At 33.5% G+C, this 72,089-nt stretch overlaps 1 pseudogene across 1 annotated transcript; it reads left to right on the top strand.

The window, feature by feature from the left end:
* The first annotated feature begins 16,217 nt into the window (after positions 1-16,217).
* Positions 16,218-58,404, top strand: LOC306661024 (activated RNA polymerase II transcriptional coactivator p15-like; annotated as a pseudogene). The gene is made up of 2 exons: positions 16,218-16,632; positions 58,286-58,404. The product of its transcript is annotated as an activated RNA polymerase II transcriptional coactivator p15-like (transcript).
* The last annotated feature ends 13,685 nt before the right edge of the window (positions 58,405-72,089 follow it).

Below are 72,089 nucleotides of genomic sequence, written 5' to 3'. Positions count from 1 at the left end.
ATGAAGTCTTAGAGATTTCCCATAAAAACATTTAGGATATTTTATCCAAAACTATAAAAAAAAGTTAAAAAATTTTGAGCTCTGTTATAGCTATCCCAATATACTATGAATGCCTATAAAATTTTCAAAAGCAAGTTTGAAATTTTTAAATGAAGGAAATGAAGGAATTTTAAGTCTAGGCTTAAAACAGAGATGTTTAATTGCCCTCTGAGACAATGAAGAGCCAAATGGCTTTCCATAATGACATCCACAGTGGCCTTTATGATAGCAGAAATTGTATCTCTGCTGAGTGCTCTTTTGCAAAGTACATTCTTTCTTTTCAGAGCATAAGGAGTGAGGCTAATTTAATGTTTGACGGAAATTCTTCTGGGGTAGAAACTTGGGAGTGAAAGATAGATCACTGGGACTCTTGTAAAAAACTTTGTTCTTTGGAGCATGATGGCAGCCGCCTTTGGTAGGGAGTTTTCCGCGTTTGCAATTTCCTTTAGTTGTCTCCAAATTAAGTTTACTTAATTGCTGTAACTTGTCTTTTCCATCTCTGAAATAATTTAAGGAAAAGTTTGCATCTAAGCTTGGGTCACAGCAACAGAATTAGATAGAAAGCCCTCTGAAAGTATTCTGATGTAGCAGTAAAAAGAAAAACTCCAGAAGACTAGAGTAGCAGTCTGGAGTCAGGAGGCTAAATGTGGTGGGAAGTGACAACCAAGCAATCTTTTTAGGACACCTAAGCATTCCATGCTAAGGCACAGTTACGTGGTGCCTGGAACTTAGTGAAATCAATCAACATGGATATAAAACTATTTTTGCCTTATCTATACTCAGAGGAAGATGAACTTTTGTGTACTAAATTACTATCTACACATATGATCAAGCAAAAGGGATAACTGTAAAAATAGCTGGTTTTTAAAAACCTAGCATTTCTTATATTCATTAAAATAAACTACTTACTATTTAAGTATGAAGAACTTGCTCGTTAAATGTAGATCATGGTCACTTTGGTTTCAGTGTGCCTATCTCTTTGCCTAGACTCTGGATATCTATTCAGAATTTTTTTTTTTAATTTTATAAGATAATAGGAGAAAGTTGTAATGGTGTTCTTCCTCCTAAGAAAAGAAGAGCTGTGTAAAAATGAGAAGTATGGTAATGAAAGTGACCAAACGAATATTGTTAATTCAGAAATTGATGGGCAGCAGCAAACAAGCCCAGGATTAAAATGGACTCTTGTCCCTTTAAAAAGGGATGGATAACAAAAGGATATTAAAATAAATAGAGGAGGAAAGTTTAACTCAGCAGTCCTGAGTTGCTCAGCCCCTTCACATGCTCAAGAAGGGCTTATCTTCCACATTAGCCTTAGACTGGTTCTTGGGTTGTAACTTTTGAGACTTTGGAATGTTCTGCCTAATGAGGGTGGTTTTATATGCCTGCGAGCTTGAGCCATGAAGTAGCAGATTAACCAGGTAAACTTTATCTATCCCAACAATGTAATGTACATAAAACATCTGTTTTGATAGGGGAAGGAAGGGAATGGAGATAGAATCACATAGGTCTGTCATGTGGGCTCTCCAGACCAAGTGACTGACCCTCAGTAAAAACCCTGGAAACCAAGGCTTATGTGAGCATCTTTGGCTGCAACATTTCAAGTGTTTTTCTACACACTGTTGCTGGGAAAATTCAATGTGACTGATAGGACACCATTAGGAAGGGCCACCTGAAAGTTTGTGCCTGGCCTTTCTTAGATTTCACTGATTTTGATTACTTTGTTTTTGCTTTAATAAATCATAACTACTAAGAATAACAACTCTTCTGAATCCCGCGAGTCCTTCTAGCAAATTATGAAGACTGAGTGTGAGGATCCCAGCACAGTAAGATGCCTTTACCTGTTTTGATTGTTTCTGTCCTTAGTGAGTAACTTCAATTCATTGCCCAAATCACACTTCATGCTGGTTTCAACTAAATGGTCAATATGTATGAATTACTTCAGAGGATAAAAGAGGTATATTAGAGTTTTTGTACTATGTCTATGGGAATATATATTCAACAAAATAGAACTGATAGTAGAGAGTGCGTGTTGGCAAGGAAAACCCTTATCTTTATAAGCAGTGGCCTTTGAAGGCACCTGCAAAGAATTTTCTGAGCCTTATTTGGAAAGGTCAGAAAATGATTTAAACATATTAAACCAACATATTTAAGTTTTTGAGAATTATTAGTATATAATACCTATAAAACTAAGTAGTATGCCAATTCAGCATTCATTAGATAGAATTTTAACCACGTACTACATACAGATGATATAGAAATCCAAAGAATTGTAGAGATTGAAGAATTCCCTAAATATAAAAGTATTTGTTTTCCATTAAATATCTTTCTTTACCAATAACTTCTAAATTTGAATAAAAAAGATCATAGAATACCTTGGTCATAATACGTAAACCACTAAAGTATTTTGAATTCATAAAAAATTCAGATATCCATCAACAAAACTTCTTAACCTTGTGTTAAGCAATGTTGATTTGCCCCCATGAAAGTGATAACATTTTAAAGGCACTGGAGAGGGAAGAGTCCCCTTTCAATTTAAATGTTGAGACTCAAAAGCTCCATGTACCATAAAAATAACAATACAACTCTGACAACAACCCCCTTGGCCAAAATGTGATCATATTTTCTAGAATATAAAACTGAAAACCAACAACATGTCATAATAGATTCAATTTGTTATGTGTGCCTTAGGAAAGAAGTCTACTGGAGTGTGTTCATTCATTACTAAAACATTTTTGAGAAAAAAAATCTTCTGATTTTTCCTTCCATAACTAGTATTGAAATAAGTTTATTATTACATCATTATGTTAAGTTGGACTGGAAACAAATTTATATCCTGTGATACAGGTTAACTATAGTAAGCAAATTAGGTTAAATAATGATTACCTGGTTACCAATAGTGTAAACTGCTAGTCAGATTTGGAAAAAATATTAATAGATTAAAGCCTAGCATCCACACCTTTTTCTATAGTCCTCAGTTTTCAGATAAAAAAAAAAAAGAGAGAGTAATTCGTTGATAGAATGTTAACCTTTAAAAGTTCCCAGGGTTATTAAAGTGTTTACAATTTTTAAAGAACTCTTAAATTTCATAATACTAAAGCAAGGAAAAGGAAATATTACACTTAGAAGTTCATAGAATATTTTATCCTATGATTTGGGTTTACTTTTGTTAAGAAATCTTGCATCTGTAAGTTTTGGAGATAAAGCAACTGTTACCTTCATGGAATTGATATCCATCTAATTACATTTTAGCACAGTTAATAATTTTAGAAGCATATATAAATTGTATTGATCTTTAGATCACTTGGATTATAGAAAAAATGTTATTATCATTGGAAATAAAGAGGAAGAATTTGTCTAAACATAAAATTATTGAATTAGAAATCATTCCTGTACAATTCAACAAATAAAACTTGCTGAATGCCTAAAGTCACCATACATTGGAGAGCTCCTTAATAGTTATGCATATTTTCAAAAATGTTTCCCACTCAGTTTTGCAAATGCTCTGCTGTACATGACACTACTATGTCTCTTAAAAAATAAGATTATGTGGGACAAGGAAAGTGATAACAATTGGAGCTGAGGGCTCCTGAAGTTAGAGGAGGGAGAGCAATATGTGTGGGTATGACACTCAGGAGTTTTAGTAACCAATTCTTTGGTCTGTTCTTCAAAACCTCCTCACACTAACTTTCTATTGTGCCCTAGGGCTACAAAACACTGTCTTTAAATATTAAAGTTCTATATAAAGTTAATAAGATATTTAAACATTCTTGCTAAGAAGAAGAAAGCCTTAGGGAAACTAAAATATAAATAGATAATCCTTTGAAATAAAAAAAAAAAGCATTCTGATTCTTAATGTAATTCTCTGTGCAAGTTTTGCACTGGAAAATGATATTTCCTAATTTTTGCATCATAAAATTCAAGAAAAGAGTAAAAATAATTTGTAAATATTTCAAATTAAGTCTTTCTTTCAAGGGGAAATATTTTCTCAGTTTTCTTTAAGATGTTAAGTAATTGTAAACATTAGAGTTAATGTTTCCATTAGTCAAATGATACATGAAAATCAGGAGATTCTAAATACACATGGAAGTTTAAACATGATCTTATTGCTCAAAGTACATGTTTTGGTTGAAGTCCTCCTTCACACAAAACTCCTCCTGTGATATGATATCAAAGAATCACAAATGTAACACAAATGTAATCACAAATGTAATTTGGCCAGGCAAATTAATTTCTTGTTTCTTCTTTCCAAAGAAACAAGAAAAATAAGTAACATTAACACATACTCTATGTACAAATTGTGTCTATGTAACAATAAGTAACATTAACACATACTCTATGTACAAATTGTGTACAAATCTATGACTCTACCTCCTCAACCAATTATTCAATAATTGTTCTTTAAAATGTTCATATTTCTTTGGAAGTTAAATTATATTAAATATTTGTTACAGATGAGCCTAGGGCAAAGGGAAGGAAGCTGTGACGTCAGGATACAATGAACAATTTCAAGAATGAAAGGAAAGCAAAAAGGAAACTTGAAGTTATCAGCAACCCAATTATGGGAATTTCTTATTAGGACTAGCTATAGTTTGAATGTGGTTTGAGCCAAAGCTTTGTGCACTGGAAGATGTGAAAATATTGAGGTAATTTGGTTTGTAAAAGATGATTAGATTGTGGGGCACCACCTTTGCAAGGGAGTAATGTAGTTCTTGGAGGACCAGTTTGTTAAGAGTAGATTACTATAGAAGAGCAAGCCCAACTCCTTCTGGTCTTTCTTTCATACAGTACTTCCCATGTAATGTTTTCCATGTTGGGTCTTGCCATAAGTCAACACCAGTGCCATGCTCTTGGCCCTTCAGAACTGTAAGCTTAATAGACTTCTTTTTCTGTAAAGCACTAAACCTCAAGTATTCTGTTATGGCAACATAAAACAAACTAAGGCAGCACTAATCCCCCCAAAAGCAGAAAAGAACCAATCATGAGAGACTCAGGTCTATAATAAAAAAGGAGATGGATGCCAATTTTCAAAGGTAATATCTTGAGGATGATTAATTAGAAGTACTTTTTTAACATCAACAAGTATTTTTATCTATAAATAACATTAATATTATAATATATTAGAGGACCAAGTACATAATACATTTTCCAGTGCTGAACTTTTTTAATCTCTATGTCACTACATGTGGTCATGCAGTATTTAATAACACACTGAGTATAATATATCTACTTTGGAATTGTTAGGACTTTACTCTTGGTGAAAATAATATGATAGTTATAATGAGAAGAATATAATCATAAAATAATTATAATATAAATTAATATGAATAATATTAATTCATATAATAATACATTGGATCTAGATTATAATTTGAATCTATCTTTGTGCAGGTATGTCAATTTCATTGAAATATACACCCAATTGAAAATTTGAGACTTAATGGATTAAAGTGTTCAGATATTATTTGTTCCCTTCTACTCTTAAAAATCATCTCACTGAATTAATTACACATTGTGGTAAATTACCTTAGAAAAGAAATGGTACATCGCATTATCAGGCTTATTATCATTCTAGACATGCCAAGAGATTAATATGTTTCTTTTTAGCATTAGATATAAATTTCCATTCAGGTCCTTACTGTATTCACTAACTGAATTTATATCATTTAAAAAATCTTAGGTTTAAAATAAGTAGTGCATAAAGTTTATAAATACTCAAATCTTGAAAAACAACATTAGTTTTTACCATTTTTATGAAGCTAGTACAGACATTGAGTTAAGAAGGTACTATGATTTGGATGGTTAGCCCCTCCAAAACTCACGCTGAATTTCATTGCCATTGTAAGAGTATTCAGAGGTGGGATGTTTAGGATTGAACAGACCAGAAGGACTGTGTCCTCATGGATGAGATTAATGGCATCATAAAAGGTAGAGTTCATCTCACTTTTGTGCACAAACCCTCTTGCCTTCCACCATTCAGTGATGCATCAAGAAACCCCTCCCACCAGATGCTAGCCCCTCAGTCTTAGACTTCCCAGGGTCTACAACTGAGCTCCAATAAGTTTCTACTTGTTAGAGATTAGTCTGTGGTATTCTGTCTTGGCAGCACAAAATGAACCAATACAGAAGGGAACCCACAAGGACTAAACGTATAGGTTAACCCTTTCTCCTTCCTAAATTTCACACTGAAATGATTACATCAATACAAAAAAGACTTTTGTCCCACACCTGGAATATGTAGAGCCATTTCATACATGCCTCAAAACCTTCAAGCTACCATTGTAATCATTTAAGTACAACTTGGATAAAAAATTTCACCTTCTCAACAATATACTAGTTATCACCACTCTTGTTAAGAAGATGACCTATTAACTTCTGATCCAGGGTAAAATGCAGTGACTACCAGCTTCAGGAGTATAACAGTATAAAGACCTGCACAAGAGTTCTTCCACCTATTGCACTGAAGGAGGAACCAATCCATAAAGTCATAAACTGACAGTTGCACTTACCATTCAGGTAGGAGGTTGTTACCAATCCATAAACTCATAAACTGAATGTTGCAATTAACATTCAGGTAGGAGGTTGTTCCACTTAGGTTGTTCTAAGTCCAGTGCCTGAACTATGAGATGGGACTGTGTACTCACCAAAAGCATGCTCACACATGAGAATCCCTGGACATAAGAATTCTCTATGAAACACATGTAGGAGAAAACTTCTTGTTCATGCTTGCAGCCTCCTGCCATGTTTGATGGAGGGTAATACCTGCTAATCTATTCAGAGCAATTGCTATGGAGCTGAACTAACCCCTATCACTTATTCCACAACTGAGGGCCTCAACTAAAAAATTTTAAAATGTGAATTATATAATTGATAGCTTCCCACTCTCACACAAATTCTTATCAATTTGTATGTTCATTTATAAAGTTTATTAGAGAATACTCAACAGCAAAAGAGGCAAAAAATGAATACACATCTCAAAAGAAAGGAAGTCAACCTGAGCAACAATAATGATAATTAACAGCAATTGAGGGCTTATCATATGCCAGGAACTCTACTAAGTGCATTTAAATGTGTTATTTATTTTTTGCAAGAATCCAATTTACAAATGGATTTAAATAACTTGTCCAATGTCACCATGTTATTAAGGAATTTAATTGAGATTTGAATTCATGCAATCCAACTCAGGAGCCTAAACTCTGAACCACAAAGCTGATTGATCTCATTTTTACTGCATATTGTAATTAACAGAGATAACAGCTTAAAAAAAAGTTATCATTAAAAAAACCCTCATCCTTAATCTCAGACCACTCTGAATCAGAACTTTTTTATACTTCCAAGGAGATTCTACTGGGAAGCCAATGTTGAAAACCACAGCATTCATGGCTATATTCTGAAGATCAAATGGATTTCATTGAAAAGAAATGGTCATGAGAAACAAAAGGGAATTAAAATTTTATTATATTCATATTTCCTTTGAGAGTTGAAAGAATATTGAAGCAATAAATGTTTGTTGCTTTTGTCTGCCTGAAGGTATTCTTCCTTTTTATAACAGCATTAGGATTGTGCTTTGGAGAAATACTTCTGATCTAATCAGGCTGTGACGGTGCAGCTATAAAGGATGGTTTTCCCTCCCCTGGCCCACAGGCAGACACCCATTCAAAAGAGCCCAATTAGGCATTCTCTCCCTTTCTGAACTTCTAATCTTGACTGAATAATACAAGAAGAGAAATAGGTTGGAGCTAATTTGTCTTAACATCAGGACCCTGAAGTCTATCCATGAGCATAAATCTGCAGGGATCATTTGTTTTCATGTCTGATTCAAGGAATGTTAATTACCTTTTCTTACGTACACATTCATAAATATATACATATGTATATATGTTTACATGCACACATACACATATGGATATATATTTTTCTCTTGTATGTTTTTCTCAGTCCATTTATTTTGCTTGGAAAAATAGGAACTAGAGTTGCAACATATTGATGTCAAGAGGAAGATTTCTGGTATTAAATTCTTAGATATATTAATAATTTAATTAACTATCTCACAATAAAATACCACAGTAAAATATGATGTTGATTTATAAACACAATATGAACAGAGGCTCACTAGGATCTGCCTCATGTCAGCCATGTCCACACTTAAACATTGTTATTTGTAGATATTTAAATATGACTAGAAATCCCGAAACATGTCTTATGTTAGGTCCATTTATAACATCATAAAAATTAAAGCAAAAAAGAAAAAAGAAACCTGAAATCTCTACAGACTTTTCTAAAAGCAAGTAATGGAACTTTGGTGGCCATGTTATATATTAATCACTTACTACTTTTCCCTTAGGGATGAGATCACTCAAATATAAATGTTACAGTGCTAAAGTTTGCTAAATTACACAGTCCATGAATTTATAGCCTTACTAAACCTGTTATGTAAAATCTTCACTTTTAATTTTATGTAACAATGTAGGATTCTAAAAATTGGAAAATGTATATCTGGGATGATTTGCTATAAAGTAGTTGAAATTATTAATAAACATGCAATTTATTTTCTCCAAAATTTATTGAAGGAATTTCAATGAAAAGCTGAACCTTAGAAATAGAACAACAGTCAAAAGAGATAGTGAAAGAACAGAGGTTATGATAAGACAAAAGACAACAGTAGGAAATTAAATACATGATATGTTCTCAAACAAAAGATAATATAGGAAAAATTAAATGGAAGAATAGAATATTGGTGGAAATTATTAGAAGAGATATGTAAAGAGTAAAAATATTAAAATAGCTATAAAAAAGTTCAAATGAGTTAAGAGAAAATAATAATACTGAAATTAGAACAGTTTCAACATATACCTAATTGATTTTCCAGTACAAGATAAGCAGAATAATGAAGTAGAACATTTATTTAAAGATATAGTTCAAGAAAAATTCATGTGTACCTCACACTAAAACAAAGGGGAAAGCCCTAAGAAAAAGTGACAGAACATTCAAAACCAGGATATATTCTCATAGATGAATAGTCCCCAAATTTATCAGACAACAAAATTGATCAAACCATTATTAGAAGAAAAAAACAAATTGACTTCAGTTTTCTCAAAGTCACATTTATTGCCATAAGTTGAGCACTTACCAGACATACAAAGGGGAAAAGAATGAATAAGATATGGATTTTTGTATCCAGACACATTCTCAAATATAAAGCTCAGACGCAAATAGTTTTGAATTGGAAAAATTGCCTGAATTATTTTAGTAGCATTTAATTTGGGGCACCCAAGTAAGGACTAAATAAATTCTTTTAAGAAGAGTGACAGAGAGCAACAAAAATATTTACAATGTCACTTACACCAAAACAAATGTGAGCATTACAGAAACGAAATGGAAATTCTAATAAAGTCATACCCACCCACCCACAAATCCAAAAAAGGGTACGGGGAGAAAGAAGAAAGAAAAGGAGAAAGAATGCCATGGCCATATTTTTACTAGACCAGACTCAAACTTACTATATATACTAACAAAGTTTGAAATAGCACCATCAGAATTTTTGTCAGCTCTATTTAAGTCTCAAATATGTCATGTTCACCTATTTTAAGTGTACAATTTACAAATACATTATATTCACCTATTTTAAGTGGACAATTTGATGAAATTTGATAAATACAGAGTAACATGTTTACCACTACGATCAATAGAATTAGGTAGAATTAAGTAGAGAAATGTTAATATTAAAATAACCATTACAAACTGTTTTGCAGGACCTTCATGGATGAGCACTTGGAAGGATAAACAGAATGTAACATTTTCTAGGAAAATGTAACTTAGCAAAACTGGATGAGAGAACACACAGAAAAGTATTATGGAAGAAGTGGAAAAAGTTCTAAAGTAATATTTCTCCAATTTCCATATGAAATTCTAAAACAATTCATAAGCAAAGTAACACCAAAGATACACTGTTACTTTTTAAAATCAATCATAATACTGATAAGAAAATTAAGTAAATATTAGATTAAAATTTTTAAAGAAGTATGATTTACCAGATTACATAAACATGTAAACCCTTTCATTGACAATATCTTTGAAATTCCTAAAGGACATGATTAAATTATTGAGAAAAGCTGAGATTCCACTTTCAAAAAGAAAATTCCAGTCCTCCATAAGCTAATGTACAAATTCAGTGTAACCTCTAAATTTAGTACACATTTTATTTCCAAGGCAATTCATTCTAGTCTCACTTTGGAAACAGACTAGAAATATAATCTTAAAAAATATCAATGACAGGGTACTGACCTTATCAGACATTATAACACAGTAGGAAACTTCAGCAATTAAAATACCTTGTATGAAAATAGAAAAACTGGAACTTGAGATTATCCTTCCAACAGAATAAACTATTACCCCTGATTAGGAAGACAAAAATATATTTTCCACTTAAAAATCGACCTATTATCCTTACTGATTTTTAATTATATGGTTATCAGGTGAGGGAAAATGAAATCAATGCTGACTCTATTGCTGAGTGTTCTGGCTCATAATGTTGTGTCTCTCATTTATTCAGGTATTTTTTTATCATTCATTAAAGCATTATACTTTTTCCTTAAAGATCTTGAGCATACCTTATGATGTTCATTCTAAATTATTTCATATATTTCCTTCTTTGAGCTGGATATTTTGTTATAATATTTTCTGATGGTTTATTGGAGAGAAAAATAAGCCCTTTTATATATCATATAGCTGATCAACCTACGATGGAAAAAAATCTCATACTTTTTAATGCTGTTGAAATCCTGTTAATCTAAAGTCTTAACTGATTAAAAACCATTAAGATACCACCTCTAGTTAAGCTACAGAAGGAAGAACAAACTCAACATGTAGCGTTAAATATTTTTCTATTCTACAGACCTAAAGGATTTACCTGGAGCGATGTCATATCCCAAATTTGTTTTGGGAGTGGAAGGAAAAGAGATGCCCGAAATTCTTTTTTACCTGGATTCTACCTCATGGAATCATGGAATCAGAGAGATCCATAGCACGTATAAAGAGAATATTTGCTTCTATCCCATTTTGTACTTCAAAGTGTTCATAAAACTTCATTTAAAATCTTTCCATAAGAGAGCTTCCCTTGCATATTGCTCTCCACTTAAAAAGCATGAATCTGTAGAAAACCATTTCCTCAGTAGTTACAGCTTTCAGTTCAACTGGGAGGACTAAACAAAACAGTTGTCCAGGAGAAGGTGAATTGCATTTGCTCACAAATTAGGGTATCATGAACCAGCAGGTACAGCCTTAGGAGAGAATTTCCTCAGAGGAGTTAAATAGAATTGTGTACCAGAAATATATCTAAAACCACAACTTGTTTGGGCATGTGATTGGAAAATAAATTTATTATTCAAATAAGAACATTAATTTAAAGAGAAGTTTCAGGACATGCAGTAAGCTGTTGTCATAAACATGTGGAATTTTGCAGGTTTGTTTCCAAAAATTTGGGAAAAAAAGAACTTTCTTTGGGGCCTATTGCAGAACACTAGAGAATATAATATGTGAAGAGTAAACAATATTCATCATTCAAAGTGAAAATAAAAGTGTGAAAAGTGTTTCACAATGTGCTAAATCTCAGTGTTCAAATTAGAGGAACGTCTTAAAACATAACCTCAAGTGGGGAAGTGCAACATGTTCGTTGTTTTCAAAACAAACAAGACGAAGGCAAAAATAGGTCAAAGTCTTCAGATCAGTGAGAAAATTCCAACCCGTGTGTGCGTGCCTGTGTAAGGTATTCTTACACTATATCTGACATTTGATTGAAATATTTATTTTTATTTGATATTATCAAAAGTGTATCAGTCTCTTGGTCAAAATTTTCATTGCTGTGTTCTTCAGTACAGTTGACTTCTCCGTGGCCTTCTCAAGTGTCTTCATGTTTTCACCAGGAAGGCCAGAGTAGGATGTGTCTAGGTCATGGAAGGTTAAAAATATTTTTACCTTGAAGACCCTTAGAAATTATGACTCTACACCAAGGCAATAGGGTGGTGTTAAGTAGATGACAACGTGGTGCCACTGGCACATATTACATTGTGGATTCTGGTGTAAGAAAATGGTTAGACTAGGGTAAAAAGCAACCCTACTACCAAGAATACGGAAACATACTAGATACTCGATTCAATATAACAAAATGGCAATGAACACTTAACATGAAAAATCAAAAATTTAAATTATCTTAAAATATTATGAAGGAAAATTCTCTTCTAAAATTTGAATTATCTTTGGAAATGTAAAGGCGAGTTACTAATAAAATAATGTTTAAACAAAGTTTTTTTTTAATTTTACAAATTTTTCAAACATGCTGAAAGTTTTATTAACCTAAAATAAAAAGTAACAATAGTCTATATATAGTATATTCATAGTACTTGTACTCACATACAAATAAATTATTAATAAACCTAGAATACAATGTCCCTCTAGTTTTCAAAGTTAGTGAAATGCAGATGTGTATGCATATATAAATATATAGGTATATATGTATAAATGCACATATACATTCACATAATACATATATATACTCACACAGTGTGTATATATGTGTATATATATATACTATGTATTAAATATAAACATATTATAATATATTAATATTAAAGTGATGAGAATATGTAAACACATGCATTTTTATTTTTATTTGCAGGACAAATGAATTGTTTTAATATCAAAATATTTCCTAAATGTTCAAGTGCAAGTCTTGGATAAATTGATCCAAATAATTTAAGAAATATTTCTAGATTCTTAATAAAACATAAAGTAAAGAAAGACTATGCTGCTTTATACTCTGGGAAATATTTCATATTGCAAGAATCGTTGGATAGAATGTATCATCAGTGTTAATAAGAGGATACTATGTTATGTTCAAAGAAAGTTTTAATATTCAAAAATTCACAAGTAATTATCTGTATTTAAATTCAATGGCAAATAGCTAGAAATATTTACTTCCTAGTTAGAACAATGGCAACCATTGTTCAAATTTGCATGACAAATTTTGTATTAGAAAATACTGAAGAAAAAGGAGTTCTGTTATAAACACTAAAAAGAAATACCATATTAAGTACTTTACACACTTCAGACAAGAAAATATGAGTGTTATGTTAATATGATTCATTCCTTCTTATTTCATTAGTGATACAACTAATAGTCATTTAGATCAAAAGTACACATATAGTTTCTGTTTAATGAATTCTCTAAATGCATACTAATTCCAATATCCTTTAGCACTAAAGTTATATCTACCAAAGTTCACTGTCAATAATATTAGTGTTCCTCTCAGAAGAAAACTGAAGTTGAATTGCCCAAAACATATTTTCATTGCTTCCCCAACTTGACAGATCCCTAATACTATGCCAAAGCAATAGCCTTTGGCAGATGATTTTGACTATTAGCTTTATATGCTCTCTTCTGTATATGTTAACTTGAAAGTGGTTTTATATCAGTTGCATAAATCATAGCCATTTCTAGTAAACTAGGAGTGAAGAAAATATACCACCTGACTGCATTACAAAAGCAACTGTAGATCTTCAGAAATACAATCAAATACTTCACAAATATAACCAAATAAAACATGCATAATCTAAGCAGTCTGCGTTTCCTCAGGGTGTATGTAGAAAGATAAGACTATGAATTGTGCATAAGCAGCTTTATTTCGTTTTAAAAACTTCTTTTTAAAATCAACTAAGTTATGCACTCTCAGGAAAACAGCTATAATAAATTTGAAGACCAGTTTGAAAGTCTTTCACAAGTAGTGGAATAGTTATGATCATTCTTTGGTATTCCTAATAAAATAACGATAGCCAGGAAGAAAAAGACAATTAGAACTTAACTGCATTTAAAAGGAATATTTATCTGAAATTGGGGAAGAATATTAAGAAAATCTTGAAACCCTCCATATTTTGACAGAAGATAAGGTCAGTTTTTCATAATAATTTTACTGTTCATTTCATTGTTTTAATGTTCATTTACCCAAATATCTAAAGTTAACTATACAGTGATATGTAATTAGAAAATTTTTGCCATTTTAGATTTTGTGGAAAACATATACAACAAAATAGGTTGTGAGAAAGCACTTGGATTCATGTATGTTGTTAAGTTATAAATTGAGAGGCAAATTAGTGGTCACAAGGGTAGGTTCTAGGGTTCAATTATCTGGATTGAAATTCTAGTTCTGCCACTTCCTACTTTCTGTGCCTTGTATAGTATATGTACCAGTGTATCAGTTTATCATTTCTAAAAGAGAGATAATAAAACTACATTTCTCAGAAAAGTAGTATTAGAATTCATATGTGAACAACCACAACTGACACCCAGAACACTTTCTAACACATAGGAATGTTGGTGATGCTCTTTTTTAAGACCTGCTTCAAAACTATAATGAGATCACTCAAAAGAGTAAGAATGGAACCACCATATGACTCAGCTATCCCACTCCTAGGTTCCTTGATATTTATTCTAAAGAACTCAAACATACTACAGTGATAAATGCATACCAATATTATCAGCAGTGCAATTCACAATAGCCATATTGTGGAAACATTAATAGACAAAGGTGATCTGGAAATAACTATAATATATCCATTGAAGTTTAAGTTCTAGTATTTCAGGATTATTTATACTGGCTAACTGGTTAATTTTAATTAACTAAGAATTAAATTCAATGTAAAAGATTATAACTATCAATGATAAAACTAGTATTTGTTGTATTTTCCTAAATTATGAAATGATCTTACCTTTTCATAAAATATGTAAAATTGCTTACACTGTTATCCATGTTTCAAATACTAGATGTTTCTATTCAATGTCTTGAAGTATTTGTGATGAATAGGAGTTGTGAAAAGTCAGAAAATTATTCAGCACTCTGTTATTGCTCCAAAGATAGAATTGACTTTATTCCCCATTTTCAAAAATAATATATAGACACATAAGTGGAGATTCTTTGGTCTCACTTCCAATAATAAAAAATTCCAGCTTCTCAAGGGCCTTGCTCATGACCTTGCAACACACTAGTACTAAAAAGGTCTGAATTCCCTTTCTGCACCCTTGCACTAAACCGAATACCATATCTGTTGATGATGATTCACTAAATTAATTAGTTTACAGCAATGTTCATAGCAAAGTTTTCTTAAAATTTAATTTTAAATGTTAGAAGTAATTTATTTTGGCAAAAGAAGAAATTCCTTGACATAGTAGTTTTTAACTTTATCAAATTATGCTTAAATAAGTTATTGTTTTCCAATGCCTAACATAAAACAATTACCATTGGAAAGGATCATATCATTTCCAAACCTTCTGACTTAAAATAAGTAAATAGATCAGGTAACTAAGAAGCATAGGTTCAACAAAGAACCTTAATACCTGAAATAAAATCAACAATATTTTCCTTAAAATTTTCTTAAAACTTTTAACTGCTATTTTGGTACTATAGAATTTGTTCTTGTTCATTACGTATTTTAAATATATTCTTTTACTGTGACTAAATTTAAAATTCATTGCATTCAGCACAATTACTACCTACATCTCCCACAATACTGAACTAGTTATTTGAACAAGAGCATTTAAAGATGTTCAATTTTGTTCATTGTATCTAGAGGTATAATTATGCGAGCCACTGAATTTTATAGTTTGTCTGTTTTACAATAAGACTCAATGGTCCGGCAAAAACACTGATATAAATGGACATCATTTATTTCCTATATTAAGAACTGCATTTTTAGTGTTCAGAAAGTTAACTACAAAGTGTCAGAATTCAATGGGTTTTGATTCTTTATGATGAATCATTTTAATCATTTAAGAAGCTGAACTATCTGAAGAATTGAAGTAAGTTTTCAAATAGGACATAAGAAAGCTAAGCTAACCCTTGAGATGATCATTCATGGTAGACAAATTAAACAACAAACTGGGTGTGGCATTTCTGGTTTCTATAAAAATGAAGAATTTGACTATCACAAAATTTATCTCACTGTATATAAGGGCCAGTTTTTCAAATGATAACATTTTACATATCTCATTATAATCCACTTTAGTAAATTAGCTATAATCCAGTGTTAAGATAATTTCCTATTTTTTCACAACTCATCTTTGTCACTAAAAACTTTAAGTCCTGTTAAATATTAACGTCCACCCAGTCTCCAGCCAGCAGGCAGAGGGGCTGTGGACTACAGAAGCAGACCAATGCCTACATCAAAGGGACTTGTTTCCTCAATCTCCTCGAGCAGTGATTCTGACAGTGAAGTTGAGAAAAAGTTAAAGAGGAAAAAGCAAGTTGCTCTGGAAAATCCTGTACAGAAGCAAAAGATTGGTGAGACCTCCAGAGCTCTGTCATCTTCCAAGCAGAGCAACAGCAGTAGAGATGATAACATGTTTCAGATCGGGAACATGAGGTACCTCAATGTTCGGGATTTTAAAGGCAAAATTCTAATTGATATTAGAGAATACTGGATGGATGCAGAAGGTGAAAAGGTATTTCTTTAAATCCAGAACAATGAAGCCAGCTGAAGGAACAGATTCCTGACATTGATGATGCAGTAAGGAAACTTAAGCACTTTTTTGTATATTTATTAATCACCTGTATGTCTTCTTCTGTAAGGTGTCTTTCCAGTTCCCTGGCCCATTTATTGATTGGGTTCTTTGTATTTTTGGTGTAAAGTTTTGTAAGTTCTTTATAAATTTTGGAGTTAAGTGCTCTATCTGAAGTGCGTGTGGAAAAGATTTTGTCCCACTCTGTAGGCTCTCTTTTCACATTATTGATTGTATCCTTTGCTGAGAAAAAGCTTTTCAGTTTGAGTCCATCCAATTTATCAATTCTTGCTTTGATTTCTTGGGCTCTGGGAGTCTTAAGGAAGTCTGATCCTAAGCCAACGTGATGAAGACTTGGGCCTCCTTTACCTTCTATTTGTTGCAGAGTGTCTGGTCTAATCCTAAGTTCTTCATCCATTTTGAGTTGAGTTTTATGCAGGGTGACAGATAGAGGTTTAATTTCATTTTTTGCATATGGATATCCAGTTTTCCCAGCACCATTTGTTGAACAGGCTATCTTTTCTCCATTGTATATTTTTGGTTCCTGTGTCCAATTTGAAGTAACTGTATTCATGTGGGTTCGTCTCTGTGTCTTCCATTCTGTCTCAAATTAAAACAACTCTAAGATTTCATCTTACTCCAATTAGAATGGTTATTATCAAGAACATAAACAATAATAGATGTTGGTGTGGAAGTAGGGAAAAAGGCACACTAGTACATTGCTGGTGGAACTGCAAATTGGTGCAGCCACTCTGGAAAGCAGTATGGAGAATCTTCAGAAAACTTGGAATGGACCCACCATTTGACCCAGCTATGCCACTCCTCTGTCTATACCCAAAGAACTTAAAATAAGCATACTATAGTAATACAGTCATGTCAATGGTTATAGCAGCTCAATTCATAATAGCTAGGTTGTTGAACCAACCTAGATGCCCTTCAACACATGAATGGATAAAGAAACTGTGGTATATATACACAATGGAATATTATTCAGGTATAAAGAAGAATAATATTATAGCATTTGTAAATAAATGGAAAATATCATGCTAAGTGAAATGAGCCACTCCCAAAAACCAAAGGCTGAATGTTTTCCCTCATAAGTGGATGATGATATATATAATGAGGTAGGGTGGGGGGTGAGAGAAGAATGGAGGAACTCTAGATTATGTGGAGGGAAATGAGAGGGGGGGGTATGAAAAATGGTGGAATGAGACAGACATCATTATCCTATGTACGTATATGATTACACAAATGGTATTAATCTGCATTGTGCACAACCATAGAAACAAAATGATATACCCCATTTTTGTGCAATGAATCAAAATGCAGTCTGTAAAAAATAAAAATTAAAAGAATAATAAAAGAAGAAAACTCTTAAATCTGAGCTATATAAAACCTATACTGTTCTGGTCATTTAATCTGTCTTTTTACATTGACTTCTTTTTTCTAAATGTTTTTCAAGCTATTGTATATGTGGATTGCAGAACAATTTGTATGAATACATTTTTTAATGTGATTATTAAAAATGTTCTGAGTAAAGCTAATTGTCAACTTTATTAAGGAGGATTGCTTTGTGGCCACCCCTTAGTGTAAAATAAAATCAAATAATTACAATCTTAACTTTTTTGGCCTTTTTTGATCAAAAGACTGGAACCCTTTAAGGCCAAAATTACCAGTGTTATAGACCTATTAGTTAATTCAGTTTTTACATGAAAAAGATTTGTTTTGCATTGAGCTTTTTAACATTAGATTTGTGAAATCCATGCATCTTGATGTCTTCCAGTCAAATGTCAAAACTTGTACCACTTTCCATTTTTTTTAATTCATTTTCCTCCAATAACTCAATGTCTTCATTTTCATTTCACTCTTTTTTCATTGAATATATTATGCTAATTTGAAAAGTCAGTGAAATTGTCAAAGTGATATTTCTATAAGGTACTTATAATTAAAATATTATATGGGAACTACAAAAAAAAAAAAAAATCCACCCAACCTAAACCAGATAAAACCACATTTGGTTGATTTTATAAAATAAATTTATGAGATATGTTCTAAAAATGTTATGTTCACACTTGAAAACTGACATTTATGGAGTAACTAATATATGGCAGGCACTGTCCGGACATAATTTTGACATATTTCATGCATTTTCATAAGAATTGTGCATGGCATTTCAGAGATGTACTTAGAATGTTTAATGTTTAGAATAAATCATAATTCCTCAATATGACATTGATTTTAGTCTTAACTATCTTATATGGGTGAATATGTAGATATAGCAATAGAATAAACTTGAGTGCATTATTGGTTATTTCAAGAACCAACTGGAGCAGACCTTTTGGGTGTCTTACCCCCAATTTTTTTCCAGTTCCATGTTTTCTTGCTTGCTTCTCACTAAAGAGGCAAAACACATCAGATACTTAAATTTCCCAACCTCCTTTGTGGATAAAGACTTGTGTGACTCAGTTCTGCCATGAGACAAACCAGGAAGTCTGCTGGAGTACTAAAGGAGTTGCCTTATTTTTTAATTGTCAATAGACCTCTATTTATTTATTTATATGTGGTGCTGAGAATCAAACCCAGTGCCTCACACATGCCAGGCAAGTGCTCTGTCACTGAGTCACAACCCCAGCCTCAAGAGTTTCCTCTTTGATGATTAAAGAAAGAAGGAATGAGAGAGGAAGAATGTGGGGAGGGAAGAGAAAACCGTTTTCCACATTCTTGCATTTCATATGGTTGTGAGAGGACAAGATGCAGAATGCACTAGTCATCAAGTTCTCACCATGAGGCCACAGTCAACAGAATTTTCTAAACACCAATTCTGTAACCAAACCTTTCTGAGACACTGAAACAACCCAGGAACTGCCTATCCCCAGATTTTTAGTTATTTGTGATAACTAGATCACATTTATAATGTGAACTTCTACAGAATGGACATATATTGTTTCCTTGCAATGGTTTCTTCCTTGATATAAGAAAATGATATGTAAGTACATGAATTTATTAAAAATATAATGGTAAGAAAATATTGTAGCAGTAGAGAAAAGAAAAACCCTCAAATCTGTCTTTAGAACAAAAACTTCAGGAAAAACTTATATGTTTATCCATGATTTCAAGACCTTAACACAGTTATTGGAAGGAACTATAAAGCAATATGAATGAAGGCTGGCAGAGTTGAGCAGTTAGTATTTGTTGGATGAATCAATCTAAGAAGAAATGAATTCTCTGTGTGTGTACCATTTGTTTAAAAGAACTCATGGGAGCTTCCCTGTCCAACCTTACAACTTAGACCCAATTCAGGAACAATCTAAAAGACCTTCATTTTCTTGGTAGATTTTTCCTGTATCGATTATTTTATTTTCATTTTAAAACCATATTCTAATATCTAGAATATTTAGAGTAATACTAATAGTAAATTCATAATCATTTTCCTTCAGCAAGAAGCTCAGGAGGTTGGGCACAGTGGCTCCCGGAGGGTTGGGAAGCTGAAGCAGGAGGATCGTGAGTTGAAAGCCAGCCTCAGCAATTTAGCAAGGTCCTAACCAACTCAACAAGATCCTGTTTATAAATAAAATATATTTTTGAAAAAAACGGTGACTCAGTGGTTAAAGGCCTCTGGGTTCATTTGCAGGTACCAAAAAACAAAAACAACAACAAAATCAGGAAACCCCAGTAAGTACTTATAAACATGTATCTAAGTGAAAGAAGCAAATTTTCTTGTTAATTTAGTTGTTATGTTCCCTGTAGAAATCTCTAGTAAAGCAGAACACTCTATAAGCTACAACTTCCAAATTTTTACAAATCAGAAGAATGCACAACCTTACTATAATGATCAACATTTGTGTGAATTCCAAAATATCACACCTCCCCTAGTCATGGTTACAAGTCAAATCACCTGACTGGTAACCCACAATAACATTAAAACTTTTCTTAATGTCCTGTGTATTGGGCCTTATAATTCTTTACGTTGAAAAATTAAACAATTCACCCAAAGAATATCCTACAAAAAAAGTTGGATAGTTGACTAAAAAATGCAGACAAAAATATATTGATTATTACTGTTGATTCCACTAGTAGACACCCTAGAAACTAAGAGTAAAATGAGAAAATGTTTTCTTCCCCTTCTCCAGCTCTCCCCAGCTTGTCCAGCTGCATGAAGCCCTATCCAGTATTACAGCTCACTACCATTTCACTAAGGCTCATTAGGTGATTAGTTGACTCTGGACCTGAGGAACAAGTAATTAGTAATAGACACAGTCTATACTTTTGGCTACTCAGCTTCCCACATTTTGAACACAGAAACAAAAATCTTACGCTGTCACTTCATAATGTCCAAATATTTTTCAAAAAATGAAAGTTCTCCTGTCTTCAACTTACATAAGGAAGCCGAAGTTCCCAAAAGTAATGGTGTCCTTCTACATGCAACAATTGATGATATATTCTCCTCAAATTGGGTCAAGAGCCTGCCTGAATATTGCATTGCCTAAAGACTAACTCATAAAGTCAAAATCAGTAACAACACTTAACACCATCAGGAGAAAGAGGGCAGTGGCGTAAGAAATTAATTATTTCTACGATTATACACATATAACAATTCAGAAAGAAAATATGCACAATTGCACCACTGTTTGCTCATATAACTACTCACTTGGCCTGAGTTGATACATATAGATTCTTTGTTTTTTTTTTTCCTCTTTTTACATTGTGTATATCTTTTTCCCATTCTACCTTTAAGCATATAAATATTGTTCCAGAAAGGCTGGTGCCTCTCTGATTCCCTATAAACTTCTTTCTCCAAATAATATAAATTACCATAAGTTTCTATAAGTTACCTCATGTCCCAAAAGGTTTTCCCATCTTTAATATACATGATTAAAAAATGTTTCCATAGGAAACCAAAATTACTCATGTATACATAAATACTCTAACTTCAACATCATGCTGCATTGTGTTCTGTTAAGAATCAAAGTAGAAAATATTTTTGTCCAGAGTCATATTTGAAAATGATTTCAGGAATTATTATCTAATTATAGTTAACAGTATAATAACCACAATGTATTTTAAGTATGATTATGCAGGAGATTTTATGTACAACTATTCAACCTTGTGCTGGAGGTTCTAGTCAGGGAAATTAGTCAAGATTATAAAAACACAATATAATTGGAAGGAAGTAAACCATTTTTATTCATAAATGGCATGATCTTATATGTAGAAAAACCTAAATAATCAATGAAATGATATTAGAATTAAAAAAACAAGTTCAGCAAGTTGACCCAACTACAACATGTTCACACAAAAAATAATTGTATTCCTATATACTAGCAATGAACAATCCAAAAGTGAAATTTGGAAAATAATTCCATTTAAAATAGCATCAGTGTGTGTTAGCACCATTGTTGACTTAGATGTATGGGTTTACTTTTAGGGTATCTATTCTGTTCTATTGACCTATGTGTTTGTTTTTACATCAATTCCTTGATATTTTGATTACTACAGTTTTGCAGTAGAGTTTGAACTCAGGAAATGAAATGCCTTCAGCTCTGTTCTATTTGCTCAAGATTCCTTTGACTCTTTTCCTTGTTTGTTTCGTGTGTGTGTGTGTGTGTGTGTGCGTTTGTGTGTGTTTGTATGTGTGTGCCTGCCTGTGTGCATGTGTGTATATGTGGTCCCATTTAAATTTTAAGATTGTTTTCAGTTCTGTGAAGAATGTCATTGGTATTTTGAAAGGGATTGCATTGAACCTATATATTGCTTTGGGCATTTTAACATGAAATCCTTCTAATTCATAAAAACAAACAAACAAAAAACGAAGACTTTCAAGTATTTGGTGTTCTCTTCAATTTCTTTCATCAGTTTTTCATCATTTTCATTGTGGATAACTTTCAAATCTTTGGTTACATTTATCAGCTTGTGTGAACATATTTACTGTAAGTACGATTTCTTTCTTGATTTCTGTTTCAGATAATTCTGTATTGGAATATAGCAACACTCCTGATATTTGTATGTTTATTTTGTATTCTGCAACTTTGCTAAATTCATTTACTAAGTAAATAGAATTTTCGTGGCATCTTTGGGGTTTTACATACATAAGATTATACCATCTGCTAACAGTGACGATATGACTTCCTCTTTTCTAACATAGATGCCTTCCTTCTCTTGCCTGACTGCTCTGGCTAGTAGTTCCAGTACAACATTGAATACTGTGGTAAAAGGGGTATCCTTCTCTTGTTTCAATTCTTAGAAGATTTTGATCCTCATATAATGTTAGTTGTGGGCTTATGATATGTGGCTTTATTATTATGTTATGGTACATTCTTTCTATACTGTTTTGTTCAGAGGTTTTATCATGAAGAGATGTTGAATTTGAAAAATGATACTAAGAACATGAATTGGCAAAAACAGTTTTGTAAATAATGGTGCTAGGGAATTTGGGTAGCCACCTGCAGAGATCCCAGCTCTCAATACAAAAATCCACTTAAAATAGATTAAAGATTTAAACAAGGCCTGAACCTATGAACGTACTAGAATAAAATGTAGAGGAAACACTTTAAGTTATTGAAGTGGGCATGGATTTTGTGTAATGAAATGGGCAAGGAATTTGTGAGACACTGCACAAGGCATTGATCAAGACTCTCAAAACAGAGGAGACAAGGGCAAAATAAATAAGCGGAATTACAACAAACTTAAAAGCTTCAAAAGCTTCATCACAGCAAAGAAAACAATCAACAACATGAGGAAACAACCTACAGAAAGAGAGAAAATATTTGCACATTTTACATCTGACAATGTGGTAGTATCCAGAGTAAGAAACTCAAAAATGATAGCAAAACAATTTAAGTCAATTAAAAACAAGCAAAAGACCTACATAGATATTTCTCAATAGACATAGAAATGAAAAAAATATGAAATAATACTTAACAGTACTAATAACCAGAAAATACAAATCAAAACAAGTTATCACCTCACCCCAGTAAGAAAAGGCTATTATTAAAAAGATAATAACAAGTTCTATGAGGATGTGGAGAAATGAAAACTAATGCATAGTATTATCAGAAATGTAAACTAACACAGTCTTTATGGAAAACATTAGGAAGTTTTTCTCAAAGTATTAAAAATAGGACAACCATATTGTGGAGAGTAGCGAATGAATTATTATCCTTGTACTGTCTGGAGACAAAGGCAATACCTCTCCTGGGAACTTTTCAGTGTGAAGGCACTCATTGAAGATTGCCCAGTTGCTATGGTGATGCCTTATACAAAGGGAAATTCCTTGAAAACGCAGTTCTTAACCTTAGGTTCAAACACCAGCTTTCTGGGGGTACAGAATTATGGGCACAAACTGATAGTTCTAATTGGGTTGTTTATACCCTCAGCTTTGGTTCTGTTTATCTCGAAGAAACTTTCTCACAATACATCCTTTCAATGTTAAAACCTATGTGATAAGTGTGCTGAGCTTGTTTGTGATCACTATCTCCCTGTCAGGGCTGTTAGTGTGCCACCGAGTCCAGGATTTTTTCTCTAATTGTGTGTCCGTTTGTCTTTTCTTCATCCCCTCACCACCTGGTTCAGTTACCTGAATGAACAGCTGTGCAGGTCATGGCACCATATGATGTGGCAATCTCACTACTGAGTATATGTCCAAAGGAATTAAACCCATTTTTATTGTAGCACTATTCACAACAGTCAAAAAAATGGAAACAACCTTGATATCCATTAACTGAATAATGGATAAAGAAAATGTTACACATATACACAATGGAACACTATTTAGCCTTAAAAATGGATGGAATCTTGTCCCTTAAGACAGTGTGAATGGGACTGGAGGTCATATGATAAGTAAAATAAGCCAGGCACAGGAAGACAAGTACTGTATGATGTCACTTATATGTGAAATATAAACAGCAGTTTATGTCGTAGAAGTCAAGAGTAGAATGCTGATTACCAGAGGTGAGAAGAGTAGGGGAAGAGAAGGATGTGAAGAGGTTGATCAATAGGTACTAAGTTATAATAGGAGTAAGAATTTCTGGTGTGTTATTGTGCAGTAAATTACTATAAATAATAATAAAATGCCATATATTTCAAAAGACTTGAAGAAAGTATTTTTAATGTTTGCATCATAAAAGTGTTAAATATTTGAGGAGATAGGTACATTTACACAGATTTAAAGATTATTCAATATGTACATACATTGAAAAATTCACATGGATCCCACAAATATATAGTTTTTATGTTTTTTGAAAAAAATTTTAATTAAAATTTGACATCATATAAAATAGACAAAACACAAAAAAAGCATCCAAAAGAAAAAAATTAGGAGTAAAGTCAACAAATAATTACAATTTTATCCATACAAAAATACAACATAATGTTGAAAGAATTTACAGAGAGACTAAATAAATGGTATGAAACTTACGTATATTTATACAGAAGTCTTGACTCTGTTAAAATTCCCTGGATTGGTCTATAGATTCAACACACTGATCATCAAAAATTCAGTTGCCTACTCTGCAAAAACTGGCAGATACGTCTTAAAAATTATCTGGAAATTCAAGGGACTCAGAATAACCAAAACTGTCTTGAAAAAGAAAAAAAAAACATGTTGGAGGATTCACTGTTCCCAATTTCAAAGCATGCCACAGTAATCAAGACATAGGATGGAAGTACTGATGTAAGAATGTACTTACAGATCAGTGAGACTGAATTAAAAAGAAACACACCCTTATAGTGAGTTGATTTTTTATGAGATTGCCAAGACATTCAATGCCAAGACAATTCCTTTCAAAATTAGTTCTGAGACAACATAATATGCATTCAGCAATAAAATTAGACCCATACCTCACACATTGTATCAAAATTAGCTCAAAATAGAATACAGATTTAAATGTTGGAGTTAAAATGATAGCAATCTTGGAATAAATCATAGTGGTAAATATTAATTACCTTGGTTGCTTAGAAGTAACAACAAAACACAAGAAAAATATAGATAAATTGTGCTTCATTAAAAGGAAAATGTTTTGAAATTCAAAGAACATCATCAAGAAAAAAAAAAGAAAATACATAGAATGGGAAAAAGGTTTGCAAATAATTATCTGATAAGGGGGCTTATGTCAGAATATATAAAATTTTACAGCTCAGCAGTAAAAAGACAATAGGAGACCCAATAAAAAAGTTGTCAGAAAGAGGAATGATCTCACTGATAAGCGGATGATGACACTTAATGGGGGGGGGGGGGCAAGAATGGAGGAAGGAGGGACTATATAGAGGGAAAAGAGAGGTGGGAGGGGTGGGGGGTAAGGAAAAAAATAACGAAATGAATCAAACATCATTACTCTATGTAAATATATGAATATGCAAATGGTATGCTGTTACTCCATGTACAAACTGAACCAACATGTATCCCATTTGTTTACAATAAAAATAAATTTAAAAAAAAGTTGTCAGGTTTTAGTTACATAGATATCTGCAGAACAACATTGTGCCAAAAGTAAGAAGTACATCGCTGTTCCCTCAGAACTTTGTTAAAACAGCAACTCTCATGTTATGTTCTTGCCCCAATAACAAAGTAAAACAACAAAAAATGCCTTTTAAAAATTGGCAAAAATGTGAATAAATATTTTCTAAAGAAGATATGTAAATAGTCAATAAGCACATGTAAAGAAGTTCAGCATCATTACTTATTATTCATACACTGCTCCTGGGACTGTAAATTGGTGCAATAGTTCTAGAAAGCAGTATGGAGATTTCTCAGATAACTTGGAATGGAACCACCACTTGACCCAGTTATCCCACTCCTTGGTCTATTCCCAAAGGACTTAAAATCAGCATACTACAGTGACACAGCCACATCCATGTTTATAACTGCTCAATTCACAATAGCTAAGCTATAGAACCAATGAAGGTGCCCTTCAACAGATGAATGGATGAGTGAAACAAATCAATCAGTCCCAAAAAGACAAAGGTCGAAAGTTTTTTCTTACATGTAGAAACTAACCCACAATAAAGGAGGGAGGAGAAAAGAAGTTAAATACATTAGACAATGAGAAATGGAGGGAAGGTAAGGGAATAGGAAAAGGAAAGACAGTGAAATGAATCTGACATAATGTTTTTATGTACATATATAAAAACATCACAGTGAATCGCACTATCATGTACATCCACAAGAATGGGGTCCTAACTAGAATAATATATATTTCATGCTTTATAAGTATATCAAAATGAATTCTAACTAAAAAGAACCAATAAATTAATTAATTAATAAAAATAAAACAACGCCACAATGAAACATCCACATATACTCAGGTAGCTAAATTTAAAACATCAGACAATAACACAAGTTTACAAAGATATGGAGAAATTGAAACTCATTTACACTGCTGACAAAAGTCAACTGTGGTTTTACCACTTTGGAAACAGTCTGGTTCTTCTCCAAAATGCTAAACTTCTAATTGCCATATGACCCAATAAGTGCACTCAGTATATGCACAATAAGTGAAAACACATGCTTAAAACAAAACAATAAAACAGCTATAGGAATAGTAGCATTATTCACAATATTCACAAAGTGAAATTCACCCGACATCCGTCAGTTTATGAATGGATAAACAAAATGGTTATATCCATAAAAATAAAATCCTTTTTGGCAAAAACAAAGTAACAATACCCTAGATAAAACCATGTTAAGTGAATGGAGTCAGTCACAAATGATGATATTTATATGAATTATCCAAAATAAAGAGAAACAAGAAGGAAATTTGTAGTTGCCAGGAGTTAGAATATATGATAAGTAGGAATTGATTCCTAAGAGTATGAAGTTTTCATTTTTGGAGAGTTTAAAATATTTCAAATTAATTACTGGTGATGGTTGCACAACTTCAAAAAATTACTAAAAACTATTGAATTATACAGCTTAAATGCAATTATCATGATACAATAATTACAGCTCCACAAAGCTGTTGAATTTTTTAAAAATCCCATCTACTGTGGCCCCAATGTGAATAAATCCCAGGCAGTAAAGTAATACGAAAATACTACCACTCACCTCTGTCTGTGGAGACTGAAAAAGGCGGCAAAATTCCCTTCATCTGATCAATTGCTCTGCCAGAATGAGACACCAAGCTTATATTACATGAACATGAAAAAACAGTCTTGAGTTTAACTTTGAACTCTTAACTTCAAATCTGTTCAATTGGCTAGATCTTTGATTCCTATCCACCTTCTCAAGTAGACAAATCAAACCACATTTCTCCCACTAACTAACCAGTGCTAATGGAAGCGAATAATGATTTTACTGCATTTCATTATCTAGGCCACTTTATTGATGTGTAAAATAGACTTAATGGTGGTTTTAAATGTACCATTTTTAATAGCTTTGGGGAATGAAAAAGTTTGCAACATTAAGTTTTATATTAAGATTTGCTATATGATTTCATTATGATCAGTGTGGATGCTTTTTAAGAAAGTATTTGCTTCTATAAAATACTCTTAAAGGTAGAAATATAGGAATCTGTATATTAAAACTTTGAGTACAAGCTCTGTTTAAGTGGAAAAAGTAAATATAAAGTTTTACAGGTTTCTGATGAATTAAGTTAATATAAACTTCACAGATTCATGATTTATGTTTAGTCTGTGATGGTTGGGCATGAACTGAATTATTTGATAACAAACTCATTTCTCACCTTGCCAGTGGGAAAACAGACACAACAGGCATAGTAACCAAATTCTATTTTTAAAGACACTTCGAATTTATTTTCTCAGAACACTATAAATGTTCTCATAAATATTAATAATTGTAGAAAATTTTTAAATGTGGTTGGTGTCTCTAATTCATTGTTTCAAACTAAGGTGCCTCAAAAACATCCATATATTTTATCATCTTAACAGCTATAATTAACTGTACATTTCCATTTCCTTCAAAAGTTTGTTTAAAAAATGAGAATCAAAATAATTTAAAAACTGAATGACTTGAAAAAGATGGTAGTAATTAGACAATGAATTCCATATTAATTTTTAAACATTTATTGCTATTTGAAATTTCTATTACTTTTCCATTCTAGTACCCTAGGAAGGTACCTGAACTGTTCAGTTCTACTTTGAAATAGAAGCCACAATTACCAATTTCTTATGTGTTTATTATCCTATGAATGGTACTCACATATGTTGTCTCTAAAAATGTATATGTGGTAAAATAATGTTCACATGACTCTGCTTTCCTACCTTTTCATTTACTATCTCAGAGTTACTATTATATTCATTTTTTGTGGTGGCATTTCATTTATATGTATTGATATACAACAATTGTATTTATAAATATATCTACCAATGGACACTTGTTTTTAAATATCTTGATATTATTAAATGGTAGTATTCCACAAACATAAATATAAATTAGAAGACTAAATTTTTAAAATAAAATTTTAAGGTCAAAGTCCAAAGTTCATTTGGCCCAGGAAGGTTTTCAGAATTTTTAAGTTGTGATTTTAAAATTCTTTTCATGTTTGAAGTATGTACAACTTACTTCAACTAGTATCAATTTACATTCCAATCAGAAATTGCCTACCTCCACATAACTTTGTCAATGCAATATGTTCTTAAACTTCTTTATCTTTACAAAATCTATAAGCAAAGATGGTATTGCTCTGTACTTTGTAAAAAAAAAAATACTAATTCTTTAATATATGACATTCTATTTTCATTGTCTTTTTTTATCTGCCTCTGCTTCATGAAAGATGGGTAGTCTTTTCACATTATTACTAATGTCCATTGCCTAAAAGAGTATGGCAACTGATACTGGGTACTTTGAACAGACAATGCAGGCGGAAGGGGGAGACATGACCAAAACTGGTTCTATTGTGATTGTCTTGTCTAGAACCTTGGCCTGGAACAGAGACAATGTTAGACCACAGAGCACTCAGGAATTAACTTTCAATATTTAATTGCTATTATAAATACTATAATATCTGATTGAAATGCATCCCAACCTATACCTGGCTTGTGCTAGACACTGGGGATAAAGATCATTTCACCCCTGCCTTCAAAGAGCTGGTAGCACCAAACGTAAGCCTATTTTGGCTGTTATTATAATCATTTCTGCTCTTTGCTTTGTATTTTGTCATATATGTATACATCTGTAGAAAATACAATTTAATTTTGCCTAGGTTTGAAATTTTACATAAAGGGAATAATATCACAATCAATCATTTCTGTTGGCTTCTTTGTTCATTATTATGTTGAAATTCATCTGTGTTATTAAATAGGTACTTTTAGTTTGTTCATTGTCAATACTTTATTTGTATTCCATTGAATAAAGATATCACAATTTTTCCCTGCTGTGGATTGACATTTGAATTGTTTCTAATTTGGAATTATTATGGTATTAATTCTTCAACAAGCATGTATGTATGTCTCCTGGTCCATATGTATAAGGGCCATTGGATATGTGTCTTAATTATGATCTAATAGTTTGTCAAAGAGTTGTAGCAATTTTAATTCTCATCAATAAGGTAAAATAGTTTCCATTGTTCCAGATTCTCACCAATATATCATTAGACATTTAATTTTGGATAATCTTGTGTTTATATTTATTATTATAAGTTATTTGGAGTCTACATATATTCAGGATACTAGACTTCAAAATCATTTACATTCATTGAAGATATCTCCTCCTACTTGTGAGGAGATATGCTTACAGAATTTGCAGGAAAACGTATTTTTGATTAAACATAATCATTTTTATTAATATTTCCCTATGTAACTAGCACATTATATGTATTCTTTTTTAAACTCTCTAACTCAAAGTCATGAAAAGATTCTCTATGTTATCCTCTAAAATTGCACAGTTGTACCTTTCATGTAGGCTTTGGATGTACTTGAAATTGGTTTGAGGGGCATTTTTAATTTCAATTTTGTAATTTTCTTCTCATAAGAGAGCTTAATATCTCATTACATATTAAGAACTGTAAAATTACTTTCTCATATGTAATTTCTTCATTTTTATAATTTTTGATGTTGTTTATTATTTTTATGATCCCTTTAAATAAAAAAGATTGATAAACTGGCTCTGTGTGATGAGTTGAAATATATTCAGTGTGTTTCTTTTATTCTGTTTGTATGAATATATATATATATATATTAATTTTGATTCAATATACTTTGTTAGGCTATGAGAGTAGCTATCCTGCTTGCTTTCAGTCTCCATTTGCTTGGTATATCTTTTCCCATCCTTTGGTTTATATATATATGTATAAACCAAACAAGAAAACTAATTTTTCTGAAGCAGAACTTGCCATTTTTTTGTGGTTGCTTGGTGTACCTTTACTCTTAGAAAACATTTCCAACCTGTATATTCTGTAAAGTTTTGAATGTATTGCCCATGCTTTCAACTCAAAGCATTTATTGATCACTATTTATTTGTGCTAGTTATGAAACAGATATTGAGCTTAATAATTTTTATGATTGTTGAGTTTTTGTATTTCACATTAGTTCAAAGGGCTGTATTTACCACATAATATTTTTCATACTTCTTTTGTTTTATAACTGAGCTCTCTGGTTTGTCAAAGAAGGTTTAAAGTACTGTTGAGAAGAAAGTGAATTTGGATGATAGATGAAATATTCTTCACAACTCTATTAGGTCCATTGATTAATATTTTTTATTCTGAAAAGCCTTTACTTAGTTTATTTATAGATGATTTATTTATTTATTTATTTATTGGTAAGAGAGGTGTGTTCAAACCACTCAATATTATTGTATCATGGTCTATTTAAGTTTTTATATTGAGTTCAGGTTGTTTTATATACTTAGGTGCACAGTAATTTAGGGCATAAATATGTTAAATCATTATATTTTCTTGTTGAATGATTTCCTGAACCAATATGAAGTGAGCTTCTTTGTCTCTCTGATTGATTTTGGTTCAGTATACTTTGTTCAATTATGAGAGTAGCTATCCTGATTGCTTTCAGTCTCCATTTGCTTGGTATGTCTTTTTCCATCTTTTCACCTTCTTCTGTGAATGTTTTTACCTGGCAGGTGAGTCTTTTGCAAACAACATATGTTTGGATATTGTTTTAGAATTCATTTTGCTAATCTATGTCTTTGATTGGAGAGCTTAAACAATTTACATTGGTAGTATAGAGATAATTTTTATTTCCTGCCACTTTTACTCTTTTCTAATATTAATGCAGACTTGATTCTTCTTTGATTAACTCTTCTTATAGCCATGAAGATTAATTTGTACACTGGCTCTGATATTTATTTTTCAATTATACTGTGTGAAATATTTCATAAAGTGTAACTTACAGTGCTGTATTAGTTATAAATTGTTTTAGTTTCTCTTTATCATGGAAAGATTTTTTTTAATCAATTCTGAAGAAAATATTGCCTGACTTGCAAATTTGGCATTTGAGGTTATTTTTTTCCCTGTTCCCTTGATTTTTCATATTGTTTGTATGTTTACCCATCTGCTGGGATGAATATATTTTCTACTTTTATGCAAGGAACTATTGAGTGAGCATTTTTCTTTTAAGTGTCCCAGACTGGGCAAATATCCAAGTATTGATATTCCATTTCAGTTCATATCCTCTTCTATGCCCTGTATCCAACACTTCATTGAGAGAAGATATTAAACTTTATTAACTGTAATCAACTCAGAGTGAAGCCATGAACAATAACCCTAGGGGAAAAAGCTTGTTGACAATGTTCTCCACAGTTCTTCTAATCCAGGTTTAGTATTGTGGTAAAGTTCTTGAATTTATTGAGAAATGAATTTCTAAAGAGAATACAATTACTGTTACACTGCACAGAATAAATAATATGTACTACAAAGAAGAAAAATGGGGGAAATTTGAGGAAGGCACAGGTAATGCAAGAAGAAAAAGAGAGACTCAGAGAAACAAGAGTAAACCTGAGCTAGGAAAACAAAGATAGAATGATTTCACTAATACTTTGAAACATTAGAAGAAATCAATTGAGTTGAGGGCTGTAATATTCAATAATAAAGGAATAACAATCTATTCAATATGAAAAGTAATATCTGTAAGATCCAAATTGACATTAGAGATATTTGTGATATTATATGCTGAAGTGGAGAGATTTATTATTGAGTTTTCCTGATTTGGATTTCATAAGTATTTGGGACCTTCCCAAGATGCCCACTGCTCCTCAGTTTTACCTCTAAGCTTCCCTGGGTGTGGAGGTAATGATCACTTCAGCTCACCTCTAATACAATTCTAAAAGGCCCCCTCTGATCTTTCATGTGCCCAGGTACCTAATAGTTTTCTGGTGGGTCAGTGGAATGGTCCCTAATTATCTGACTTATAACCAATTACTCCCTGTTATGGGTTATGGTCTTTTATATGCCCTGGAAGAAAAGTTCCATAAATCCAGTGTTGTCAAAACAAATATGCACTCTCCCATGTATACTTGAGAGTGTGCAGAATGTGGTGGTCTAAGGTACTATAATCTGTTTGATGTGGCACTGTTTTGCCCATGGGAGGGGATACAACAGTTGCCCCATATGGAATGACCAATTGCAGGGCATGTATCTGAGAACACTGGGTAGTAGTTAGTGTCTATGTGATACTCTTCTCTGAATTCACTTTTTTGGGGTGTACTGTCATTGTGTATGTACTGAGATACTCCACCGGCTACTTGGTGTTGTCCTCAGGAAATGCCTTCTGTATGTCCAGGCATTTGAGTGAGAAATTGAGTTGACTGGTAACATTTGGAGTTGTGGATACTCCAAGAGGTGAGGCAGAACATGAGCTACTTTCCCAGTGTCTATGGTTTTCTCACCAGGCAGGGTTGTTCATCAGCACAGAGGCCCAAGTTTGCATTCTTGAAGGGTTTTGCATCTGCTGACTATTTCTGTTAGGCATGGGATTGCAGCGCGGACAGAACTGTTGCTGACTGCTTCAGAATGCTGAGCACCCACTCCCTTCTACAGAGGCTTCTTTATAGAAGTACACAGTTTGATGGCTGTCTGCAACTGTGGAACCTGTGAATCCATGCTCTCTCGGGCAGTCTGTGTCATGGAGGACTCCTCCTGACTAATGTAGATCACAGTGGTACCATCCTCATGACTGGAGTAGAGTATCAGTTGGCCCACCTTCCCCTGAGCTCCTATGACTAGTGGCTATAGATTGCTGAACACCTTCCTCTTTACAGGGGTGCTTTCTAAGACCTTGATAGGTTTAAGCAACTGTGTGACCTATGGATACAGGCTGTCTGTGTGTGGTCCATGGGACAGAAGCCTTAACCTTGGCTGCTGCAGATCAAGGTTTTACCTGTTACCATTATGGTGTATGTTGTCAGTTGGCCCAACTTCTCTTGAGTTCCTGCACATGCCGTGGGGAGCACTATGTTAGAGTTAGCACAAACTACAAGAGATTTGCTCTTGGGTCAGTTCTATCCCAGTCCAATTGTCTGAAAAGAGAGGGAACAGGTTTTGGTAGATTTAAGCTAGTAGTGACCCCCTTACAAGTTCTTTGGACAAATTACTGAGACAACCTGCGTCAGAAGGGGTCCCTATGGTTTTATTATCTGTAAGTGGGAAGAAGCTTTACTGATTTTATTTTACTAGGGTGCTGACTAGGTATGAATTTCACAAAATGGCTACTTTGCCCAGCACAGCTTTCTGTGCACAATTTGATCTCCTCCACTGTCTTTACTGCTCCTGTCCTGTTTTAACTTGGTCTAATTTTCTTCCCAAATGTTGTAAAAGAAGTAAGCTTTGGGGATTTTTCTCTATTTCTTTCTTTGTTACACTTCTCCCCAGATCCCCACACTGGTCACTGTTTAGAGTTATGGTTTAGATATAAGGAGTTCCCCAAAAGCTTATGTGTAAGATAATGAAACAAAGTTTAGAAGTGAAATGGGGTATATAGTTCGTCCCTGGTGGACCAAGATTAATCTCTCTCTGCTTCCTGATTGTTGTGTTCTAATCTTCTTTCCTCTTGCACATGATGTTCTGCTTCATTTTGGGTCCAGAACAATGGAGACGGCCATTCATGGACTGAGATCTCTGAAATAGTGAATGCCAAATAAACTCTTCCTTCTCTAAAATTGTTCATCAGTTCTTTAGGTCACAAAAACAAAACAAAAAAAAAAAGGAAAAAGAAAAAAAACCTAACTAAAGTGAGGGCCAAGATATTATTTTCTTATTTTTAGCTCCAGTAACCAAATTCCAGATCCTCTGAGTCTCAAGCTGTCCAATATTGAGTTTTAGAGCGTTTATTCTGTCACCCCCTTCTCTGATCAGCTGTTCTTCTACTACTTCAGTTCTGAGTTATGGAGGAATTCATGGTTGCTACCTAGAATTCATTCCACAAACTTTCCTCATTCTAGATAATTATGTGTACTTACAATTCCTTTATTATTTACCTTCTTAATGCACAATTTTTCTAGTTTTTCCTAATCTCAAAATAACCCTGTTTTATTCTGAAGTTTCATCTTCTTCCATCCTCCTTTAAATTCTGGTGTTTTGGGAAATTTTCTAAGTTCCATTTTACTATGCTGTATTTACACATTTCTATAGTTCTTACTATTACCTACATGCTGAAACACTAATGTGTCAGTGTGTGTGCATGTGTGTGTTTATATGTGTGTGGATTTATTGTTAGTGCTTCTCACAATTTTAATTTTCATTTGAGTCATATAGGATCTTGTTTTTAGGAAGATTGTGAGTATTTCTGGAAGGGGACCTCAGATTCTGCATTTCTAATAAAATTTTAGATTATACAGATGTTATGACTCCAAAGATCATGTTTTGATTAACAAAAGTTTTGATAAATCTTTTACTTTCCAAACCCACATAGTCAACTGTTCATTGAATATCCCTACTTGACTATTCCATTGGGACTCAGTTCACCTTGTTAAACAGATTTACCAGCATATCTCCTCACACTTTCTCCTCCTTCTCTGTTCGCTACATGCATAAAACTTTCAGACAAGAAACTGCCCAAATAAGAAACAAAAATTTGGTCATAATTTCTTCTCATTCTTCAACAAACCACTTCCAATCAATTCTCAAGTTTCAGTAATCCTTCATTAGACATGTCCCTTTTACCCAACCCCTTCAACTTTTACTTCATTTCAGAATCATATCAAACTTTGCACTGATTACTTCAACAACTCCAAAAATAATCTTCCATACTTCAATTATACTCTAAATTATCTCTTATAATGACTTTTCCAAATCACAAGGTCGATGCTGTCATTGACACAGATAAAGGCTTCTGATATATTTTAGTACATAATTGGAACTTTTTAGCACACTTTAATGTCTTATCTGTGCAGTGTATGAACTGCTCTCCTTGTACTATATATTATACTTATCATATAGGAGATATGGATTTCCTTGTCCTTATGCCTTGGTAAGTAGGCTCTTATTTTCCCCTGGAATGACCTAATTGCATTTTTGTGCAATGAAGAGCTTTCCATTTTTCACAAGTTATGTTAAATTATCTAATCACCAACAATTAGCCCTGTTTTGAGAAAAATGCCTATTTTATAACCATCCACCATACACACACACACACACACACACACACACACACACACGTATTGGAGCCCTTATCAATATAGATCAGTATTGTCCTATAATCATCTGTTTGCTTGACTTTCCCTCCTGTTATCCTAAAAACTCCTTGAGGAGAGAAGATGGGTCTTATACCAGAGTCTAGAACACTGTGTCTAGGATACGATAGGTTTTCCCAAATTATATTTTAATATATTTTTTAAATTGACTGAGTTCTTAAAAAATAGGGTATCACAAACATTTTTTGAACATGCAAAAAATGTAAAAAATTGTAAAGTATACAATTTCAATAATTTAATATCTGACTATACTTTATTTTTAAATTATTTAATGTATTAGATATTATTGATGTCAAGTCAAAGGCTAACATATTCAGATCAGTCACCCATTACGTATAATCTGTCTTCCTGTGATAGTCTTATAACTTATCTCCATTTTTCATCTTCTACTTCAATTTAACCTATACATCTTTATGTTATTATTCTTGAGGTTTTCAAAATACTACTCCCTTCCTCAGGAATATTTTTATTTTCTACATCATGTTAAATACAATCATTCTATTCTTATTAACTATCCTAGTCTGTTCAGACTGCTTTAGCAAAATACATGTATTGGGTAGCTTATAAACATCACTAATTTGTTTTTTACATTTTTAGAGGCTAGAAATTTCAAGATTAAGTTTTTGGTGATTAAATGTCTACTGAAGATCTGCTTCCTGACTCAAGTAACTGTCATATTCTCACCATAACCATACATGGAGAAAGTATGAGTGATCTCTTGGGACCTCTTTTTATGAGAGCATTAATCTCATTTTTGTGCTCCCTGCCTTCATTATCTAATCACTCCCCAGAGGTAAACCTCCTAATACTATCAATCTATGGGTTTGTCAATAAATGGATTTGGGGAAGACATAAACATTCAGTCCATTCCACCAAGAAATATCTTCCATCATGCAGTCTGACAATAACTTTGGAATTTCCCCACAAAATTTTTCTTGTATGTAACCTCTACTCTTCTGTTTAGCTGTCAGTGAACATTTTTTATTTCTGTAACTTAACACATATGTTCCCTTCATGAGGACATATGTTCATATCTTTCCAATCTCTATTTAAATTCTAGTTCTCTTTTGAAACCCCTTTCTCTAAATTTAAGCAAATTCTCCATCTGCCAACTTCTACAGCATTCTATCTGTAAATTTTAAGCCACTTATTCATTTTTGTATTGTGTTAGTACTATTTAAAAGATGTGTCTTATTTTCTCTTCAGAATGGAAAGCTACTGGTGTGTAGAATTTATCCCAAAATTTTTTTTGCATTTAATCCTTTCTCTAGCCCTAGGGCAATAGAAGAAAGAAAAGAAAAAGAACAAAGGCCTCTGAGGCAGAAAGAGACCTAGCTACTGCACAGTATATGTATGCCTAGATGCAAAAGGCAAAGATGTGGCTATTGGTGTACAGAATCACTGAAGGAAAGCAAAGCCTCTTTAGCAATAAAATTATAAACTAAGAGACTATCTCGTAGTGATCAAATATTTTTGCTAGTATATATAACATCATATATTATACATTTATAATTACATGCATGTAATTTTGTGTATTTATGATATAAATATATATAAATTGTATATTATAAATGTTGTAGTTGTATAGTTAAGAGAAGCTTAATAATGCAGAGCTTTCCCACAGCCATCATCTTTGCTACCAACCTCACTGATTCTTTTCAGAATTTCATTTGGAGATAAAGAGCCTGCCTTTTGGAAGTACTACCCTAAATTATGAGATCAAACTATCTTCCATTTTAAAATTTTTTAAATAAAAATAAATTGTCAAACAGTGTGAAGTTCCCCAAATTTAAGAAATGTTTACTCTTTGATTTTGAATATACAACTGATTTTGAAATGAAAAGCATTTTTTTATTTTAAAAATACAGACACAACAACTTTAAAAATAATCTGCATTTTTCAAAATGCACAATTACAAAGTTTAACAGAAAGTCTATGACATAAGTAATAATTCAAGGAATAAAGATTTAAACAAATGAGACCAAAAAGAAATTTAAAAATAGAAAATAAAATAACTAATTTTAAAGTATAATAAAAGTTGACAATTTTCTTGGCATTTCCAAGTCTTGCATACTTATTTTTGTAGTCTATTGCCCTATTTTTGAATTACTATAAATGATTAAATAAAAAGGATAACTGCTACATCATAAACTACCAGTGGTCCTCTAAAGGGTTGGTTACATTTTTATGCTTAAACAATAAAATGTAGATAACATGTATATATTTAGTCTTTGCTTTTTCTTAAAACGGAAAGTTATTCTTCCACCTCTATGGTTTGCTTTTCTGATTGACAAGGAAGTCAGCTACTCCAATGATGTAATACAATATCTAACTGAAAAGCATTTTTAATAAATTAGAGACATTCTTTCCAATTTCTTTTTTGCTAATAACATTCCTCAAGTACAATATCTAAACCTTTTGATGTGTATATAATAGCATTCTAATGTCCTGAGAACATTCCATCTTCTGTTAAGTATTAGGCAAAGTTCTACTTCTTTCCAAAAGGTTTTTATTAAATATCTACAGATATTTAATAAATATCTTTGCATTCTGTAAACTTTTAATAAATTCCAGAATCATCCTGTGTTTTTTTCTCAACATACATTATTTCCATCGGTTTCAAATGAATTTGGAAGTATGTCCATTTTTTAACAAAGGATTCTTCAACATTATGTTTTCTTCAATATCAATGCTATAAAATAGATCAAAAGATATTCTTTACAGTTACTTGGTGCTTATTTTTCTAGTCATATATATCACATATGTTGATTTATATATGCACATACATAATGTTAAATGTGTAATTTTGTCTATTCTAAGCATTTTCTGCAGTAAAGACAACACGAGATACACATACTCAGAAACCTTGTCCTGAAATTGCTTCATCATAAGCTGTGACATACTGAATCCTCTTCTTCAAAAGCATATTCCGCTAATTTCTGCTGTCTTCATCTTTCTACTTTAAATACAGCTGAGGATGCCAATTGGGTGGGAATTGACTCATGTAAATACCATCTGGTTCCTTAGTTAAGAGAAGCTTAATAATGCAGAGCTTCCCACAGCCGTCATCTTTTCTACCAACCTCACTGACTCTTTTCAGAATTTCATTTGGAGATAAAGAGCCTGCCTTTGGAAGTACTACCCTAAATTACGAGATCAAACTATCTTCCACTTTTTAAATTTTTTAAATAAAAATAAATTGTCAAACAGTGTGAAGTTCCCCAAATGGAAAGATCTTGTTCTGCAGAAATATGTCACCACATGGCATCTTTTATTCTAAGCAGGAGCATCTCAGACAAGTGGTTTCCAACTGTCCTAAGAAATGGGTTTCCTCTGCTCCTAAGATTCTTATTTCATGGATATTAAAACCTGCTGTGTTGTTCCAAACTCTGTAACCTGAAGAGAAATAGTAAACTTGAACATTTGTAGATGAACTTTTCTTCATTTATTTTTACCAATGTTTAACAAATTATCATTGTCATGCTTTTTAGGTGACTCCAAAGGATGAATCACAGTTATGACCTAGCAGAGAGAAAGGAAAGAAAAAGAAATCTTAAGATCTTTTGCTCTTGCTTGTACACTCCATGAGGTAAGAAACAGACTACCAACTGCCTAAAATAAGGTGTTTTTCTGATGCTGCTAACCTGCAGCTAAGTGCTAGTGGGAAAGAGGGAAAAATGAATTTAATTCACCGAAGCTAGTTATTGTTCCAAATAATTGCTACAGTAGAATAATACCTTTTGGAGGTTCATGTGTGTGGAGGGGAAGATAGCTGTTGGTTTCTCACCAGGAACACAATTTCCTTTCTTATCTATTTCAAAGGAAGAAGCAAAGCAGCTGACCTGAGAGATCCAGATCAGAAAAACTGCACTGAAAAATAAGTAATTCCAAAACAAATATCCAAATGCTAGAAAAAGAAAGCTAAGCTAAATATCACATCAAAATATTCTGTGGAGAGTCCTGATTTCTTTTAAACACAAAGATGCTTCTTTATTGCATATGTCTATATATTCTAAAAATTGAAAGAATTCTATTTTATATATGGTAAAAAAAATAGCCATATCCACATAGAAATATCTTTATAACATTCCACAACACATATTGACCATATTCATAGCCCCAAGATACTGTTTTCATTCATTTTTATAACACTTCTCCTCTTTGAACACACTTAATCAGCACCAGGTAATTATCCTAACATGAATCTCCTTCTTTATACAAAATACACAGTGTTCACCCACACTTCTAGGCAGAACACAAAACTGATCTACCAGCTTGTGCCTCTCTCCACAAGCTTGGGTACCACACTTAGTGGTACCCAAGGTACCACAGGCCTGCAAAAGACTATGAGCAAACTGAAACTAATCACCGTGGAAATACTGGCCAGTTAATTTGAGAATGATTTATAATACTAAATGCTAACTATAGAAGTGATTGAAAATACCTCAGTCCTTGAATGGTTTGTGGTCATTTACCAACATGTCCTCAGAGGTCGAAGCTTTAAGTCAGAGGTGATTGGTAAAGAAAAGCAGGAGAAAAGGACCACTGAAGGTCACTCAGTGACAAGTAGTCAAGACTTAAAGCAATACGTTTAAATTCATCCCTGTGGATCAGTAGAGACTCAGTAATAGATGTCACTGGGTAGTCTTCCAGTCATTTTCTCTGTTTGCCATCCTTACACGGACTATTTCTCCAAATAATGGAGATGATTTTTTTTTTTCCTGAAGATCCAGAAAATATTTGTAAGTGAATTCAGATTTTAGTCTATTTAGTGTCATGTTTTTACAGATTATAGATTTCATTGAATTTTTGAGAATAAAATAATTTGTGAACCAGTTATAAATCACTGATAGAAACTCACATTTTGAAGTGCTTCCTTTTTTTTAAAATATACAGAATGTCTTATTTCATGGAGTTAAACCACTATGTTCTAAGACCCTATTCTGTGTCAATTTTTACTTTTTCCTCTACAAAATAACTAAACTATTAATTAAACTATTAATAATAGTAGCTAGTATATGTGAGTGCTTGTCATTTGTTTGGCACTGTTTGAAGTATTTTGTATGTGGACATCATTTATATCATTTAATAACAGCAATTAGTGAGATCAGTAATATTATTACCTCCACTTTTAAAAGAGAAAGTCACAGAGATATATATAATAACTGACCCAAGATCACCTAAGTGGTTAAGAGAGGAGCCAATATTCAAACATTGGACAGTCTGGCTCCAAAGCCCATAGTCTATCCCTTCCCTCCAATGCATCTTTACCGCAATGCTTTTCCAAATTCAATTCCTCAGACCAACAGAGTAAGAATCACAAATGTAGAAATCTACACAATTTAATGTCATCTCTACACCAGAACAGTGGGGCTAGGTGACTAGACATGCATACACCCAAAAAATGTTTTCCACTAAAATGTGAAATTTAATTAGATATATTCAGACATCTTTACCCTACTGATTTCTCTTCATTTACACTAATTAAAGGCTGTTTAGACTAATTTGCCCTTTTGAAATAGGAATCTGTCCTGGGACTGCAGTCAGGAACACTTGAACATGAGGGGTGAGTCAATAGCTCTTGGACAGTATCCCAGAAAGATCTTCATTCACATGTCTAGTGATTGATCCTACTCTTGTGTGAGATCTCAGAAGGCTATTGATTATCAGAACTTGCTCTATGGGCGTATGATCTGTGGAGTTGCACAGGGTACCACATTCAAAAGTATCTCAATCTGGGCTTAATATTCTGCCATCACCATCTTGAATTTCTTTAAACTTTTTTTAAGTTGCCATCTTTAGTTGGGGCAGCCTCCACCTTGCAACACGAGCCAGGGCCTGGAAGCCCATTATCAATCCCAATCTCCCAATCCCCCCACTCCATCCCAGCTGCCAACCTGGCCCAGCATTTGCAGCTATCCTGGCCTGCAGTTCTCAACACTTGGCTCTAATCTTCCTGATATAGAATAGCTCTCCACAACAGGCACACAGGTCCCAGCACTCAGCTCTCAGGACCTCTGGAAAGAGAGGTTCCTGATTGGGCAGGAGAGATGTAGTTTAGACACTAAATTAGAGACCAGGTATGTGGGGCCCTCAGGCAATGTAAAGGGCTCCCACATCACACTAGTGGACCCCAAAGAAGATTCCTGGGGTGCAGTTATCCAATGAGGACCAGCGACTGCTTTACTCCACCTCCAAGCATTCTGCCTCCAAGACTAAGCCTTCCACTCTAATAACCTTTACCATCCTGAGGGTAGAGATACCAGCAAATTCCAGATAACTCCACCAATAAAATGAAAAGGGAAGCAGAGAAGATATTGACCTGCAAGAGAAATTATTGTTTAATTCTCTTTGGAGAATTTTTTTCTTTCTTTTTTTTCTTTCTTTTTTTTTTTTTTTTTTTTTTGTTCTATCTTTCTTTCTTTTCCCACGTTCACATCCTCAACATTTTTAAAAGCAAGTGCCTTTCATGCATCAGGCTACTAAGAACTGTGATATATAAATTAGTATTTATAGTTTTGTTGTATATTCATTTATTTATACATTTTTAAATTTTTTTCTTTCCTCTTTTTTTATTCTATTACATATTACTTACTTTTTCAATCTCTATAATTTCCTCTCAATTACCTGTTTCCCCAAAGTCTCTTTCTCTCTTTTCTCCTGCTAATAGCCAACTTTTTAGATTCCTCTTTTGTGAAGAGGAATCACTTCCTATGATCTAATATCTCTACAGTATCACCTCCTACTTCATTAACATCTCATCCTAAACCCTCCTGGTTCTCTTTGCCCACCATTAGAAACTGTAGACCTGTTCTCAAATGTTTATATTTTAGATAATAATCAAACACACAATTTCTGTTTATTAGGACAAAATGGTAAACAACTTAATAGAAGCTCTTTGGGTTAAGACTGCATATCATTTGCACTGGGTGCTATTAACATGAATCTCCCCTGTAACTGTGAGGTATTGGAAACCCGTAGGGACACTATAAGACTGCAGGGTAGAAACTGTAATACCTCTAAAAGACACACGAACAACATGAAAATACAAGGGAAGAAAATGCCCCCCAAAACCAAGTTCCTACAATAATAGAATCCATGACCAGCACAGTAGAAGAAATGTCAGAGAAGGAGTTCAGAATGTACATAATAAAAATGATCTGCTAAGACAGCAAATGAAGGCAGTGAAAGATCACTTCAGTAAAGAACTATGATAACCAATGCAGGAAGCAAAAGATTACTTCAGTAAAGGAATAAAGATTCTGAAAAAAACAAACAAAGGAATAAAGGAAATAATAAACTAAATTAAAAATTCAATAGAATGCACCACCAACAGATTAGATCACTTGGAAGACAGAACTTTAGGCAATGCAAACAAAATATATAATACTGAAAATAAAGTTGACCACACAGTGAAGATGGTAAGAAACCAGAAACAGAACTTCCAAGAATTATGGGATAACATGAAAAGACCAAATTTAAGAATTATCAGGAGAGAGGAAGGAATAAAGATACAAACCAAAGGAAAGAACTGTAGTGGGTGAGGCCCGGGGCCCAGGGTTATACCACATGCATCTAAGATGGCGACTGGCAGAGGGTCAGACAGCGTGCTGAATGCGCCTTGAGAAAAACAGGAAGCCCTTACCATTGGCTGTATGATAATTAGTTCAGCCGCCTAGTGCGTGGACAGATATATATCACATGTGTACTTGAGCTTGTGATCGCTTGACCTTTAATAGGATTGGATGGACGTATCTGATTACAATTGCTTATGCATGAGACTGCTTATATATTGAGGGGGTTATCCGAATAAAGAGGAAGCTGGAAGCTGCTTTATGAACTTCTGAAGAGTAAGTGTTGTTTGTCCCGCTGGTCGGCAGCAAGCGGTACGGAGCAAGCAAGTAAGGAAGCAGCCCAGAGATAGAAGTAGCTCAGTTTCCAGTCCACCACCCATAAGACCCACGCAAATTGTTGCTGCAGACAGTGACAAATATCCGCGGATTTGGTACCGCGAAGAGTCAGCGACAAAGAACAATGTATTCAATGAGATAATATCAGAAAATTTCCCAAACCTGAAGAATGAATTGGAAAATCAAATACAAGAGGCTTAGAGGACACCAAATGTACAAAATTACAATCGTTCCACACCAAGCCACATTATAATGAAAATGCCTAGCATACAGAATAAGGATAGAATTTTAAAGTATAGGATAGAATTTTAAAGTATATCAGAGAAAAGTATCAGATTACACATAGAGGGAAATTGATACGGTTATCAGCAGATTTCTCAACCCAGACCCTCAAAGCTAGAACGTCCTGGAACAATATATATCAAGCTCTGAAAGAAAATGAAGGTAAAACAAGAATTTTATATCCAGCAAAATTAAGCTTCAGATTTGATGATGAAATAAAAATCTTCCATGATAAACAAGAGTGAAAAGAATTTACAACTAGACAGCCTGCACTACAGGGCTGGGGTTGTGCAGTAGCAAAGCACTTGCCTAGCACAAGGTACTGGGTTCGATTCTCAGCACTGCATACGAAAAAAATAAATAAATAAATGAATAAAATCAAGGTCTGTCAACATTTAAAAAATTTTTAAAAAAGAAAGAAAACCTGCACTACAGAACATTCTCAGAGAAATATTCCATGAAGAGTAAATGAAAAAAAAAAAAAAAAAAAAAAGAAGAACACCAGCAAAGAGAGGAGCTACACTAAAGGAAAAGCTAATTATAGGAAAAACTAAGTCAAGCTAAAAAAACAAAAATAAGCCAAAAGGACTGGGAATACAAATCATGTATCAATAATAACGCTGAATATTAATGACCTAAACTCATCAATCAAAACACATAGACTGGCATAGTGGGATTTTAAAATAGGCCCAACAATATGCTGTCTCCCAGAGATTCATCTCATAGGAAAAGACATCCACAGACTGAAGGTGAAAGGTTGGGAAAAAACATACCACTCATATGGACTGTGTAAACAAGCAGGGGTTTCCATCCTCATATTGGACAAAGTGGACTTCAAACTAAAGTTATTCAGAAGGGATAAAGAAGAATATTTCATACTACTTAAAGGAATCATAAACCAACAAGACATAACAATTGCAAATATACATGCCCCAAACAATGGAGCATCTCCGTACATCAAACAAACCCTTTTCAATTTTGAGCATCAAATAGATCACAACGCAATAATACTGAGCGACTTTAGACACCTCTCTCACCACTGGATAGATCTTCCAAACAAAAACTAAACAAAGAAACTATAGACTTAAATAATGCAATCAATGATTTAGACATCAAGGACATATTTAGAGTATTTCATCCATCAATGAGAGAATACACTTTCTTCCCAGCAGCACATGGATCCTCCTCTAAAATAGACCATATTATGCCACAAAGTAATTCTCTGCAAATACCAAAAATTTGAAATACTACCCTGCATTCTATCAGATCATAAAGGAATGAAACTAGAAATCAATGATAAAATAAAAAATAGAAGCTACTCCAACACCTGGAGACTAAGTAGCATGCTATTGAATAATGAATAGATAAAAGAAGAAATCAAGGAGGAAATAAAAAAAAAATACTTAGAGTTAAATAAGCACTGATACAACATATCAAAATCTCTGGGACACTATGAAAGCAGTGCTAAGAGGAAAGTTCATTGCATTGAGTTCATACATTAAAAGAATAAAAAGTCAACAAATAAATGATTTAACATTACATCTCAAAGCCCTAGAAAAAGAGAAACAAATCAACACCAAAAGCAGCAGAAGATGGGAAATCATTAAAATCAGTGGTGAAATCAATGAAATTGAAACAAAAGAAACAATTGAAAAAATTTCTTTGAAAAAAATAAATAAAATTGGTAAACCCTTGCTCACACTAATGAAAAGAAAGATAATTCAAATTAGCAAAATTTGTGATGAAAAAGGAAATATCATGACAGACACTACTGAAATACAGAAGATAATTAGAAACTACTTTGAAAATTTATACTCAAATAAAATAGAAAAACTCAAAGACATCAACCAATTTCTAGACACATACAATCTACCCAAACTGATGCAGGAGAACTTACACAAATTAAACAGATCAATTTCAAATTATGAAATAGAAGATGCCATCAAAACCTACCAACTAAGAAAAGCCCAGGACCAGACAGATTCTCAGTCGAGATCTATAAGACCTTCAAAAAAGAACTAATACGAATACTCCTCAAATTATTCCACAAAATAGAAAGAGAGAGAACCTTTCCTAAATCCTTCTATGAGGCTAGTATTACCCTGATACCCAAACCAGGCAAAGGCACATCAAGGAAAGAAAACTTCAATATCCCTGATGAACAGAGATGCAAAAATTCTCAATAAAATTCTGGCAAATTGCATATAAAAACATATTAAAAAGATAGTGTACCATGATCAAGTGGGTTTCATTCCAAGGATGCAAGTTTGGTTTAATATAAAGAAATCAATAAATGCAATTCATTACATAAATTGACTTAAAGATAAGAAACATATTATCATCTCAATAGATGCAGAAAACCCATTTGACAAAATACAGCACGCCTTCATACTCAAAACACTGGAAAAACTAGGAATAATAAGAACATACCTCAATATTATAAAAACTATGCTAAACCCAAGGCCAACATCATTATAAGTGGAGAAAAATTGAAAGCATTTCCTCCAAAAACTGGAACAAGACAGGGATGTCCTCTTTCACCATTTTTATTCAACATAGTCCTTGAAACTCTAGCCAGAGCAATTACACATATGAAAGAAATTAAAGGAACATGAATCGGAAAAGAAGAACACAAACTGTCACTATTTGCTGACAACATGATTCTATACTTAGAGAATCCAAAAAATTCTACCAGAAAAGTTCTAGAACTAATAAACGAATTTAGCAAAGTAGCAGGATATAAAATCAACACCCACAAATCAAATGCATTTCTGCACACGAGTGATGTATCCTCTGAAAGAGAAGTTAGGGAAACTACCCCATTCACAATAGCCTCAAAAAAAAAAAAAAAAAAAAAAAAAAAAAAGAAAGAAAGAAAAGAAAGAAATACCTGGAAATCAACCTAACAAAAGGGGTGAAAGAGCTCTACAATGAAAACTACAGAACACTGAAGAAAGAAATCAAAGAAGACCTTAAAAGATGGAAAGATCTCCCTTGTTTTTGGATAGGCAGAATTAATATTATCAAAATGGTCATACTGCCAAAAGCATTATACAGATTTAATGCAATCCCTATTAAAATCCCAATGACATTCTTCACAGATCTAGAAAACACAATCATGAAATTCATTTGGAAAAATAAGAGACCCAGAATAACCAAAGCAATCCTTAGCAAGAAGAGTGAAGCCAGAGGTATTGTATTACCAGACTTTAAACTATACTACAGAGTTATAATAACAAAAATTGCATGGTATTGGCACCAAAATAGACATGTAGACCAGTGGTACACAATAGAAGACACAGATACAAACCCACATAAATACAGTTATCTCATACTAGACAAAGGTGCCAAAAACATAAATTGGAAAAAAGATAGTCTCTTCAACAAATGGTGCTGGGAAAACTGAAAATGCATATGCAGCAAAATGAGATTAAATCCCTCTCTCTCACCCTGCATGAAGCTCAACTCAAAATGGATCAAGAATCTAGGAATTAGACCAGAGATCTGCACCTAATAGCAGAAAAAGCTGGCCCAAATCTTCATCATGTTGACTTAGGACTAGACTTTCTTAACAAGACTCCTAAAGTGCAAGAAATAAAATCAAGAATCAATAAATGGGACAGATTCAAAACAAAAAATCTTCTTCTTATCAAAGGAAACAAACAATAATGTGAAGAGAGAGCCCACAGAGTGGGAGAAATTCTTCACCACATGCACATCAGTTAGATATATAAAGAACTCAAAAAACTTAACACCAAAAAAACAACCCTATCAGTAAATGGGCTAGGGAACTGAGCAGACACTTCACAGAAGAAGATATACATTTGATCAAGAAATACATGAAAAAATGTTCAACATCTCTAGCAATTAGAGAAATGCAAATCAAAACTACACTGAAATTCCATCTCACACCAGTCAGAATGGCAATCATCGAGAATACAAGCAACAATAAATATTGATGAGGATGTGGGCATAAAGGTGCACTCATACATTGCTGGTGGGACTGCAAATTGGTGCAATCACAATAATAAGCAATATGGAGATTCCATTTGACCCAATCATCCCCCTCCTCAGTTTATACCCAAAGTACTTAAAATAATCGTACTGCAGTGCACAGCCACATCCATGTTTATAGTAGCTCAATTCACAATAGCTAAACTGTGGAACCAACCTAGGTGCCCTTCAATAGATGAAGGAATAAGGAAACTATGGTATATATACACATGGAATGTTACTCAGCTCTAAAGAAGAATGAAATCATGGCATTTGCCAGTAAATGGATGGAACTAGAGAACATTATGCAAGGAAAAATAAACCAAGAACCGAAGGTTGAATGTTTTCTGATGTGTAGATGCTAATTCGCAATAAGGAAAGGAGAATAGAGGTATTTGGGACTAGACAGAGGTAAGTAAAGGGAGGGGAGGAGCATGGGGATAGAAATGATAGAATGAATTGGACATTATCACCCATGTGCATATATGATTACATGACCTGTGTAACTCTACATCATATACAACCAGATGAATTAGAAGTTATACTCTCTTTATGTATCAAAATGCATTCTACTGTCATGTATAACTAATGAGAACAAATAAAAAAATATAAAATAAGAAAACAAATTGTGTTTCCTAAGAAAGATGGGTGAGTGGAGTGTGCATGTGAGCAGAACCGATATGTTCCATACACATATCTATGATTCCTTTCTCCCCAATTGCATATACTGTTTTTGATGCTCCCTGAGCATGGAATTCCAATGGACCACGAGGTGAAGGAGTTTAGCTGCACTCAAAGTCAACACAGGTTATGTGCCCCAAGACCAAAAAGCTTAAGACTAGAAGTATATGGTATTTTAGACTTGTAGATTTTGAAATATTTGCATATACCTACCAAGATATATTGGGAATAGGACCCAAGTCTAAACCTAAAATTCATTTAAGCTTCACATGCTTCCTGTATGCACAGCCTGAAAGTATTTTTATTCAATATTTTTATCACACCTGCCTTTTGACAATGACTCGTTGCTTGAGGTCAGTTGTGTGATTTCCCTCTTGTGGCATCACATCAGTGCTCAAAAGCTTTTATGTTTTGGAATATTCCAGATTTCATATTTTCAAATTCGAGTTTCCCAACCTGTACAAGAGAAATCTCTTTCACCTACAACTAATGAAGTGGGAAAGGATTCCTTTCTGAAAGTTCCAGAGCACCATGTTCTCTTTCTCACTATGATTTGCCTCCCAAGCCAAAGGAAGGCAATGACATCCTGAGAAATATAAGTGAGCAGGAAGCCTCTCCTTATTCTTCTTACTCATATGGCTTCCCTGGGCTGGCCAGTCATCAGCACTGAGGAGGGAAAGAAAAGGCAGAAAACCCAGATCTTCTTCTTCTTTGAGTCTTTCCCTACTCATCAGTATGCTGAAGGTGGAGAATGTTGGGAACTGTGTTTCAAAAGTGAAATGAAAGCTACCAAGATAGCTTTATGCCAGTACTTCCATTCTTCTGGTAAGAATTTTGAAATATTTATGCATGTATGAACTATGAAATCTGAATTGTGTCATTGTGCTGATTCCACATGAGCTAAATTCTCTTATATTTGCATTTAAAATGGCATTTCATAATATAAAGTTGATCAGTAAAAATCACAGTAATAACTTTACATTTTACTTTTTCCATAGTTAGAACATTAAATAGCAAACATAAACACATTAACAGACTGAAGAACAGTTTGTCAAAGAATTGAAGAAACTTTAGTGTTTAGTACTAGTAGCACATTTTTGTTCTGCTCTTTGGACAAAGGGACCCATGTTTTCATTTTTATATTGTGTCACAAATTATATCAAATTTTATAAAATGTTTTCAAGTTCATGTAATTTGTTCCCTTATTTTGAGACTATATTATTTTATATGTTATAGTATAATATATTAATATAATATATTATATTAAAGAGTGGTTAGCATAGAGGGGAAAGTACTGTTTGCTTCCTCTTGATCACTCTTCCCATTTTCTCTAGCCTTAGAGATTTTCCTCTGGTCTGTTCTGGGAGATAGCTGCAGAGGAGATTTGGACTAGTGTACCATTTTCTGATAACCGGCTCTCAAACACTTTGTGTGTTTCAAACTCTCCTCTCCACTGTCTCTGTGATATTCAGATTTTATAACCAAACACAGAATCAATTACTTTATATATCTTTGCCAGTTTGAGACCATCACTTCCTCCCCCAAGGGAAGATGACAGACAGATTCCAGTGTTTATGTGGAAGAAGGAGTAATGGACAATAGAAAATATGGGTCAAATGTAAATGAATATTTCAAAAATGCCATCCTTCTACCTTTCTAAGCTATAATAAATTAATGTGTCATGTCTTAATTTGATACATTTTTTAAAAAATACAAATATCCCCGTTCTCTAAGGTAAGTCATTACATAAGCATACAGCTATTTTTAAAACTTCTAGCCTTTCTTGACATATCTGTGTTTTGACCTTGCAGCAAACTATGACTACCTGATGATTGCAGGATATTTTTGCACCACTTTTCCTATGTGCGATTTCTTATTCCTTTGCTATTCTTTCTCATCATTAGCATAGAGGGTGTTAACTTATTGTTACCAAATTATTTCACAGAATATTAAAATTCCTCTAAAATCTTTAAAAATTGCCCTTCTCTGTAAATGTAATAGATTACAAAGCCAATTTCAATAATGGGGTTTATAGGGCTCAAATCAGAAGGAAGAAAATTGAGATCTATATTTTATAGAGAGCCTTTGACAATGAGGAATAGACAGTGACCTCTGTTCTTAAGGGCAGATGACCAAATAAGCTCTGCAACCATCATCCCAGCAGATCTCAGAAGCCCATCCTGTCCATATACCATAGTCCTCCCCAAACATCTGTGTGGGCTGAGCTGGAGGACCATCCATGCATACCCACGTGCACAGTTGCTCAAGTCCCTTGTATAGAAAGGTGAGGTATTTGCATATTATCTACAATATCCTCCTGAAACTTCAAATTATGTCTAGATTACTTATAATACATAATACAGTATTATTGCTGCACAAATAGTTATCATACTCCATTGTTTAGGGAATAATGATAAGAAAAAAGTCTGCACAAGTTCAGTACAGATGCAATTTTTAAAAAAAATATTTTTAATTAATGGTTGATTGAACCTAAGTATGCAGAATCCAGATAGGGAAGGTCCATTTTATATTTTATTGACTTTAAGATACACAGTTATATCATTTTTTAACAATTCGGAGATAACTGCCTTAATGTTCGATAGGCCCACCAGTTCTGACACAGTTTCCACTGCTTTTCATATTAGACGATACATTCAATGTATTCAAAAGAGTCAGCCTCAAACCTAGCAGAGTGAGCATCAGTGATGTGGAAGGAGATTCTGGAGACAATAGTGGAGGGAAGATTTGGCATGCCACCTCCCCACAGACAGCCCAATCAAATATTTCTACAGGGGAAATGCCAGCAGAAGGCAATCTGAGAAACAGTTCCAAGGCAGAGTCTCTAGCTCCCCAGATCTGTATAATTGTACAGCCTACCTAAAAGCTTAGGACACTGTTCATCATGACATTTATGGGTTCTGTTAATAAATTTCTCATCTCCACAAATCTTTCCTCAATATTCAGTGGAAGGCAAATGTCAATGACTCTAATCCTACATGATTTCGAAGCACTGGACTCTGAATATGAGGTAATAATGAAATACTTTAAGCAATTTATTTTGTTTGTATTTTGGGGTTTTAACATATATAATAATGATATATGATAATACCCATCAGAGTCTAAAATATTTGCAATAAAATAAAATTTTTAAGAATAAAACCTGCTAGGTGCAGTGGCACATGCCTGTAATCCCAGCGGCTCAGGAGGCTGGTGGATCATGAGTTCAAAACCAGTCTCAGCAAAACTGAAACATTAAGCAACTCAGCGAGATCTTGTCTCAACACAAAATACCAAAAAAGGTCAGTGGTTGAGTGTTCCTGAGTTCAATCCTGGCTACACCCCTCCCCACAAAAAAGAGTAAAACCTATGACAAGAGTATATTGTGGCATAGTTTAGTTGACAGTATTCTCACTTAGTGATACATAGATTAATGTTGCATCCTCTGATTGATGGTAGTTTTGAAAACCAGAGACATGGGAAGGAAATTTTGTTTCTTACAAAGGGTAATTATCAATGGAGAAGAAATCTGTGCTCAAGTCCTGTGAGGTTAAGTGAAGAGCATTTCAAGAAAATGATCATATAGATTAGGAGTGACTGGACAGGAAGTGGACAACTCCTGAGAAGAATGGAATAGGTGCTCGCACAGTGTATTTATTGAACAGGAAAAAAGAGAATGGAAAGAGACAACAGGACAATTATTGAAGAGTCTCACCTTCATCCTTTGATTTTGCAACCATTGGTTTGTTTAAAAGAGGGTAATTTGTTATATTTTAGTAGACATGTTTGTTCCTTTTAGCTCATGATCCACACAAGAGATTGATTTCCCCAGGTAAGGGGTTCAAAGCTCAAAAGTTGGAAAATTATACCATTGATCAGAGCTGAAGTGGATGAGTAAAGAAATTGCATCAGAGTTGGATCTCCCAAGTTAAGGAAGAGGGCGTTGGAGAGTTCTACATTAAAGATCATCTCCCAGATGCCTCACAGAAGGTCCCCCTGCTCACCTTGTGAGCCAAGGCAGCAAGAAGAACACAGACACATCATCACATACACCATTACTTAGGAAGACCTGCCCACCCACTCTCATGCCTGCTCATCTCCATAGCGGCTAAAATCCAATGAAGTGAGGAGAAAGGAGCATAGAAAGCAGATCCTTCTAGCAAAGAGTTAAGCCACTGCTTAAGAACAGAGGAAGAGGTAAAATTGGAGTTTCCAACTGGATTGAACTTATAATAACTGGAAATGAAATGAAGGCTATGGGGTCTGCCTGGAATGCTGTTAAGAGACTTTGAATTAGATATTTGACAGAGCACAGTTGAAGGATGTGATTGGAAGAGATAAAAGTTCAGACTGCTCCATTATCCAGTTACATTTATGTGACAAGCATTTTAAAATATAATAAATCTTCCTCATATTCTCCTGCCTGAGAAAACCACACAAAAACAAACACAAAGGAGAGATTTAAAGAATCTATATTCTCATCCATTTGAACTCTAAAGATTTTACATAATCTCAGCCTCCAAACTAATTCATCAAGTGCTTTGAACACAATGCTAGAATTATTTTCTGGGCTGTATTTACAGAAAATGCTACTAATTGTACTTTTCTGTAACAGCCCACTAATCTACAATTCTAGTTGCAAAGTCAATAGCATAGTTCTTAATAATCTTTTTTCCAATAGTTTCTGGTTCACTGTTAGTCTACATTGAATGATGCCAAAGTACATTCTCATTGTTGGATTTTAATTTTGTTTGCAAAGTGTTTTATATCATGTTAAACAATTCAGTTATGCTGAAAGAAGTTGAGATCTATATCTGTGTGTTCAATCTGATTGACTTCAAAATGATGTAGTAACTCCTCAGGAGACATAGAACTGTTTTACAAAATTATACTTTTATAAAAACCAGTGAGCAACTGGAGCAGAATTTATTGCCCTACAAGGTGAACCTAATGATTTTAATATACATTCGGGTGGTCTTGTTGGTCAAAGCTTACATTACTAATTGTAGCCTAGAAATGGGAAATTGTCAATAGGCAGAATATACTATATGCAGTCTTTAACAACAACAATAAAAAAGTGCTCTTTAAGGAACTGATTTTTATGGACATAAAAATAGATGTCTAGAAGGATCTGATATTCTCCTTTATGTCCATGAGTCACAGGTCCAAAACTTCAAAACTGCAATGGAAGCTATGACAACATTAATAATGAGCCAGAGCAGGTATGGCTCATGGCAGGAGGAGGAAGGTAGCTTTGATACAAACCAGACTGTAAGAATGTATGAAGAGGGCCTTCATGGAAACCTTACTCATTAATAAATCTGGATGATGTCAGACTTGAGCTGAAACCTGATTTCAGGAGAACAAGATGATTCCAAATACAATAAATATTTAACTTGTGCTTACCCAATCTTTTGGAGAACAAATTCACTCTGTGGAGAGTAACTGAAGGAAGTGCATCTCTAAAGATCCAACCGTGGTTTCAACTGGCTTTCTCCCACTGTGCAATACCTGAACACTGAAAGAGAAAGGTGAGTGGCTATGAGTTTATGTAGAGAAGTAAACAGCTTAGATCAGCAAGAAAGGATACGGGGAAAATTCTGAAAGCAGTGAACAATGAGGATGACCCAAGTGTGCAGGGTCAAGAGTTGATTGGAGTCCCATATTTAGTAACAGGGTTCTTTTGGCATTTTCATAAAAAAGCAAGAGATAACCATTGTGATACTACTAACGTTGGTGTTGGGGATCCTTAATTCAGTGAAATCTGGAGAGTAACTACCACAGTGAATTTCATCAAATCCAGAACTTTATTATGGGAACCAGTAGATGTCCAGCATGCTAACTTATATGAATTACAAAAAAAAGTACATTAAATTTAAAATATGATTCAACTCAAATTCTCAAGAGTCCTTAATAAAATGACTGATGCAGTATAAACAGGATTCCTCAATATAAAAGGATACAATATGTTCAAGTAGAAATAGGAAAAGAATGAAGAAAGGAACTTATTCCTCATTACCTAACTAGCCCTGATCTAAACCTCATAAATTAATTTTCTATGTGTGTTTGCAAATAGTTTTTATCCAATTGCATTGAAGTGTAAAACTAAATAATGCAAGCATTCTTCATTTCCTTAGAAGTATTTTATTACCAAAATACATGAATAATTATTCTTGCTATATGCATGCCAGAAAATGAAAGGAAAAGAGAAAGAGGAAATAGAAATAGAGAAAGGCATGAAATATTTTACAGAAAAATCTTTAAGACTAATTTTAGTCTTATTTTTAGTTACCAGGAATGAATTTCTGGGTAAGTCTATTCTTCTATATTTTTAGTAGAAATTTAGTCTTTATTCTGCCTTTGCACAACATTTTTAGTGTCCAATAGGATGGTGGAATTACAAATAGCTGCAATAATTTTTTCTTGCTTATCAGTGACTTTTTATATTCTTGACATAAAGCTCAATTAGTAAGCAGTTATTACTGTGATTAACACTATTGAAAATTTGGTAGTTTCTTGAATTATAGAACTTTTATTCTTATAGCTTTTTATTCATTGTCAAGTTCTTTAATATTTCTGGTTTTAAGTTAAATAGAGAATTATTTCATATCACATGAAATATGAGGTTATTCTTAACCTTACTTATATAAGACACATTGAGACCTAGAATTAACAACAAGTACCAGATATATGGGGGGAAATGGTGAAAACCACCACCATAGATCATAAAGTTGGTTTCACACTTACTCCTTACGCACAACTGGTTACAGACAGGCACAAAAGCAGGAACACAAATAGATGGGCCAGTACTTTTCCTGGCACTTAATTAAATCATAGATGTGTAGAAAATAGACCTGGTGTGCATGTACTAACAATTTTTTAAAAGATCAGAGTATGAGAGTTAATGGTAGATTTATAAAAATTTGAAAAATCTGAACAAAACTGTCAAGAAAAACTTTAAGCTGTGCAATGTGCAATGTGTAAATTATTCAATGTGAAGTGTTATGTGCAAGTATAAAACTTTGAAGACTTCAATTTACAGTTCTAGCAATATACCACCCTAGATAGTCTGAAGGGCTCTCATTTTTTACAAATAAGAAAATATTCACTATCAAATATTTTTATTCTATTATTGGATTAAGGGAAGGAAGGGGAAGAGAGAAAGTGTGTAAAACAGAACTTGACCTGAACTTTGAACTGTAAGCCCAAAGGAGAAATGGGCCTCCATATATGCATATGAGGGAAGGCTGACCTAATATTCTCTGGTCCAAAAGCAAGATGAAGGGATTGATACATAGTCAAAAAAGAACCAAACCTACCCTGGGTAGTGGCATCCCCTCACAAGCAAAAGCATATGCAAATTCTCTTCAGAAAAGCATCATAAATTTAGGCCTTCAGGGTTTCCGTTAAATACAAACTGCCAAATGCTGAATTTCCACCTCTATCAATAGAACTTATCTTGCAGGGGGAAAAAAAAAAGTTCTTTTTTTTGTTTTCCGGTAACATTCGTGAACTCTGTATAAAATACCAAAAAAATTTCCAAAGGAATTGTAGAAGAATCAAAATTAAGTAGAAACTGAAGAGGAGTTAACACTGACAGAAGCTCCAGTACTTTCTTGCTTTTAAAGCTCTTAGGCTCCAAGTAGGCCCCATCTTATTGGCTTAAGAAATGAGAGTTCAGAGTTTAGTATTCTCACAGCAGATGGAAATAGAGAAGAAAATTTTAAAAAATGAAAGAGACACCAAGAGGAAGCCCAAGTGTACAAATAAATCTCCCCAAATTTATAAGTTACCTATGAATTATTTATAGGTAGGGTAGCTATAAAGCAGCCGAGTTAAGGATAAAATAACTGAACAGAGACATCAGCAGCTGCTGAGCTCAGGAGAGAGAGAGAGAGAGTGTGGATTTTTAATTCAGTCCAAAGACAAATTAACCCTCTTAATAAGAATATAGTATAACTCATAGTCACTACACATAGCATCAAAATGTCCACAATATAGTCCAGAATTACACCATATACAAAATATGTATATACAAAATAGAAAAATTATACCCACATTCAAGGGACCTTAATAAAGGTTGGCTCAATCCACTTGGTAGAATTAATAGAAAATCATTTTAAACTGCTATTATTTCTATGTTTGACATAAAATAAAATATCTTCCTAATAAATGGACATGTAGGAAATATCAGCAAAAAAATAAAAACTATATTTAATAAAGAAAATTCAAGAGCTGAAGGGTACAATACCTAAAACAAAAAATTTAGTCAATTCCATTAAGAGAAAACTGTACATAACAGTTAGAAGAGTCACTTGAAGATAGACCAATGAAGTTATACAATCCAAAGAGAGAGGACAAAGTTAAAACATAAAACAATTGACAGTACACTTTTGGGCAAGACTAGTCCTTTCAAAACAGAGGAATTTTAGCGAATCCCACCTAGAGAGGTCAGCAGATGAAGGAGTCACTTATTATCATATTTCCTCTAGTTCAGTTAGCTCTGATCTGTGATCACTTCTCTTTATTTAAAATACTGTGACTTAACAGACCACGTATAAATATAAAAGACATATTCCAAAGTCAAAGTGCAACATTTCTATTGTCTTCATTGTTCTTCCTTTAATCCCTTATCAAGAGTGAATTTCAAAATTCATTTGGCAAGTAATAATATCCCTTGCGGAAGAAGACAATGACATGTGGACTTTCAAATTCTGGTGACTCACTGCCTTTCAGGAGATCATTCTTCCTCTTTCCAAAAATAGGATTGACTCAACTCTGTAACCTATGATCTTACTATGAACAGATATTTAGCTGTGTTATTCAGAATTACTGAGACAACTGCCTCAGCCAATTCTCTAGATATCCATTCCATTCTAAATAACAATATACAGCCCGCAGGAACTAATGTTTCTCGTTCATCCCAACCCCCACATTAGTCAAGAGGATTTATAAGATCCTCTACCTGGTATTTGCTTCCTATCTTATCATTTCCATGTGGCTGTTACAAAAGTAAAAAAGTAATCAAATAATAATCTAATTCAGTTATGAAGAATATTCCTAAAATTTGAAGAATTTCTTTGGAGAGAAAATTTAAGTTAAAATGATAGTTGAGTTCTGTTCACGAAATAAGTCTGGTCCCTGTACACTAGAACACAAAATATTGTAAGTTTAACACAGTACAATTACTATTTGCCAATTCTTGCTCCAGATGATATTCAGAAATTAAGTCATATGATTTTCACTTTCACAGATGAACTAATTAAAGTGCACGGGGGTGTGGCACAAAGCTACCTGAAGGCTCCCAGCCAGGACGGGTCAGAACCAGGACTTGTACTAACTTCGTGGGGGTTTGCGTTCTTCCCACCCTAATTGGATCCTTTCAGCGCTAACGTACGGGCATCGATCATTATCAGCGTAATGTACTTCAATGTGTACCCTAAGTCAGCATCGTCCCACGTTCTGAAGTCCCTGAGGAGGGACCTGAACCTGTACTGCTTTCAGCTAGATAGCACTTGCTTTTGTGTGCTGAAAGTTGGGAAAATACCCAGGAGTTTTCCAGTTTGCTTCCTCTGTGGGGGTGGGGGTGTCGGCATGCTTTTTCTGTTTATCTGGTTGTGACATTTATTGCTTTTTCCAGAACTTTTATCTTAGAAAGATACTTAGAGGAAAGCATAAAGATGATTAAAAACTTCAGGAAACAAAGCTCAGGTGTGATCAAAAAGAAGATATTACCAGCATACCGATAAAAAATGTTTTTAAATGGATTACATTATCTCTGTCAGTAGTTGAGCTTTATCTGGAAATCCTGAAGATAATGAATTAGATAAAAGAATCTATGGCAAACTAATTAGTAGAATACAGTTTGTACTGGGTGGGGGCTTACACAGTTATATTCTATATTTTACTATTTCTTGATGCTAGATTTTTCTCATTATATGCTTTTGCTCTTATCCTTTGAAATTTTATGAGTAAATGGATTTATTTTTGTTGTTCTTACATTCACCTTGCCTCTCATTTAGGAAGTAAGAGAATTAAGGAATGCAGCACCAAAAGGAAGATTAAAGTTAAAAAAAGAAAAGCAACAAATCAAGTACTTCTCTGTCTTTCATTCTCTACTGCCGTCTCTCCTCAGTCTTCAACACTGCACACAAAGCAGACTGCCCACCAGGGTGAACTGTATAGAGACCCGAACAGGAGGAATATAAAAGTGAGACAGGGTGTAAGGACAGAAACACCTACACACTTTCATCCCTCCAAATGATGCATTTCGAGTGAATCCATTTGTATTATAATGAGTATGCAAAAGAACTTTGGAAGCCATTTCTAGCATGTCCATCCACTCAAAAAACAGACACATGGAAAAAAGAAAGCGAGAAATGGATGATTTATAGTTACAACTATTTAAAATAATTTTATTTGACTTTGAGCCATATTTCCATGTTTATATTTATATACCCTATGCTGATGTGCTGTAAATTCACACTTTCAAAAAACATGAAACTGTGCAGAACCAATGGAAAGAAAAAGGAGAGCCAGTTTCTCTGTCCTTCTGGTCAACCTCGAGCTCTTCCTTTTACCTCTAGCTATTCCACAGGTATGTCCCTTGCAAAAAGATGACTCTGAAAACTTCAGAAGGTTTCCTCTGAAAAACTTTCCTCTACCATTTCCCTCTCTGCTCAATCAACCTCTTATATATCATCTATCTTACCCACTAAAGAAAAATAAAGTGGAGACAAAATGAAGAAGTGAAAAGGAAACTCAGAGTATAATTGCACTTGAATATTCCACTAAAAATACACATTGTGGCCTGCCAGGTAGTGAAAAGGCTGCCATGCTGTTGGACTGTGAGGAAGTACAACTCATGCTTTTTTTTTTTCTGAATGGTCCATTCATTGCTGAATTATAGGTGACCACTTGGTTAACAGAAGCCTCGATTGTGCTAAATATTCAAGTTTTTCAATAAGAAGTATAAATACTTAATTTTATATGTTATTCTAATTTCAAACATTTTAAACTAATATAATTTATTCCAACTATGACAATGACAACACGGTGAGATTCCAAAGGACTACATATGGAAAAGTACAACCATCCTCAAGTTTGCCAGTTTGTGAACACTGGTACACATCTTCATCCCTAGTTTACAGATAAGGAAACTGACTCTCAAAAAGGCAACATATATTATAATTTCCGATAGTGAGCTAGAGAGAGAAAGAGTGGAAATAAGAATCTCAGCATCCCTCACCCTCCATTAAGTCTTTTTTCTTATGCATTACAGCATTTCCTACTTCTTCGCTGTAGCACTTTGGAAAACAACACGCGCATAAAGACTCAGAATAGAATGTGAGTTCCTTACAACCACTTAGTACAGGCTCTGGAGTCAAAATGATGCAATATATACTTCAGTTTCACCAGCTTCCACTAGCCATGAGAACTCAGAGAAGGTACTTAAGCTGTCTGTGACCCAGATCCCTCACCTAAAAGTAGGAAAAATGCTATGCCTATCATTGGGTTGTTGTGAAAATTAAATTATTTAATTCATGTAAATGCTTATAAACAACCTTGCTTATATCACACCAGTCAATAGGAGATTTTGCTGTCTTCTAGAGCATGATTGTCACCATCTCCAGCACAAATTTTTCACAGCCACAATCTTGCAACGTTCCCAAACTGGTCTTCTTACTCCAGTTAATGATACTTATTTTATAAAGGGCTTCTCAATTACAGCAAGTTTCTTTCTACAAACTTGCCAACAGAAGCAAGTGGGGAAATAAAAGCCTGGATAATACTTAACTTCCGAGGAAGCCAGTGGCAATATGAAAGCCTGGGTGGGCCAATGGACAGTGACCATGAAATTTCAGATTCAAAGGTGTTGTTTAATTTTGTTGCAAGGTACTCTGGGATTGATTTTGTTTTCTGCCAAAGACAAATGCTTAAATATTGGTTTCTGATCATAAGCTTTCTTAAAGATGCATAATATGAGAAAACATAAATAAAATTTTATAAATGTAGTTTTTAAAATATCTATTATACAATGCCTTCTTGAATGCCGTCACTTATATTTTATATTCTGCCTTTTATCCTTCAAGTTTTCAAAGACGTTGTCATGTTTAGCTATTTGAAAGCGCAAGTTACATTACATAAAATCAATATTATGAAAAAGGTCTTGACAAAAAACATTTATTTTTCCTATTTTTTTATTTTATCTTTATTTTCACACAGAAAATTGGTCGTTACAGAAGAGAAGCAGCAACTATGGTTCCTTAAAACAACAGGAATCATATCACAGAAAACCAGAGAACATATGGGAAGTTCTTGTCAGGTAAAAGATTCTGCAACTACAGAAGTCTGTATGTCTGTGAAAGATAGACTAAGCTATGACGTCATTCACTAAGCACATTTGTTTGGAAGAAAAAGAGCAATCCTGACATCTAGTGTCTGTGGATTATAAGACAGGGATGATGTTTCCATTTAAGAGCATGAATTCTGATCAGCTGTATGCATCAGACTGAGGGAAGAGCAGTGACACCTGGGGTGCAGAAAAGTAAGAGGATCAGCTTCAATTCACAGCCCAACCTGTGGGTTAATCTAACACAGTGTAGTTGTGAAAAGAAAAATTTTGAAGCAACTATTTATTGATTACAATAAAATAGCTACATTTTTATAATCAGTTTATGTGCATTCAGATTTCCTACACCAAGTAAAGTTGGGGGGTGGGGAAGAGAACCTAAGCAGATGGTCACAGAGGCTGGGATGTCAACATTTTGAAATCCACGGAGTGGTAGACATCGCTAAGATGCTGACTATCGATGCTGCAAGGGCCTGGAATGCCTTCTTTGCATACTTGTCTACTAACTGCAGTTGACTCCAGACTCTATTTTCTCAAAGGATCAAAGAATCCCACTTGCCTCAGAATCAGCCTTCCATGGGGAAGGACATCATGCAGCAGTTCTAGGCTCAATTCCAAGCAGCACGTGGCTTTGGTAGGCATTGGGATAATTTCATCTGCTGTAACTATGGGTCACGTATCGGAGCAAAATTGCTGACTGGTTACCATTTAAATGAGACATTATGTTCAGAAATATCTGTTTCATCCATTTTAAATATTTCTCAAGATATCTAGAGAAACATAATTTAAGTGTCGCTGTGTGTCTACACTTATTTTCTCTATCTCTGGTATTGAGGAATATACTTGTTCTGGCTATCATTGTGTACCAGAAGGAAACTTCTGAGCCAGAACTCCACTCCCATCTCCAAAACACTCCTAATTCCCCCGATTGGCTATATTACCTTGAAAATATATGCAATCAAGTTTCCGACCCTCGTTGAGACAGCTAGAAACCACATTACAAATGAGAACTATGTATGGAAGACAAATGTATTCAGTTCTTCTGTAATAGAAAAAGTTTCACATGTTTTATTAATTTTATTTATTTAATCATAATAAATATGATCAATTCTTATCTCAGAAAACATTTTTTTTCCTTGAGATCAGATTTCTTTTTCAGGGTTATAATCTTATAATTGAGTAGAACAACTATTACATTCTGAGTCAGATAACATTTCTAAAATGATCTTCATCCACTGCTTACAAAAGTTGTATTCAGGAATTCCTCCTGTTTGGTAAGGTACAGAGGGTTCTACACCAAAGGAACTACAGCATTCCTTTATAATAGGTGTGAAAACCATATCTTTGGTCAGAAAAGTATGATTTGCTTTTCAATCCACCCAACCTCCCTGTCATATACTTTGGATTACTAAGAAGAAGCATGGTGTATCAGTTAAGAACTTAGGACCTGAAACCAAATTGCCCAAGTTTAAAATTATTTCCATTGGCTAGTATATTGCCAATATTCAACCTTGCTATGTCTCAGTTTCCCTCATCTTTATAAGATAATAATGGTAAGACTTGCCTTGTTGGTTATTAATTCTTGTAACACATAAAAGATTACCTAATTTTTTTCTTCATTTAAAAAACAAATAAATTTAAATTTTTTTAAAAAATAAATATAATCTTCTCAACAAACATTAATAATCATCATTTCAAAGGCCTTCCACTTTATTAAAGAGTGAATAGTTACAATGATGATGTATTTTCATGGTAAAAGAGCACAAAAATAGAAGACCTTCCAGGAAAACGTGTTAAAAGCACAATTAAGGTCCTGAGGACAGAGGAACAGGAAGCATTGTGGGTCTTTCTGCTACACCAACAATAAAGTTGGAAGAGGAATTTATTATGTCAATCAAAAGAACAAGTCCATCTAATTCATTCTTTTATAGGCTAACGTAAGACCTGAGGGACAGCATATGAATACCTGGGACAATCAACTAGGGAAGTAAGTGACCTACCAGGTGAAAAATAGCTGGGTTGGTCACTATATACGGCACATTTTAGAAACAAAATATTGGGAAAATTCCAAAGGCAGGAAGGAAATACACACACACACACACACACACACACACACACACAGAACTAAGCACAGATTATACTTGCAACTACACTTTATCCAATGTGTATTAAGTAAAGTTAAAGTTGAGATATAGGAAAATGAGGTTCTTAAAACTACACAAACTTTTCATCAAAGGGCAGGAAGTATTGACATAGAAATAGACAAAATGTTAACATTCAGGTGAAATACTTTTTTAGGACTCTAGAGAAATATAACTTTCAAGGCCTGCATTGAATTTGCATTTATGTGTGCTTTTACAAGCAAATTCAGTACAGTTAAAAAAAAAAAAAAGAGTCAAAACAAGAGGAAATATGCTCACTCATGTATTCTTAGTACAAAGTGTAGGTTTTTCCCATGAAGCTCCACAGCAACCTCCTTGCTTTGCAATTAAAATTATACTAACCACAAAACAAAATGAAACATAATGAATAAACCCTATTTGCACAGGTACAAAATTTTGAAATTTGTGTTTTCTGATTAAATGAAGTTTGACAGAATTAAACAAGAAATTAATGATGAATTCAGGAAGATTCTTTTTATTTATGCTGAAAAACACAAAGCACTTTTTTAAGCAAAATGAACCACCTAATAGTGTTAGATGGCAAATACAAAGAAAAATGTACAATTCTATCTCTGAATTAGTAAGTTCAGCAATAAACTCCTTTTAAACATTTAAAAACCTTCATAAGCAAAATGTTTTGTTCAAATAATAATGGAAATTTTATATTTTTCAGATCCAAAAACATAGCTCCAGGTTACATTTTGAATTTTAAATCAGACACCGATAAAATTTTATAACTTCCAGGAATATAAAATTTTTAAAAATGGTAATATTATGTAACAGCATTGAGCAGCTAAAGGATAAAGATGTAGATTTCTGGTCTTCCACAAGGGAAGAGAGTCCAGCAAGACTGGGTAGCCAACACATATTTGCAGTGACCATGGAATATATAAACCTTTGAATTTCAGGATATGTTCATAAAATCTTACCACTGCCTGTGTTATAAATTATTTATTTTCTCAAAAAAAAATCATGCTCTTGTCCTAATTCTTAGTACCTCCAGAGTATAACCTCTTTTATAACCTTTAGATGTTATTAGCTAAGATGAGGTCATATTAGAGGAGGGTGGGCCCTTAATCCAATAGAGATGATGTCTTTGTAAACAGAGAAGAGACAGATACAAACAGAGTAGGGGAGAATGTCATCTGATATCAGAGGGAGGGTTTGCAGAGCTGTATTTATAAGCCAAGGAACATCACGGACTGCTGGTAACAAACAGAACCTAGCAATAGGTAAGGAAGGATGACCTCCTTCAGGTTTTAGGTGTATAGCCTTGACCACTCTTGTGAGTTTGAACTTCTAGTCTCCAGAACAATGAAACAATAAAATTCTGATGTTTTAAGCTACCCTGTTTTTGGTACTTTGTTATGGCATTCTTAGGAAACTGATATTAAAAGATTAGAACTTGGACGATGCTAGAGTATTTTATGAAATATTATAATGCTGTAACACAAAAAGAAAACCCAAACCTAAAGAAAATTTAGTACTAAAGTTGGTATGACCAAGCACCAGTAGAGAACAACATTTAGAGACAGGGATCAAAGTACAGAAGTCAATGATAACTCAGGTTCAGTGGATCCCTTTGATCATTGAGTATATAAGACTTGCAGTTTTACGTACCCATATATAGTACATTCAGATAACTATTTGTAGAGTAATGAGGTTGATTTTACTTTCATGCAGATTGCTTAATCTGATGGGAGAAGAATCTAATACAATAATGGGCATTTTCAATATTTCCACCTTCGAATAAGAAGTAACATTTGTTGAATTTTCACGATGAGCTTATTTTTCCAAAAGCTCTGCTTACATTTTTAATTTAGTTCTCTCAACAACCCCAGGAGGTAGCTTTATTCACACTGTTCCCGTTTTTCTTAGGGCAAAAGAAAGTGCTGAAGATTGAAAGAGATGCTCATTTCCACAAGGAACAGATGGCGGAGGTGAGTTTGAGCACAAGCCGTGAGAGCTGCGTCACTGGACACCATTGCTGTGTTGCTTCTACTTGGAGGCAGTGTGTGTAACACTGCTCCTCCCATTTATTACAAATTGCAAATCATATCAGTGAAGCAGAAAAAAGTCAGTGCGTTTTTTTTTTTTTAACTAATAAACTAATAAAGTTGGATTGTTCTTGATCTAAAAGAGTTGAAACATAAACTTAAAAAATAAAGCCTTAAGAAAATCTCTTGGGCTTTCATATCAGAAAATTGTTGGAGAGAAAAGCTAAATCATTTACGTGTGTAAGTGCATTGTGTAACCAATGTTTCCCAACCAGCACTTCCAGTGCCCAATGCTGGAGCCAGACAAAGCTTGGTTTTAATATTGGATCCTAACTGTAATTAGAATGACTCATTTATTAGTTGTACTTCAGCTTTTTATTTATAAATTGAGAATAAAATCTGCTATACAATGTTATTACAGATTTATGCTATAAAGGAAAAATAGTATGCTATGCAGCACACATTAAGTACTCAGCACATTGTACTTAGTAACTCGGGTGCTGCTTTCTTGGTGCTTAAGTCATTAATTTTTTTTTTAAATAAGAATATATCATTCTATAATCAGATCAATTAAAACAATAATACATAGTGGACCAATTAGCAAAACAGGCAAAGTGAGAAAATGGTCACTATTTCATTCTTTCAACTAAGTTCGCAGCTACAGACAAATGTTTCATAATTTGTACTTGTGTGGGTTAAATTATATATGCATACATATTTACTAGCTGCTTTATCTAAGTGTTCTTTTTTTCTTCAAGTCTGTCTTCATTTTGCTCTCTTGGTTTTTCCCCATAAACTACATAGAAAAAGAATCTACAAAGATGTTAAATACATTATATTTTGATCAATATTTGACACAACATTATTTCTGTAAATAAATGTTTTTCTGGATACACTGTACACAATCTATGAGGTGATTAAAATGCTCAGATTTTGGTTTAATTTTTGGTCAAAAAAAGAAAAAAGAAATCACAGCTGTGTCATAATCACCAAGACCTGGAAACCATCATCTACTGATGTGTGAATGAATAAACAATAGATACTGCTAGACAATAAAGAAGAATGAACCCTGGATAAATACAACAGTATATATCAGTCTCCAAGGCATTATCCTGAGTGAGAGACACTAGGACCAAAAGGTTACTGTATGATTTCATACTTCTGGACAAAACGAAATTGGAGGAATGGAGAATAAATCAATTAATGTTTGCCAGGTGTTGAGCTGGGGAGAAGATCAACTTCAAAGGGGCATGAAAGAACTTTATGGGAGGATGGAACCGTTCCATATCATGATGCACTGGTAGTTATGCATAGCTGTACATGTGTGCCAAAGTCAATGCTCTTTATATTGCAAAGGGAGGAATTTCACTGTAATAAGAGTATTTCAATTCTCTAGACCATCAAGAAAGTGGTTTTAAAAAATCACACACGACATACATCTCAGTGAATTATTATAGGACGAATACTGCTGTTATCACCACTTGGTCAAAAAATAGAACTTCTCCAGCAATCTTAACAAATCCCTCCCTGTACCTCACCCAATCAAAGCACCTCACTTTCTGCAAGTGTACCCTCCACCTGACCTTTATGTTTTTTAAACTTATTATCAAACTTTATTTTTAGAGTATTTTTAGGTTTACAAAGAAAAAATGAGTAAAAAGCTTACAGTTCTAGTGTACCTGTCACTCCCCTACTTACAATCTCTCCAGTATTAACATTGTGATTATAGATTTTGCTGAGTAGTAAGAGTTCAATTCAGCATGTTCTTCCATACTGTATTTCCTGCAAATATAAAACTGGATTCAGAAGCTGAATTAGACATGTCTCTTTGGCAAGACCATTGGTCATGTGTGCCTTCAGCAAGAGTCAGATAACACCTGCTTTTCACACTTTATTGATGTTAGCAGCGATGGTTTCTCAAAACCTATTTGCATTAATTTATTGGGGGTTTCAAAACAGTAGTATACTAATCCTATCAATTTTCTAATGTACTGCAGCTGGAACAATGTTATATGGGGATACTTCATAAGAGTAGTACAGTTAATTTTGTAAAAATAGATTAATTAATTAATTAATACAGTTAATTTTGTAAAAAAAAAGAATAAAAGCTTATTTCTTTTTATATGATATGACCAGTTAAAAGAATGATGACTTAGCTATTTGTCTTCTCAGAAGGAATCATCATTGATATATTTAATACCATTAAAAATTTATTTATTTAAACATATACTGTGAGTTTCAATTCATTACAGTTTTCACCACCAATAAAACTTAAATTCTCTCATTTTTAGTCAGTGATTTAATGTTCATAAGGTTTCTTGTGCTTTGTTTTTTTGTTTTGTTTTTGTTTTTTCCAGATGATCTTAGTAGTTTGGGATAGTTCTCTCATCTGGTATACCAAGATAATCCAGTTTCACATTGTAAATGTCCTGCCCAAGTCTGTGGTCAGAATCAGTTATTTTTCTAAGAATTTTTAGTTTCTTTTAATGGGAAATAGTACTTAAAGTCCACAATTTGCATACTAAGGATGCTCATTGCAACTCAGTTCACTGTCACAAGGTCTTTTCAGTGGACAGTTAGAAAAGAACCATATTAATTTCTAATTCAAATTTGGCAGTATAGCATGTAGAAATTACAGAATTACTTTTAACATCTGCTACTTAATATCTTCTGCATTATGTCAGTAACCCCTTTTACTCACACCAAGAATTCTTGTTATTAAGGACAAAGGGAATAACACAATTAGACTATCCCATATCCACACATTTGCTTCAAACTGAAGTACATGTACAGTAGTCAGAATAACAATTGTAATGTTAACACTGCTCAGTTAGATTAAGGAAAACAGTTCATTTTTGCATAAGTTATGCAATTGTTTAGGGTTTATTTTATAACTCCATTGTCCTATGTATTGCCGTTATGCCTTATAATTTCTCCCTTCTACCCTGCATCATTCTTAGTTCTACAGCTAACTGTATACTAAAGCTCTGGTAACCACTAGTCATTATTTGATGGCCTTCTGATCATTTTGGTTACATGAAGCTCATTTTCTAGTAGATTCCTTAGAAAATTCCCCTTAAGATAATATTCTGAGTTGTTGCATGTTAATAGTACTTTCTGCCCCTTTTGAAACTGATGTGTATCAGTTTTGCAGCATATAAAATTTGTGTTACTATTTGCTTGAGAAACATAAACTCATATTTTCCGTTTTTTCTATCATAATATATTGCTGTGGAAGATCCTGATGATAATTTTACTTTATTTCCTGATGATCCACTTATCGCTTTTACTCAACCTTCAAAGAACTTTTTAGTGTTTTTATTTGAAGTCGGTTAACTTACTGGCACAAGTCCTAGTATTCGTTTTTCCATTTAGTCTTTTAATGTGTTTTTTTAAGTCTTTTTGTTCTTTCTTTTCCCTGGAAAAATGTTTTTTAAACTAAGGATCACTTGTAGTATTTTGTTATTGTTGTCATTATTATTGTTCCCTTACTTTGGTATTTTTCTTCAGAAATTGTCTTTCTCTGTTCCTTGTATCTTTGCTTATTTTCAATCTTGCTACTTTTTCTTGAAGCCTTTTTATAATTTTCTTTATTTTAAAGTTCTCCTTTTCACCTTCATTTAAAGACTTGTTTGCTCTATGTTTCTTTTGTTATTGTCTTCATTTCTAACATTTTTATTTCTAATTCCTTTGTGAAGATTGAAGTTCTGATTTGGTTAATTTCACACCTTATATTCTGTAGCATCTCTGAGTTAGTTCTGAAATGTTATGGGAGATACTGTTTTTGAGTTTGTATTTTTCTGTAAAAAGGTAATGCTATTTAATATTTTTCTGTTTTATTGATTTTAATCAGGTTTTATATTTGGCTTTTTATTTTTATTTTTTTTTGCAAAGTTCTTATTTCTGAATGTCAGATAGCTTTTCTAGCTTCACAAAACTCCCTGTCATATTCATGTAGAGTTAAAAAAAATATGAAGTCCTGCTTTCTGAGACTCCCTTGCTTTGTAGTCTGCTCAATTTTTTTTTTTTTTTTTTAACTGGGGGTCAAACCCAGGGCTTTGTGAATGCAAGGCAAAAGTTTTGCCACTGAGCTACATCCCAGCCCGTAGTCTGCTCATTTTAAACATGTTTTTCTTTGTGCATAATAGTTATACATAATAGTGAGGTGCATTTTGACATCATAATATGTGCGTAAATATAATTTGCTCCATTTTAGTCCTCAGTTTGAACCTTCTTCTTTTGTCTCTCTTCCTGCACTCTTGATGGGGAGGTTCTGATCTGAAAGGAATGTCCAGCAGCTCAGTTCCACCATACCACTGCAGCTAGACTACTCTAGGCCTGCAGGTCTTACTAAAAGACTCTTATCAACCCAGTAGTGCACAGGGTAAAGTCCTTCCCAATTTCATCAGCTTTTCAAAAATTGGACCATTGAACATAATCACTCATGGAATGGACACTCATTAGATATTTGGGGATTCTTCTCTGAGGCACGTCAGTTACCCAATTGTTTCCCTCTGCTTTCTTTAAAACAGAGGCTAAGAACACAGGTCTTGTGGCTGGTGGTTGTTCTCCCCCTCCTTCTTGTACTTGGGGATGCCTTGTCCCTCAGCTTCATTACAGATATTCCCACAAACTCGTGTGTATTGCTCTCCAGGTGCTCTTCGTGTTTTAACATGAGGATTGAGAGGTATCCAAATCGTGCTGTGAATTTTGCTCTGACCAGTTTCTCTCAGATTTGTTTTTAACACTGTTAATTCATTTTGGTCCTGCAAATCCTCTCTGGTTTGTCTGTTTAATTTTACTACATTTCAGTGTTTATACAAAGGTTAAAGAATGTTTGACAGGGTTTGCACTCAAGCGGGTTAGTAAGATATCAAATTCTGTGTAAGTGTGGGAGAGCTCAGATTTTTATCTGCTGCTAAATATTTCATGAATTTTTTTCATTTATACTTATGGATCTACTAAGTTTTGTGTCTGGCTTGGCATCAGAGTTATCACCATTATATATGTAAATTCCCCTTATTTCTTTTTGTTGTTATATTTTTGGAGGCAATTGTTTATATGAGAAAAAGTTAAGCTTCTTTAGGACATTTTTTAACTCTTTATTGAATCATCTACAAACTCAGACTTTAAGAACAACTTTTGCTATGATTTGAACATACTGACATTTCTCACTTTCATATTGATTTTTCACAAGGTGAAATTATTATTGTAAAGCCCAAATAAATGTAAATAAAAAATTTAAAAAGCAGAAGAAATTTGCAATAAAATGAAGGGAAGAAGAATAATTCATGAATAAGATTTTGAAATTGCAATTTTATTAGCACTGTATTGATGGCAACATGATAAATCATTTTTTTTTGTACAAGCTACCATTCCCTGAAAAACATACACCCATAAATATTTAATAATTGCTTATTGTGAGGTATAGCTTATTAGGTCAGCTGACAAATTTAAGGCAAAATTCCCTCCAGGGGAAACCATCCTTAATGGGCTATTTCATTTGTGCTGACCCAGAAAAGCTCTAAACACTCAATGGGGGTCTAATTTGTGCAAACATCTATAAAGCTCTCATGCTTTCTTATTACTTTTTGATTTTCAGCTCATGTAAGTTTTTGGCTCCTCTTGTTTCAATTCATTTACTTTGTACCAAATGCACAGTATATGGATCCTTAAGAGCAAGCCTTAAAAAAAAATGTTTGTAACAGACGACTATTAAATTTTTCATAAATGCACTAACAAGATCTCCAGGGTAAATCTCTAAAGCCTCAGAGATTTGGGGGACTGGAAAGTTTTGAGCTGTATTGGCACCTGCCTTTCTATAGAGCTCCACTTACAAGTCTTCTACCTCTTCCACTCATCTCCCGTCATTCCTGCTTGTCTCAGTAAGTACTCCCTTAGTGCATGTCTGGAACGGTTATTTATTATGTATCCTGACCACCTTATTGATGCCTTGCAAAATTCTGTGTGTTCTTTATATTATAACTTCTCTTACTGGGAGCATAGTTATATTTCTGGGAGAAAAAAGCAGGGTAAAAATGATAATGACAAACTGACAAGAAGCCAAGGACTTCTAAGTGGTAAGAAAAAAGTTAGGATACATGTTTAAATCAAATTCTTCAGATCATTACATAATTCAGCGTTCCTCAACAGTCTTAGTTTTCTCTTTCATGTTTTACATGGTTGAATTTGTTTAGGTAAATTAGAACCATGTTTATATATAGCTGTAAGTTAATCATGATTTGCTTTTCTTGGTTATTTTTTTTCCAGGCAAGTCAAAATAAATGTACAGTATTTTTGGCAGAAATAAAATGTTCCTATTGCTGTTTTCTACTTTCTCTCATTCAGTTAGAATGAGAGGGCAAATTAATACTTTAACTCACCCCATATTCTACCCAACAACTAGAAAGGTAAAATTGAGAAGTTGATAATTAGGTAATACTTTTTCTGAACTAATATTAGAATTATCCTAACATATTATATATCTTTTTGTTGCAGACACTAATGGAAACTTTCATTTCAACCATTACCTCAAGGACCATTATT

The sequence above is a fragment of the Sciurus vulgaris genome (genome assembly GCF_902686455.1).
Source record: "Sciurus vulgaris genome assembly, chromosome: 5".
NCBI classification, from domain to species: Eukaryota; Metazoa; Chordata; class Mammalia; order Rodentia; family Sciuridae; genus Sciurus; species Sciurus vulgaris.
This window is presented reverse-complemented; position numbering and strand designations above follow the sequence as displayed.